The sequence below is a fragment of the Sminthopsis crassicaudata genome, chromosome 1 (assembly GCF_048593235.1).
Source record: "Sminthopsis crassicaudata isolate SCR6 chromosome 1, ASM4859323v1, whole genome shotgun sequence".
Taxonomy (NCBI): Eukaryota; Metazoa; Chordata; class Mammalia; order Dasyuromorphia; family Dasyuridae; genus Sminthopsis; species Sminthopsis crassicaudata.
In genome coordinates this window covers 140,290,309-140,362,397 of record NC_133617.1, presented here as the reverse complement: position 1 = coordinate 140,362,397, position 72,089 = coordinate 140,290,309, and the positions used below count along the sequence as shown (strand labels likewise).

The window sequence follows — 72,089 nt, the reverse complement described above, 5'->3', positions numbered from 1 at the left end:
TACCAGATGGTCACTTATAGAATTGCTCTTGCCTTTAAATTTAGATTTTTCTAATCCTTTTACCTTTTTTTCTAATTTGATTTCACAAGAATATTTGTATATTGATTTATACAAAATTGCCTAATCAGAATTTTTATTTGCTAGATTACACAGGAAAAAAAAGTTACTCTTAGTTACAATTTTATCAGTAGACTGCAGCCTTGAAGGCTTTTCTCCAACAAAGGGATTATGTGACAAGAGTAAAAAGTTCCTTGACTAATGCAATAACAAAGATAATTTTCTTGAACGTCTGATTATCAATATTAAAGAAAAAAAAAGACTTCCAAACTAATTCAAATATTTATAATTCTTATACACATTTTCAAGCAAAGAAGCAGGTAGGTGACACAGTGGATAGAGTGGAAGGCCTGGAGTCAACAAAATCTGAATTCAATCCATCTTCAAAGATACTTACTGTTTGAGTGATACTAGGCAAGTTGTTTAATATTTGCCTCAGTTTTCTCAACTGTTAAATAAGGATTGTAATAGCTTCTACACTTTAGGGTTGTGTGAGAATCAAATTAGATAATATTTGTAAAATGCTCAGCACAGTGCCTAGCATGTAATAGATGCTTAATAAATACTTATTTCTTTTCTTTCTTCCTACCAAAGACTTGATGATAACTTGCTTGGTATATAATAGGGGGGAATTCTTTTTAAAGTACAACATGGCCATTGAGATCTTTTCAAAAAGTCTAAAATTCTGTGATTCTTGTGAAAAGTCCACATAAAAAGGGGATAAGGATTCACCAAAAATAGTGAGATTCTTTAGAAGCTCTTTTTTATGCAGCTAACTAATGTTAGCTAATGTTAGCATTAGAGCTCAAACTATGTAACATGCTCTCCTGGCAGTTACAATTACTAGTCTGTCCTAGGCCCAACAGAGTACCTTTGCAGTGTCAACTCTACCCAGCTCACCTTCTCTGAGGCCTTCAAAGGTCTCTGGCCACGATCTCTTGAATCTATAGTTTAATAACAAGTAGCATGCTCAAGAACAGCCACATGTAATCTTAAAAGCCTTTATTATACCTACTCACATAATGCCCTGACTTAATGCCCTGACTTGTTGGTTCCCGAGTGAACACCTGGTCTGAAGATCCACATGTTCACTACCAAACTCCTTACCTCTCTGGGCTATCCATCCACTTGGTTTAGGGAGCCAGGTTAAAGAGAGTGACTGCTGTCTGCAGTGGGCTTATATAGGGCCTGTGAGGTCTCACACACACAGCCAATCAGCAAGAGAGTCACCCATTTTGAAGTTATCTTAATGTGGCCAAGATCCCACCCACTGGGCAGTCCTAATATCCACAGAGATTACTTCCGGGCCTCAATCTCCCGTTGCACTGTGTCCACCCATTTAAAGGGCCCTTACAAAACTATTACCTCCTAAATGTGCTTTGTGGCTTTTTGTAAGAGATTGCCTTAGAAATCCATGCAAGAGAAGACAAATAGAAGAAGAAATGCATAATGCCATTCATTCATACAATATGCATTTATGAAATTCAGATGATTAGACAGCCTATTAAAACAGATCCATCAGAATATATATCTTAGATAAACTTTACAGATGGATGGGCCCAGAACTATACAGGAAGAAAGTGGACTAGATAACATTTGGAATATTGTACAGTACTTTTCAAAGATGCTTCATTGCTTACTACTACAAAAACCTTCCTTTCTAACCTGAGTGTCATAGAATGCTATGATTTCTGGAAAATCTGAATCATAAATGATACACTATGGCAACAGAGAGATTAAAGATGAGAATATTTAGACAGCTGTAGATTTCCAAAATGATTTGTATGCAATAAGTTTTTTAAGGATATATAATAAAAAGATTAGTTGTAAGAATAATGGGAAAATAGATGGATAGCTTTTATGCATAGGAGCAAGCACACATCCTTACTTCATTCCACTGGTAAATGGGAAAGCACAAGAACATTGTCTATTACCTAGAACTGGAACAAGCTGTCATGAAACTGGTGTACAATCTAACAAATTTTTCCAGGCAACCTGTTGACATAATTTTCCAGAAGTCCTCACAACTGAAAATAACAAAAGCCTTGGTCAGGTAGATGATTATTGTGTACAGACTTGTATTCTGTCTTTTGCATTTCTGCTGAACATTGTCTATGCACAAAAGTTGATAGAAATTTTTCACGTTATATGGCAAAAGCTGGTTCAAGGATGCCTCCATCGTCCATCTCTATAAAGGTAAAGAAAATAAGTTGTTCTGTGACATAAGATTGCCTTTTGTGACAGACTGGATAAGTCTATAATCAATCCAGCACTATGTATCATACATTGCCTTCATTATTCTCACACCTGTCTCTTCTCCTGACAATGATTGTTAGGCAGCAAACACCATATCAACCATTCTTTTGTCCTTTCTGAAGCCATACTAGCTCTCAGGTTGATGACCATTTTTCCAGGTGAAGGATTAGTCTATTAAGGAGGACTCTTGCAAGAATCTTGCCAGCAATGACTAAGACAGAGACCTTTCTCATCCCACCCATCCCACTCATCCCACCCCACTCCTGTGATTGTCACAGAACAGCCTATTTCCTTTACCTTTATAGAGATGGACAACGGAGGCATCCTTGAACTCCTGGGAGAGAACCACCTTTTGCCATACAACCTAAAAATTTCAAATTTTGTGCAAGCAATGGACCTCCCACCTTGCAAATCTAAGCTGGAATAGAATCTGCACCAGGATCTTTGTCACAGGAGAGAAGCCTAATGGCATTCAAAATTTCTTCAGTTGGAAATTTGTCTAGAGAGGGACTAATATCAATTTAAGATAGATAGTCAAAGGTTTCAGCATTGATTGATGACAATCTGTTGAGAAAACTATGGAAGTATTCAGCTCATCTCTCTTTATCACCAATCAAAGTGGCTCTATCAATAGTAATTAAGATACACCATATGTCTTTGGCCCATAAATAGTCTTCAGGGAATAAAAAAAAACACTTTGGATTGTTACTATCAGCATAAAACTGAATATCATCTGCTTTCTCACTGAGTCAAGAACCCCACATCTCTCTAAGCTTTGCTTGCACTTTATATTTCATGGAGTTAAACACTGCTTTCTTAAAAGACAGATGAGCTATTCTGTTGGTAAAGTCTTTGGAATTCATTTTTCATCTAGCAGTTTTAAATTGCCCTATCATTTTTGTCAACATTGTCAACATTGTTGATGTTTATGAGTGTTCTGATTCAGATGCTCTAAATTTATGAAAGCAACCCACTTCTTTTTTTGCTCTGTTATTGTGTATTGTGTGTTGACTCAACTTTTCTTCAAATTAGCAACAAACTGTTCCCACTCAGAGAACCACTCTAATCTGTTGACATTAATTTTTCTAGTAGTCTCTTTTCCTTGGGGCCCACAGTTTTTGTTGAATATGGGAGGATAAGTCTATGATCAGTCCAGCACTATGTGCCACACATTGCCTTTATCAATCTTACATCCTGTCTCTTCTCCTTACAATGATATAATCTATTAAATGCCATTGTTTGATGCAAGAATATATCCATTAATTTTTTATCACATTCATGTAAACAGAAGAAGTGTTGAAGATGAGAAAGTCATGAAATGCACAAATCTTTAGTAGCAAGTGACCATTGCTGTTGCTGTTTCTAACTCCATTCCTTGCCATGTTTGGTAGTTTATGCTTACTCTGACATTAAAGTCATCTAGAATTATATGCTTGTTCTCTTTCAGTTCTCTTTGAGAAAGAGGGTTTTCAGGTCTTCATAAATTTTATTTCTTTTACCTCAATCAGGTTTGTCACGGTATATACATATACACTGATGATGGTGACATGACTCTTGGCAAATACATTGTCATGAGCATTATCATTCATTTATTTTAGTAGGTATACTAAGGCTTGTTGACTAGATTAGTTTGTATTACAATTCTTATGCTTCATCTATCACTATGACCATTCCAGGAAAAACACATATTCAGCTCTAACTGGCCTTATTTCACTCAGCGCTACTACTATTTGGATATAATACTTGCTGAATTCTCTCACAAGAACTGTTTATCTTTCAAGTCTACTGGACTTTGTGTTATCCATAAATATGCGCACATTCTATGTATCAATGGTGAATGGAATAATCTTTGCACATGTTTTTTGTACATTTTTGTGTTTCAACTTCAGGCTGGCCTTCTGTGGCAAGCAGGCTAGAGTTGAGAAAAGGAAAAAGATTCTTAGTCCTTTCCTCATGCCACAGGGCTTCTCAGATACCTAGGAGGCTGCTGAATTTCACTGTTGTTTCAGTTTAATGAAGAGATAACCCTGTCCTGAGCCACCTATATACAAGGTTGTAACCAGCTCCCAGTGTATTTGTACATATTGCTTCATCACTTACCTGTTGTTACAGGACTTTGAGATGGATAAAAATTCCAAAATGATATGGGTGATATGTTTTAATTCATGCATAAATTGGATTTAGGTGAGACAGAGTTGCTCAAAGCTTCTCTTTCAATCAGCAAAGTCCTATGGTGACAAAAACCCAAATGGCTGGTGAGGGCTCAAGATGCAGTGGGTAACCTTGGCATCTTTGCTGAGCAGTCAGCCTCTAAATGCTCCACTATGCATGTGACAGCTGCCTTCATAGATATTGGCAAACATTGTTCTCATTGCCCATTCCTCCAGGGGAAGTCTTCATGTGCTCCAGGCTAAACACCCTTTTGACTCCCTGATGAGTTTGAAGCTTATCAGTCATCCTGAACTCGATTTAGCTCTTCTACCAAAGTAGTTTATCATGTGGCTGCTGGCATACTACAGCTTCTTGGAGCCACAGCCACTCCAAGACGTGAGATTTGGGTAAATGCAGTGGACACAAAAGGTAGAAAACAGACCTGAAAAGGCTCGGTAGCCCTCACACCCAAAGTTTTAGTCTTTGAACACATCCTACATTCCTTTGGACAGAGCATGAAGAGTTTGGAAAGAAACATACCCTTGAAATGGTAAATTGAAAAGTAAGTCTTGCTTAGGAAATGGAAGAGATGGGTCTCCTTGATATTCACAAACAAGTTCCAGTCTTAGCCTATCTTGCTCAATAATCACATAGTAGGTAGTAAGTTCCTTGACGGCAAGGATTATCTCCTTTTTGTAATTGTATCTCCAGTGCCCAGTACAATGCCTGGCTTATTTTTTGTTGTTCAATTGTTATAGCAAATACTAAAGTGCTTATTGATTGATCAAAGGCATTGTACCAGGCCCTTTTGGGAGTGTGACTATTCAAAGAAGATTAAATTGTAGTCTCTACTCTTTACAAGTTTTATCATATAAAAATACAAATGCCATGATGTACAGATAATTATGATAGAAAATAAAATAAAAAGTAGATTAAAAATTACAAACAAAATGATCAGAGGTTTAAGTGAAGGGAGATGTTAGTAACTTGAAAATTCTAGAGTTTTAGAAGTTTAAATAATATTAGCAATGGATATCTTAAAAATAACAGGTAAAATGTATTGATCAACCTGCCATCTGGGGGGGAGGAGGGGAAAAATTAGAACAAAAGGTTTGGCAGTTGTCAATGTTGTAAAATTACCCATGCATATATCTGGTAAATAAAAACTATTAAAATAAAAAAAAAAATTAACAGGTAAAATGTTGATTCCCTTCCTACTCTTTTCCTATCCCACATGCAAAAAAGGGAAAGTTTACTAAATATATATTTTTCTTAAAAACATTGCCATGTAATAAATATAAACAAACTTTGGTTAATCCATGGTCATGTTTTATAAAGATAGTTGATGTTTTTTCACATTCATTTGAGCCCAGAAGTAAACTCTTAGTAAAGGAAGTCTGGAAGGAGAGCAGAGAAGAAAAACAAAACAAAACAAAACAAAAAAACAAACTTTTTTTTGGATTTACAACAATTAGGTCTCAGTTCTACACTAAGTGATTACATTTGGAGATGCTCCATTACCTGCTTGGTCCTTTAAATAAATGTCACTACAAATTTAGTGGTCCTGAAGAGCTGGGATTAGCATATCTAAAATGATTTCTGAAGATTTCTTTTCTTTCTGTGTCCTCAGGCTTTGAGTAAAGTTAGGTTCTTACTAGGTGCTAAGTCAGTACTTAACAATTCTCTAGCTCAGGATTCACACCTTTAGTTCACACCTTTAAAAGGAGCAAGTTCATTGGTTGTAAGTAGTTCCCACAAGCCCCTGGAGTACCCACAAGCCCATTCTCTGGGAGGATAAAAGAGGGCAGTCAGGAAGGAAGCAGTCTGGATTGGGTTAAGAGCAAGATTTCCCAGGAGAACTTCAGGGAAGTTGGAGGAGATTCAGAGCCAAGATTCAGGAAGGAGGATTCGAGATTCTACCTTCACTCTGGCTGGAGGCTCCAGAAGCCTCCCAAGAAACCTGCTCACAGAGAAAAGGATTTACAGAAAATTTACAGAGAAAAGGATTTACAAGAAAATTTACAGAAAAGAAACCTCCTCCCAGAGAAGGATTATAACTTAGACAACAGGACACTACAATTTGGCACCCAACGTGGGGCAAAGACTTTTGCTTATCCTGACTCTGGCTGATTCTGAGCCCTTCAGAGGGAGCTAGCCCGGACTTGACAGAGTAACACTACTAGGTATCATTGGGAAGCTTTGATCCTTGGATCTTACCTTTAGGGGAGCATCATGGGGTGCTGTCAAATTTGCTGAGAAATAATGATGGTAAGGGGGGGCAGGGAGAGAGATGTTTTGAATTCTTTTAAATAAAGTTGGACCCTAGAATGTACTAAAAACATACATAAAATTTTTAAAACTTGAAAAATATCTAAAGAATCTAGTTTGAAGCGTTCTTGACTTGGTATAAAGTGAGCTAGAACTGTTGCCACTTTTTTTTTTTTCTCATCTGGGCTATAAAGGTGAAGCATTAGTTCACATGCTACCCATTTTAATTTTCATATTCTAAGATTTTACCTCATACCCATGAAAATTAGCAAAGATGACAAAGTACAGTAATATTCTATGTTATGGGGAAATATTAGTATTTTGATCATGTTGATATTAATAAAGCATGTTAATACTGTTATAAGTTGGTCAGAATAAGTGGAAATTAATGTGGAATTATGCTAAGAAAATGACTATATTACCTATACTCTTTGATCAAGAAATTCTACTGCTAGGTACATACCCCAAAGAAGTCAGTGATAAAAAAAGGTCTCCTCTATCTCAAAATATTTATGGTTTCATTAATGTAGTATCAAAGAAGTGGAAATTGTTTCATTTGTTGGGGAAAGGCCAAAAAAAGTGACATTCCATTAATAATGGAATATTAATATGCTATAAGAAACAATGAGTATATGTAGTAAGTAAGGGAATATAGAGTAAAGGAAGACATGAATGAAATTGGAAAGTAGAAAAACAACATGTATAACAGGATAGGAGAGCACAGTACCTATGCTGAGGTAAAGCTGTTGGAGAGGAAGTGAAAAAGTCTGGGAGCTAGGAATAAAGGGAGTATGGATTGAGTATCTTATGAAACGGTAATCAGGCAAAGGGAACCAATAAATAATGAGAGGGCCTGAGGGCAGTAAGTGACAAGGCTAAAAGCAAGGAGATGGAGAGTGAGAGTGATAAGTGAAGTTGAAGTTGAAGTAAGCATGGCCTGAGCACTTATATAGAGGCAAATACTATCTTGAGGGAATTTGGATCTCTTTTTCCCCCAAAAGGGAAGATGTTGAAAGAATGCAAAGACTAGTTCTTAAAATTTAAATCCTTTTTTAATGGAAAAAAAAAAAAAAAAAACAAGAGGAATACAATGCTTATAAAAAGAAGCAGGGAAGAAAAAAATAACATGCTCATGGGTGCTATCTAGCCTATACTGAATAGGATGCCAGGTAATGGATGGGGAGAGTTTATGTATCTTTTAAATCAAAGAAAATAAGGAATTTGGGGGGAGAGATAGAATTAGAAAAGAATGAGTCAATGAGCCCTATCCCCAAGGAGGGGAGAGGGAATTCCAGGTGTCAAGGCCATGGCCCTTTGATACATAAATCAAGAGATATTTTTGGTGATAAGCAGCCTGTAGTTCAAAGCTTGATAAGGAAATGTCTCCCCAAACCAGAATTAATTCCAAGAACCCCATAACCAAAGTCAGAGACGTCTCTGGAGATGAGTGTCTCCAGTAGGTCCATAAATCACCAAATGGCTCAGGGTCTGAGTCACAGTTGGTATGTGCTTAATTGGCTTTAGAGTTGCTGATTTTCTGCATGTCAGCTGGGTTTACCCTGTTACCACAAAGGATTGTTGGTATGTCAAACCAATAGTATCAGCCTTACACAGTTCTGATCACCTGGATAATGGAGTGGAGATGTGGGGGGGAGAGAGGGGAAAGCTAAGCAAATCAATGTATCCATTTTCACAGTATCTTGTGAACTGATTAGGGTCAGTCAGTGACTCATCAAACAAGAAATAAAACATTTTATATAAATCATCATAAAACATCATAAAGAAAAAAATAAAGGGAAGCAGTGAGGACAAAGAGGCTGCAAAATTTAATCAAGAATATAACACACTACTGTAAGGACCCTTTGGCAAAGCCTGGCCTGACAGCACAGATAACAGGGGGGGGGGGGGGGGGAGTTTTATTTCTTCCCAGTTTGAGAAGATAGCAAACAAATGAGCAATCAGGAGAAAGCTAGTGCTCTCCCCCTTTTACAGTTGGAGTTCTGAGGAGCTCTTTAGAAAGAGGAAGATAGTGGGACTACCAGAGGAGGTATGGAATCCAGAATATCTGGAACAGCAAGTCATGGCTATCACAGTGACTGGTAGTACAAGGACATCTGCAATTCCCTTCTTCAAACTGAAACTTCTAAATGGAAAAAAGGAGATATATATAGCTTTGTCATTTTATTTTTTGTTTTTAAAAATCATCCTTGTTTGCTAAGCACTGAGAAAAACACATATATGGAAATGGTAATCTTTTCCCCAATTCCTTTTGTCTTATTTCATTTGGTTGCAGTGGATACCCATTTCTTATGTTCTTTTTTTTAAAAAAGAAATCTGTTTAAGACTTCATTTGCTGGATTTAATTTTATTTTTCATAAAACACCCATTGTTGAGCCTATCTTCATATTTCCTTTGTTTGAAGCATAAGACTGTGGGATATCTTTGGGAGAGAGCAAATTTTCTGGGTTTGGGGTGAGGAATGGGAGTGGGATCTCCAGCCTCATTGATATAGTCACAAACTATTTCTGAAGGCAGAGTTATGACAAACTTGGACCATTTAAAATGTTGTCTTTTCAGACATGAACCTAATATAGTAGTGATTAAAAATTACATCTATTTTCCTTTTTTTCCCCTTTTTTCCTCCTTCCCTCCCTCTTTTTTCTTTCTCACTTTTTCTGCTTTCTCCTTCCATCTTTCCTCCCTTCCCTTCTCTTCTTTCCTCTTTCCTTCCTCTGTTCCTCCCTCTCTTTTCCTTCTCTTCTTTTATTTTTCTTCCTTTCTTCCTCTTCTCCCTCCCTTCTTTTCTCCCTTTTTCATTCCCCCCCCTTTTCCCCTCTCCCTTCCTCCCTTTTTTATGGAATGATATAAAATTTCTCCTTTTGAGGAGGTTATTAAACTGGTAAATGAGAAGACTATAGCTATAGTTTCCCTAGAGTTTAACAAAGCTTTTTATAAAGCATCTCTTGCCATTCTTGTGAAGAAGAAATAGATTAGATAATACAATTAAATGAATTGATTGGTGGCCAGTCCAGACTCCAAGTGAGGTTGTGAACATGTCTCTTATACACTTTCTCTCTTCATTTTGATTTCATAGAGTTCTTTTTTTTCTTCAAGATGTCCCATTTACTACAAGGTGCCTTTTTTGATTCCCCCAAATGTTAATGTCCTCCTTCCCTCCCGCTAACATCTTATATACATACACATATGTACATATATGTATCAATCCATACATATATAAGCATATATGTGTATACATATATGTATATACACAAATATATATGAGAGTAGGAATTGTATCTTTTTGTATTTGTATCCTTGAGAGAAAAATTGTTTTTTTTGTTTTTGTTTTTTTTTGGTATTTGTATTCTTAGCACTCTTAATACACTGTTTGGCACTTCATAGATATGTGATAAAATGTTTGCTGATTGATTGAATATTGCAGGTAATTTCCAGTAAAATGTTTTACTCTATGCTGTTTAACAGTTTTATAATAGAGACTTTGATAAAGGCATACATGTTCATGACTATATGACCTATGACACCTGACAAATGATAAACATAACCCAAAACTGGGGCCGATAATATGCCGAATAATACCCCATTTTCTTCAGCTGATTTCAGCACGGGATGATTTTGAGACTATCCCCATCCTGGTTGCCTTCTTATGGACCTTCTCTATCTTATTGCTATCTTTCCTAAAATGTGACACCAGGAACAATTCTCCTGGTGTGGCCTAGGGGAGGGGAAAGTATCTTAATGTTGGACTATAACATGATGGTTCTTTTGTTTTTGTTGTTTTTGTTTTTAGTTTGTTTTTAGTTAGTTTTTAATTTGTTTTTAGTAAAAGGAACTGACTGCTAAAATAAATTGTTGACTCATGCTGATTTTGTAGTTTACTAAGACTTGAATTTCTAAACACAAATTCTATATTGGCAAAAATCTGCCACCAATGCTTCATGGTGTCATGGAAAAAACCCACATGACTATATATATTACATGTTGAAGGAGGAGAAGAGGTAGAAGAGAAAGAAAATTAATTTTTACCAAAAGTTAATTTTTAAAAAAAGAATTGAATATACTGTTGTGTCCCTTTTTCAAGGAGTAGCTAGCTACTAGCTTATCTTGAGGTTGCAACTGGATGATGAATTGTTTTGGCCATGGGATACATAGATAATTCTGAAGTGATGGAGCCTGCATGTTGAGTAAAAGGAAACAGAATGGTATGAAGAATCTTCCAGTTCCTAGAATGTTTATAGACACTAATTTAACAATTGATTCTCTTAAAAGTATAGTTTTTGATACATTTCTAGAGGAGATTGAACCATATCCTTATTGACTTCTTAATATAAATGAAAGCAGCAGCATCCAGATGTGGCAGCTGAAAGGAAGATTCCCTTTCTAGAAGCAAGTCAGCTGCTCTGTCCTTGTGGTGCTCCAGAAACAAGAAACATCATTCCATAAGACACTGGGTCACCTTCACTTAGTGTACCTGTGATGAAAGTAAATAAACAAACAAATCTAAAGACAGTTGCAACTAAAGATGAAAAAGTAGAACATTCACTAAATCACTATTAATTTTAAAAATGCAAATTAAAACAATTCTGAGGTATCACTTTTACACCTGTCAGATTGGTTAATATGTCAGACAGAAAAGGAAAATGATATATATTAAAGGGGTTGTGGGAAAATTGCTGGTTTAATTATTCTGGAAAGCAATTTGGAACTGTACCCCAAAGATTAGAAAATTGTATATACCCTTTGACCCATCAATACCATTATTAGGTCTATATCCCTAAGAGATTTTAATAAGGGGGTGGGGAGGAAGAACCTATTTGTATAAAAATATCTATAAGTAGTATTTTTTGTGTGTGATGGCAAAGAATTAGAAACTGAGGGAATGCTCATCAATTGGAGAATGACTGAATAAATTATGATATGGTTGTGATGAAATACTACTGTGTGATAAAAAAATAACAAGAATGCTGATTTCAGAAAAACCTGGAAAGACTTACACAAAGTGAAACATAGTGAAGTGAACAGACCCAGGAGAACACTGTACACAGTAACAGCAATATTATACAAGGGTCAACTATGAATGATTTAACTATTCTCAGCAATATTGATATCTCAATACAATTCCAAAAAAAAGTATTTCATGTAAAGTTGAAATTTTAGCAATCAGCTCTGATGAACCAGAAACTAATTCAGCCATGAAGAAACATAGCAGGCAAAGAAATCAACTCAGAATACAAAAATATTTACAAAGTTTTATATGGGTCTAAGCAGAACTGCTGGAGCCAACTTATACACTCTAAAAGAAAATATATAATCAGAATATACCAGAAAACTCAAGAGTGAGAGAGTTCTTTAAATGGGAATGAGATGAACAACTGAGCTCATCCAAGGAATAGTTCTTTATCTGAAAACCTCTAGGGAAGGCAAACTTGAAATCAGGACATGTTGAATATTTTTGCAACTTTTTCTCCTTCCTCCCTTTTTCTTCCTTCCTTTTTTCCTCTCTTCCTTTGTTCCTTCCTTCCCCTTCCCTCTCTCTCCCTCCCTCATTCCCTCCTTCTCTCTCTTTCTCCCTTCCTTCCTCTGCCCCTCTCTCTATTCCTTCCTCCTTCCTCTCCTTTTTCTCTCCCTTCCTCCTTTCTTCCTTCTTTCCTCCTTCTTCCCATCTTGTAGTATCCCCTTTCTCAAGAGTCTCTAGAACTGTGTGGCTCTCTCTTAGGTGATTTTGGCTCCAATTGTTATCTCTTGACATATATTATGCAGTACCATTTGAACATTCCACCAATTAGGAATCACACCTGCTTCTTAGGTGACTCAGGCTTGGTTGGAAGTCTGGTCAGATAGAATAGAAATATATACAGACTGAATAAAAAATAAACATAAGGCAATATAAGGTGGGAATACAAGGGGGAAAGGACAAAAGCATTTGAGAAGAAATTGAGAGAAGTTTCCCATAGAAACTTGAAGTTTAAACTTGACCACAAAAGTTGCTGCTTTAAAATCTTATAAATTTTTTTATAAGCTTTAGAGACATTAATATGAATATTTCCTTATAAAATAACAATGAATATATATTTCACTATGCATCTCTATTATGCATAGCTTTAAAAAATTTTATATTTGGCATGGAATTTCCAAAATTTTAATTTTCTTTAGAATTTCCTTCTATACTCTCCTGGAGAGATTTTTAAGATTTTTAAGCAGCAGGTACTTTAGTCATGAAGTGTGAGTTTCTATCAGATGGACTTGAGGATGGACTGCATTTCCAGGCATAAGGGACCCAGGAGAAAGCTAGGGTGACCGAAAATACAGCATTATATGTGAGGAAGGCCAACTTGACTGGACTGTAGAGTTAGAGAGGAGGAATGATTGTAATGAGTCTAGAAAGTGCTAGTGTCTAGCATACAGTAAATACTTAATAAATGTTGACTGGTTGATTGAAAGGTAGGTTGAGACCCGGTTATAAACAGCTTTAAGGCTAAATAGAAGAATTTACAGATGATCCTACAGGCAATAGGGAACCATTAGATTTTACTGAATAGCAGAGTAATATGTTCATATCTAAGTTTTTGGGGAAAAAATCTCTGGCAGCTGTGCAAAGGATGGATTGGAATTGGGGAAACATATAAAATAATCAGGTGGCTATTATAATAGTTCAGGCAAGAGGAGATAAGGGCTTAAAATATCATGGTAAGGAGAGATGTTATGGTAGAAACTTCAAGATTTGGCTATTAACTGGAGTGAACCACTTAAAATAATCCCAAGATTATTGTTTTCCCTAAGTCTGATTCTGAATAATTTGAGAACCCAGTCAAAATGAAATGTTTCACTCCTTTTAAAATCCATGAAAAATTGAAATAGTGATAACTATATTCCCGATTTCTCTCAGGATGACAAAGAGGAGAATAAGCGTTTATAAAGTGCCTATTATGTGTGTATATATTTTTCTCCTCCCCAACCTCTTTGTCATCATTCTCCAGTGGTACTGATAGTAATATGACTTAATGTTTCTTCAGTAACCAAAAGTCTTAAGATGCAAATCCCAGTGATCTAGGGGATATTAATTGCATTACTTATTTCTGTGACAACGTTTTTTGGTTTTGTTCACACAATTAAAAAAAAAAATCCTGTCAAGAAAACAGTCTTCAGCTTTCCTCCATTTCTGGCCAACACATCTCCTGCCAGAAAACCAAGTACATCAGGTATTGACAGCTTCTGTCTCAAGGCATTTATTTATTTTTTATCAATTCTTGAAATACCCAAATTCCTTATCCCTTTCTGTTTCAGTTTTTGTATTCTAGAATATTTTCAACACTGTTTAAGCCACAAAATGTAATAAATGCTAAAATAAATATTTTTAAAACATTTTAAAATGAAATGCTTATCTATTTATACCCCTGATTCTCTGTTGCTCATTTTCCCTTTGATGTCTTTTCCTCCTCTTTCCAATTTTGTGAGAGCCTTCCTCAAGAGATCTGTCCTCTGCCCCTTTTCTCTTACTTTCATTACCATTTCCATTGATCTCATTCACTCTCAAACCTTCGTAAGGACACTCTCCCAAAACTATGTCTCTAGTTCTAGTCTTTTTTCTGAGGTGCAGACCTTCTCTATCTCTCTATCTACACGAACCAAGAAATAAAACAATAAAAAAAAATGTATCAAGTGCTTGAGTGTATATTAGCATTTGTTCTATCTAAGTAGGCCCTGAGAGAGATACTGTAACAACAAAAGGCAAAATAGTCCCTGTCCTCAAGTAGTTTTTATTTTAAGTAGGGGATGACATACATATACACAATGAAATAGATACAATATATATACATAAAGTAAATACAGAGTAATGAGAGAAGAGAGAGCCCTTGAAGGGAAGAATTTTAAGAGATATAGATGAGGTATGGATACCTTCCAGGCATGATAGAATGGGAGACAGCTTGTACAAAGACATGGGGAAAGGAAATTAATTATCTCTTACCAGGAATAACAAATAAATCAGTTTAGCTGGAACTCAGAATTCATGAGAGGGTATAACGTAATTAGCCTGAAAAAGGTAGTCTGGAAGTCTGATTACAAAGAATTGAAAATGCCAAACAGAAGAGACCTGCTTTTCCATCTCTTCTGACATATCTCAAATTTATCCATTGCTGTAACATTTATTGAAGCCCTCCTCAATCAATAAACATTGAATACCCCCTAACTGCTAGGGAAGGCATCCAGGAGGCTCAGTGAATAGCGTCCTGGAGTCAAGAAGATCTGAGTAAAAATCTAGCCCCAGACAGTAACTATGTGAGCCTGGTAAGTCACTTAACCTATTTGCCTCCATCTACTTAAATAGAAAATGGCAGACTTCAGCATCTTTGCCAATATAGTATGGCCAATAAGGTAATGTAGCTTTGGAGTCAAAAGACCTGATTTCAAATCCTCCTTGTTATTGTGTGACCTTGGACAAATTCACTTAACTTCAGTCTCAGGTTCCTCACCTATGCAGTGACTGGGATTCAACTGATGACCTCTAATGTCCTTTCTGGCTTTAAATCCATGATCCTGTGATTACTTCAAGAACCTGGTTCTCTGCCTCAACCCAAACAGTACATAGAGCCCCTCAACCTAGAGTCAAGAAAAACTGATTTCAAGTGGAAACTGAGTGAGTGCCCATCAGTTGGGGAACGCCTGAATAACTTATGGTATATGAATGCAATGGAATACTATTGTTCTATAAGAAACAATCAGCAGGGTGATTTCAGAGGCCTGGAGATTCTTACATGAACTGCTGCTGAGTGAAATGAGGAGAACCAGGGCCATTATATACAGCAATGACAAGATTATATGATAATCAACTGTGATGTTCTTTTCAACAATGAAGTGATTCAGCCCAATTCCAACAGACTTGTGATGGAGAGAGCCATCTACATACAGAGAGGGGACTATGAGTGTTGAATGTAGATCACAACAGAGTATTTTCATCTTTTTTTATTGTTTGCTGCTTGTTTTTTTCCCTTTTGATCTGCTTTCTTGTTCCATATGATAAATGCAGAAATATTTAGAAGAATTGTACATATTTATTTAACCTATATTGCATAATTTTCTATCTAGGGAAGAGAGAGGAGAAAAATTTGGAACACAAGGTTTTGCAAGAGTGAATGTTGAAAATTATCTTTGCATGAATTTTGAAAAATTAAAAGAGATTTAAAAAATTTAAATCCAACTTTAGACACTTACTAGATGTATAATCTGAGGCAAATCACTTAACTTGCTTGCCTCAGTTTCCTCATTTCTAAAATGGGGGTAATAGCATCTTTTCCATGTTATATTATAACCTCGTCTACCTCACATATTCTAGGACCAAATGAAATTGGTCCTAGAAATGAAATTTCTAAAGTGCTTTACAAACTTTGAAGTACTATTTAAATGTAAGTTAGTAATATTAACATTTACAAACCATAAAATGCCATATCTTAACTAAGTACTTCACATGTTATCTCATTTGATCCTTTTAACAACTGTGAGGTGGAAGCTAGTCTCCCTATTTTATAATGAAAAACAGAGGTAGATATATGTGTCTTGCCCAGAGTCCACAGAACTAAGAAGCACTTGAGGTAGCATTTGAACTCAGGTATTCATGACTCAAGACCCAACATTCTATCTACTGTGCCAACCAGCTCCCTCTAAAAGATTGTTTGGTTCTGTGTGACTCCACTTGGGGTTTTCTTGGCAAAAACACTGTCGTGATTGGCCATTTCCTTCTCCAGCTCATTTTACAGATGAGAAACTAAGGCAAACAAGTCTAAGTGAATTGCCCGGTCACACAGCTAGTAAGTATGAGGCCAAATTTGAGCTCAGGAAGATGAATCTTCTTGACTTCAAGTCCAAATCTCTATTCACTATGCCACTGTGCCTTTGTAAACTATACTCTCCCCTTAAAACAAAAACAAAAACAAAAAAAAAACCAACAACCTTTTAGTCATTTTTCTCTATATTCTTTTAAACATCAAAAATCACATCAATTTTTTCTAGTACCAAGAATATAATTCATCTGAGAAGGATTTTAATTTCTCCATGGCAGCTAGGTGCTTTCTTATTTTTTTCCTAAGTTGAATATCAACTCACTAATAGACATAGTTGTGTCCTTCCCCATTGTGAAATATGAATTGAGCAGTTCTATCCTTTATCATCATCCCTGGCACATTAGCCACATTTCTCTCTCTTTTGATCCTCCACTTTCCCTTAATATAATTTGAAAAACCCCTTCTCCTTAGCTTTCTGAAGCAATCTTGGTTCATTAGCAGCATTTGTATTCCTGACACAATTCTTGAAAGATTCCCATGCTTTTAACATTTGTTACCTGCTTGTTTCTGCCACATATTTTAAAAAAAATTTTTTTGTTGGTAAATTCTCAGTAAATCCACTTTGGTGTCTCCAGACTTTCTTTTCCTTTTGTGTCCACAGAATTTCAAACTTAAGTTTACCCTCTCTTCTCAGCTGAATTCCCCTGAGTTATTTTATTCTGGAGATGTTCTATCCCTCTGAACCTTTTGAAACCTGTTTTCCCACAATCTAGTAAGTATCTCATAGTATGAAGACCTTTCCTCTCACTATTCTGAGAAAGCACTTTCCCTTATAGTTTCCATTATGTCCACCATAGCAACCAGTTTCTTATTAGAATAACTTCTAGAATCTAATTCCCCTTCTACTCCTGGAACTTTTGTCAGTGTTTTTTTGTAAAAAATAAAACTTTTAAGGCAAACAAGTCAAGAACTCATTAACTGCTCTCCTTTTGTCAGATCTAACAGATATCTGAAAGTCCTCACCACTATCACTATTCTCATGCCTTTCTGCCTGGATTGCAATCTGTTTTCTGAACATAATTTCTTTCAGTAAGTACCTTGATGTTTCTTCAATTTCATCCAATCTACTCCATGCACCTCCCCAAATCAGAGCAACATAGTAATAAATATAACTCTCAAACACTTCACCCCATCCCAATTTATTTTTCCCCCAATAAAGCAGTTGGGTTAATGACTTGCCCAGGGTCACATATAGTTAGTGTTGTCTGAGGCTGGATTTGAACTGTGATCTTCATGACTCCAGGTTCTATGCTCTATCCACTGCACCACCTAGCTGCCCCCAATATAAACATATCAAAAGAAATCTGAGATAAGAGGAAGTCCATATAATGTAATTTTGTCCAAGAACACAATTAAGGAGAGTCCAGATCTCCAAACTGCAAATCTTGAGACTTTAAAGAGAGGGAAGGTCTAAGTAACTGCCACCAAAAATGTCTGAGGAATTTCAGATAAGATAGGTGATACATATTAAGGCTATTCTAGATAGCCTTGGCAGCAGTATAGCCCAAACTGCTATAATATAGTAATGGTACTACATAGTTATATAGTGCTTTCAAGTTTACATTTTCTTCAACAACTTCAGAAAGTGATGAGTGAATAACTACTTTATAGCTAGAAATAAAAAACCTCAAACTAAAGAACTCCTGAAGCTCAGACTTGTTTAGTGAATTCACTTGAAGTTACAAAATTCATAATGCGGCAGAGCTGTGATTCGGAGATTGAATCCAACCCTATTGAGTAAGAGAACTGGATGAATAATGAGCATTATCAAAAAAGTATGGCTGTGATAGACAGCAATCTGAGAGCATGAGGTTAGGCATGAATCATGAAACATTAAGACATGAGGCTGTATTACTATGAAGAGTCAATATGCTTAAAAGGAATATCATGCTGCCAAGATGATTTAGACCCATTTTTTAAAAATGGGACCTGTAGATTGCAAAATTTTAAAGTTAGGGCACTTGTATTTGTTAGTGCCCTAACTATTAAACACCTACTATTATGCCCTGTGTTTCAAATTAAAAAATAGTCCTTAACTTCAAGAAACTTGTATTCTATTAAGGGAAATATATGTACAAATACTTTGTTTTCAGTTGTGCTCAGTTCTTCACGACTTCATCTGATTTTCTTTGCAAAAATACTGGAGTGGTTTGTCATTTTTTTCTCTAAGGCAAGCAAAATTAAGTAATTTGCCCAGGGTCACACAGCTATTGTCTGAGGCCAGAGTTGAATTCAAAATGAGTCTTCTTGACTTTAGTCCCAGCACTGCCACTTACCTATGAACAGTACACACAAAATAAAATGGGATTTTGGGGAGAGGGTGAAATTACTAGGTGACAGGAGTCATCAGGAAATGCTTAATGAACAAAACACCTAAGTAAGGCTCAAAAGATTCCAAGAGGTGGAGGGGAGGGGAGGTGTTCCAAGCAAGGTATATAGCCTGTACCAAAGTGCAACAATGAAATGCTGTTTGAGGAATGGAAAGGCCAATTTGGTTGAAAATGTAGGACAGGAAGGAGATTGTAAAACACAAGCCATTTGTTCCTAGAGAACAGGTTCAACTTATTGAGCAGGGTCAGACTTGAACTCAGGAACATTACTTTGGCAAAAGTGTACAAAATAGAAGTGAGGAATACCAACTAGATTAAAAGTTTAAGCAAAAGGTAAAGAGATTCTGGGTGGTGGAGTGTGGAAAGCAATAGGTATGACAAACTGATAATCAAGTCTTTTCTGTGACTAATGCCAGTTACAAGTTTGAGTGATTAAAAGAATGGTGGTTTCATTAAAAGAAAAAAGGAAGATCAGGAGGGATGTGCATATGGGACATCCTCCAGAATTGTCTAAGTCACTTGACTTATTTCCTTAAGTGACTTGCCCCAGGTCATACTTTCAAAAAAATGAGAGAACCTGGGGTTCTCCTCACTGGGCAGCACACTTCCTATGCTATGCTGTTTCCAAGTAAAATCTTGTTAAAAGTTACCATTGTCCAAAATATCATTATTCATTACATCTGAATTTTTCAGGATTTGGTAAAATAGAAGGTGCAATGAACCAAAAAACAGGCCATTGTCCAACTTCATTTTGCAGATGAAGAAACCAAGGCATAAGTGGTAGGATCACACAGCTAGAAAATGTATGATAGGATCTTTACTCATGTCTTCCTTGTTTCCAAGTTCAATGTCCTTCCACAAAGGGATGTGAAGGTCATTCTTCAATTCAATGTCTAATTTTCTATTTTCCCATTTCAAGAGATTATGTATTGTTGGTATGTTCTTTTGTCTGCTCCTGTACAAAACTTGTACTGTTTTTCAAAGAATTAGGAAAAAATTTACCTATTTAAACATATACACAAGAATCTGCTTAGTGAATTTGGTAGTTTTGTGTATTTTTTCTGTTGTGAATAGTGCCTGTGCATCACATGTCCATACATGAAATATTAAATTTCTTTCTTCTTAACTCTAGTACACATCATTAGTAGTAGCACTTATTAGCCCAGTGTCTAGAACATAGTAAGTACTTTAATACATGTTTATCATTAGTCAGAAGACCTAGGTTAAAGTTCTATGCATAATCAGAACATTGTACACAGGGGCAGCAAGATTGTGATGATCATCTATGATAGAACTTGTCTCTTCTTAACAATGCAATGATACAAGATGGCTCCAAAAGTCTTGAGATAGAAAATACCATCTGCATCCTTAGAGCTCTAGACTGAATGTGGATCAAAACTTTTCACTTTTTTTTCCTCCTTTCTTGTGCTTTCTTTCTCAATATGACTAATAAAATGTTATATAGCCTGTAACAAATTGCTTGCTGTCTTCTTGGGGAAGGGGGGAAAGAGAAAAAAAATTGCAACCCAAAATTTTACAAAAATGCATGTTGAAAACTATTTTTACATTGGAAAAAATACTATTAAATTGAAAAATAACCCTTTAATGTTACTAGGGTTTAATTTTCTCATGAAGTTGAAACAATCCACTTATGTAAAGGCTACATATAGCAGGCATGCTAAGTCTGATGTCCTTACATCGCTATCCCCACCTCTCAAAGGCCAGTTGGTCCCATCCTACACAGAAGAGGGAACAGGACAGAATAATTGAGGCTCCTGCCCCGGTATTGAGGCCAAGGTAAATAACTGGTTACAACAGAGAAACTGTAGCCCTCATTCTGGGTTAATCAAAAAAAGACATTTTGAACACAGTGCATTTTAGGGAGTCAACTCTATCCAAGGATGTTTAGGTGGTGGGGCAGGTTTTTCTCTATAAAGATGACCTACAAATTCATTCAACATCCTCTCTCCTCCCTCCCTACTAGACAAATCTCACAGAAACAGTTAAGGCTTGTAGTATGAAAAATGCAAGAGAGTGTGTGTAAGGAGAATATATCATTTCCTTTGTGCTGAGGAAAAAAAAAAAAAAAAAATCGATACAGGCTGAGGTTTCAACCCTTGCTAAGTAAAGGTTGCTTAATTTAGAAATCAATATGCCAGAAATTCTTCTAAGCAGGAAGCCAATCCCAAGATAAGGTGAGGTCTTGAAAATAAAGATGTTAAAGATCTTCATTCTCTAGAAACTTCTAAGAGATTCCTGTGCATTTCTTTCAATCTCTCCCCAAACTTCCATTTTTGATTCCAGGTTCTGCCCTTTAGTTGCTTTAATCTTTTGTCTTTCAATTTATTTTTAAAAAACTAGCAAAGTGTGTGGCCTTTGGACAGCTACATATTAAAAAACTAGACATTCTTTTTTCTGTTCTCAGAAGCTGAGGGACATCAATTACAACATGCTGAATAGAACAAATCTTATTAGTTAACCTAGTTAAAACACCATCCCTGAAATACAAACTATACTTCTATCTTTTTTGTTCTAGCTTCCTGGTGCACTATCAGTCTTCTCTCTTCTTAATTTATTGAATTCCTTTCTTTTTTTTAGAACTTAACTAGTTCCATACATCCTTTTTATGCAGTTTTCTTTGAATAATCCCTTGTAAACATTTTTCTAACTCCACCTTACAGAATTTCATATGGTTCGTTTTGAAATTAATAATTAAATTTTTATTTAGTGAACATGCCACTTGTTGAAGGACGGTTATGCCAATTTTAAACCCTAGACTGGGAAATCAAACTTAAATATTGTAGAAATTGATAAAAAATAAATTGAATGGTATTTTTGCCTTGGTGTTTATCCATTGTCAATTTTTTGGTCTAAAAGAAAAAAAAGCTCATTTTAAACTAAGTGAATTCTAACATAAAATCAAAAGATCAAGCTTTCATATTTAGAGTTTTAAGTTTTAGACAAACTAAGCTCACATAGAAAAAAGTAATTAAAAAAAAAAAAAAGAACCAAATTCAAAAATTCAGATTTTACTGAATAGCTAAGCTTCAGCCTAGCTATATACTTTCCCTTGGGCATTTAAGAATCTTTTTTTAGTTCACAGAAAATGTCAACAGCCCAGGCAAAGTATAAGGAATACTGAGTGAAGATGAACCACTTATTCCAAAGTTGAAATCTCTGATCCAAAGAAAAAAGCTTCAACTTGATTCTTGGCTATCATCTCCCAGAATCAACCTAAGGAGGATATAATGGAACAGTAGATAAATAAACATTAGTTGATATTTCAGTACAAGATTCTCACCTCTGCTTATCATAAAGACTCACTGCCTCCCATCATCAATATTTATTGAGCATTTACAGTGTACTAGGCACAATAGAACATACAGAAAAACATTGTCCCTGCCCTTGAGGAGCTTACATTCTATAACAAAAAATACACCTCTCTCTTTAAATGGTTTTTTGTGTTTGGTGTTTTCTACAAGGGTAGTGAGGGAAGATTTTGCAGCGTGAGCTTTGGGTATAACTTAGCCCCACCATCACTTGGTGAGAGGATTGGGTTAAGGGAAGAGTTTTAAGGCAGACAATAACAAACCATTCAGGGTAGGGCTTAAGAGTGAGATTAAGAGGGGGGGGAGAAAAAAAAAAAAAGCCACTATTCTCACTAAATTAAGGGAAGATTTCCTATAGGAAATAGGAATAGAGGCAAGAAGTTTGTGGGATGCAAGCAAAGGAAGAAAGGAATCTCAAGATACCGAAGCCAGAAATATCATGCTATCTTTCCCCACACAACACCCTCCCCCCCTCCACCACCAGAATAGGAGTGTGGTTGGTGACAAGGCAGAAGGAGAAAAGGCTAAAAGGTATACCTGACAAATTGGAATATGGGATTAAAATCCAAGGCAGGCCATAAGAATAGCAACAAATTCTTTTTAAAGAGGGACTTGGAAGCACAAACCTGATAGTTAACCAATGTCACCACAGATCACAAGACTTGTAGCTTCCGTAAGTTAGAAAAATTCCATACCAAAAATTTAAGTGGAACATATGATTTTATTAGACCACCACCTTTGTTTTAAAAGAGAAACTGAATCAGGGTGGTGGAGAGGGGAGTAATGTTTGGAACAATATGGAACACATGGAACTTTTGCCATTTGATAATTTTATACTTAAACTTTTTTTTAAAAGTCCATTATATAGCTACCAAGTGGGAAGTAAATCGTCAAAATGTACAATTTCCTTTAGAGAAGATTCAGAACTAAAGATCTGATTTACATGAAAAGCTGTAGAGAAAGTAGTTGAAAAGTCCATTCATAAAACTTTTATTCCACTTACATCAACTTAATACACATGTTCTTAACAATTATGCTTGGATTGTTCATGAAAATTTCATAAGACATTAAACAAAGCTAGCCATCATCTCAAGTTATTTCCCTGTTAACTATTTTTACAGCACATGCATGTTAGGCAAGTATCAAAAAAATCACAAAAGCAAAAAACCTAAAAAAAGTTAAATACATGGGTTTTTTGTTTTACTGCTGTGCTTGATATACAGTGACTTTATGAATATCAAGCAATTCATTTTTACTGCATCTTTACTTGTACATTTGTTCTTAGGTTGCCTAAACCATTTAAATACAAATAAAATGAGTGTAGCAAAAATAATGAAAGCGAACAGCAGGTAACTTTACAAATAATGGAATGTGAACCGTTTTCTGCCCTTCTCCAGAGTAAATTGACTGGGTTAAAACTTTGTCTTAAGGAACACTTTTGCAACTGCAATCATAAAGGTGTACACGTTGAGATTGTGTATTCCACAGATACACATGGAATCACATGTAATATCTATGGGACATCTGTTTCTACCACAGCCATGAGTGTTCCAACCCTAAAGTACCCACAATAACTACACCTGTGGCTGGAACCAATTATCCCTTTATCCCCCCACCATGACAGGCCAATATGTAGGCAGTTTTCTTTGCTTAGACATGGAAGCTGTTTTAACACTGGCCTTGTGAAATCACAATGTACCAAAAGTACTATGCCAAACATGTAAAACATTATAAAAATTCCATATCCCCATATTGGCCACCTCAGATGAAAACAGATAACTCCCCAAATGTTAACTGGCTCTACTCCCCTAATATTAAACATAAAAACCACATGGGAAATATAGAAATCCAAATAGAAGTAACATAAACCTGTCATAAATCGTAAACAAAAACTATTTGTGGGACAGCATGGATGACAAATGGTCTACTGTGTAAATTTTAGAATGAGGCAGACAAAAGTTGGAAGGCTGGTTAATTCTCCCCTCCTTCTCCTGCTTCAGCTTCATCTCCTTGGGTGTCCGATGTCCACAACTGATTTAAAAAAAAGAAAAGAAAAAAAGGCAATTTAGTAGTTACAGTTTGAAAACGTGAAAAATAATTCTGCATCTACCTTTCTTCCTTTATAATATTGCCTTAATAGTTCCATAGTATTTCCTTAATAACCAAGTAAATGTAATTAATTAAATATAACAGTTATCAATCAAGCATGGAAAAGCATAATGTTCTCATAGGATAGACTATAAAAATTATTTTCTGCCACTAACAGTTAAGAGATAAAGCTAGAAATTCTATTATTACCATCAGCAAGATATAGGTTCAATCTGGGAGAAATGCACAAAGTAGAAACTTCTATGTACACACACAGAGACATGCTTAAAGATTTATTCATCATATACAGTTAAAGAGGATTTAGAATCATGCCGTCATAATGCCATATTTTGAGCTCTACTCTGTATAAAAGCTCAGACATATTTATAAGTAAATAGCACCAGAACATAATCATTGTTTTAAGGAAAAAACAAAACAAAACAAAAATTCTGGCTAAAAGGTATGGTCAATATTTCTTGTCAACTAAGATTTCAAACTACCACTTCCACCCCTCCCAATCTGTAAACCAGATAGTTAACTATTATCATATTGCCCCCTTTCCCTAACTATTACCTTATAGAGATTACATAAAAGGGAAAGAAAAAGAAAACCAAATTAGTTTTATGAGTCAGATGGGAAAAGAACCAAAGATATATATACAGGTTACCATTCAATTTTGGACCAGTACATTTAATAACATCCAAATATAGACCATACACGATAAAGATTCAAACTGAAAGGAATTATTCTAACCTGAGCTTCAATTAACCAAAACACAAAGGAAACTTAATTTTAACTCAGTGTCCATACTTTGTTATAAACATAAGACACAGAGTCTTTTATCAATATATCTATTTTAGATTCTAGCAAGATATCAGAGGAAAAAAATGAGCAAGAAATTCACTTCAACTATCCCCCTAAAACCTAAATAAATTGCATTAAAAAAAAAAAAAAAGTTCATGATCATTACTGTAATTTTTTTTTTACCAAATGAACAAATAAATTATGATGACCAAAGACTGCATAAATGTAAAGAATTGTTCAGGGTGGGTTGCTCAAATGAGCATACTGAGAGGAAAGTAAACTCAATTCTAGTACTGAAGGTTCAAAATCAAAATAATTACATGACAAGAGAGTCACTGACAAAGGACTGTTCAGCTTGGTGTATTCTCAGAGAAGGTGTTGTGCTCTATGAGTAAAGCAAAATTGAATTAGCTCAGAAGAAAGATGAGATTTGCAATAGAGAATCCACACCTAGTGTTTATAAAGACTCCAAAAAATTCCAAGGTCACATTGGTCTTAATCAGGCATAGTTGGACATACTCACTTAACAGCAACATCAATGTCATTTTGGTCCTCTTGAAGAACAAAGAACCACCACCAACATAACCAATAAAACGTCTAACCTTAAGTCTTTCAGTTCCAGTGGTTACTCTATGCTGCCTAATTTTAGCTAAACTGTCGCTTGATCCTTATAAGCCAAGGAAAAATAAAGTAAAAAGTAAGATTTAGGCTTTAAAGCTCCTTTTAACTGCTTTATGCAAAGACCCTTTATAAATTTTTCCAAAGCTCTTTTCTCAACCCAAATATCGATAATCCCATCCCTCATACATCAACTGATTTTACAGCTGGGGTTGACACACAGGAAGGTACAAATTTTTTGGTTGAAGTCTTTTAAAGCCACAAGATCCTTAGAGGATACACATTCAGTTCTCACCTTATGTAAACTTGACTTTACACAAAGAATTCTCAAAAAAAAAATCTTCATTCCAAAAAAAATTTGTTAATTTTAGTGTAGAGACAGCAACACACTCTCTTATCCCCTTTCCTGCCCCCTCAGCTTTGCTATTCACAACGCCTCCCCACACTGCCTCCAAACTCTTTAAAACAGAAACAAAAAAACCAAATTTCCAAGTGAAACCCTGTTCTGCCTATCTGCCCAGGTATCTATTTTCTGTTGGTTCCTCTGGGATTGGGCCCTTTATATCTGCCCCAACCCTCCCCAATGTTGCTACCCCTTCTTTCTAGTTTCCTTGTCAACCTCCCAAGTTTTTTTTTTCTCTTGGTTCTAGACAGGCCCCCACATGTTCCTATTCCTGCTCTTCTGTCTCTGCCCCACCTCCACATATCCTTGAACTGTGACTGGCCTCCATTCTTCCCTTTCCCACTGCATCATGTAAAAATCATTTTACATAGAAGTCTGCTACACAGTCTATTACTGAAAGTGAGAACATTCTGTACACAAAACTTGGCAAATGAACTAGAAAAAAGTTCTGAGGAAAAAAGCCCTAAGAAATTATAATGGTAAGAAAATAATACAAAATATATTTTTAAGATCCTGTGTGGAGGGATAGGCAACTAAAATTATTCTTTTAGCCTAAACTAGAGATTGAACTTACAATTACAAATCTTAATGGCTTTGATAATTAACAGAAATGAATATTGCAGAGTACTTTGTATGTGGAAGGGGTAGGAAGGAAGGGACACAAGACTAACTCCTGTACTAAAGTTTTTTGCTTTTGTAATTATGCTCTGATCTACTCCACAAATACAAATACCAATGGGTGCTGGGGAGAAAGGACAATATATTTCAAAAGAGCAACTTTGAAGTTTAGAAGTCACTCTTTAAAAGGCCAACTATGCCTTTTGACCACTGTAACTTTGTGCTACTATTGTTCATGTTTTTAATACAGTAGAGGCACAATGGATTATATGATCTTAAAAAGTTTTACTCCATGAGAAAAAGCTAAGAAGAGTTACTCTTCCATGCTAAAGATTACAACAAAAACAAAAACCCCCACAAAAAACCCATCATGACTAATTCCTCTGGTTTACATATAGTCCAGAGAATGCATTCAACACAAATTACTGAAACTCATGTTCCGCTCAATAGACAATGAAGTCAGTTATGACCTCTTTTGTCATCTGTAAATGTCACTACTTATGCATTCTTTTCCAAGGTATGATTTTAAGCTGTAGAGTATAGGTAAAATTTTAGAATAATCCTAAGTAGATAGCTAATTCAGATGAATCATTAAATATAAAGCAAAGTCAATGTCAATGTCAGCTAATTGCTCTCATTTTTAAAGTAACCAATCCTCTAAAGTGATTTCCCCCCCCACTTTATCAAACATAACACCACTTTTGTTAGTAAGACAATTTAATGGTGATGTACTTACTGTCAAGTTGTCTCTCAGTAATTGCATTATTAGTGTGCTGTCTTTGTATGATTCTTCACTTAATGTATCAAGTTCAGCAATGGCTTCATCAAAAGCCTGTATATAACAGGAAGATAAAAATTTAGTTCTCAAGTACTAATCAAGTTGCTAAATTCTCAAACAGCAAAGCAAACTTACTGTCTTTGCAAGAGAACAGGCTTTCTCTGGAGAGTTCAGGATCTCATAATAGAACACAGAGAAGTTCAAGGCCAGACCCAATCTTATGGGATGCGTTGGTTGCATCTCCTTTTTGCTGATTTCAAATGCTTCTTGATATGCTTGTTGTGACTGATCCACTATTCCTGAGGAATGAAAACAAAATATATTAGTGAATTGATACTTTTTCATTCCTCATTGTACTACTACATTATAAAATAAAGATAATTAAGTGATTGTTATAATACAAATTTATTAAAAATGAAACAAATCCTTACTAGCTCATATTCAAAATGATCAGATTCTAATTTAAGATAACACTGGCTCTAAATTGTATTCACTGCACTTCACAAGTTGGAAATAAAGGCAAAGACTGATTTTTAGCATTTCAGTCAGCTTTCAATAAGCATAGAATAACTCTATAGTTCTGACATTTTGTGACCGTCTAAAATTTGTCCTTCATTTAATTGAAGAGAACCAATGACATCACCAAGTTGGATTCAAAATAAGATGTATTGGATTGTGACTAATTAGAGCAATAAGAATTTGGAAGGCTCTGCCACAGATAGGATACAAGTGCTCTGTTAAAATATTTAGAATGAAAGTGGTTCTGGATTTGCACACCTCACTATTTCCTCTGTTTGTATGAATCTACTTAGTTCATAGGACACCAAGCGAGCACACCGTGCAGGACAGTCCCGTCAGTAGTCCCATGTATCACAATCAATACTAAAGTTCAAGAACTTCAATGTCCTTGCACCTCTTTTTTCTGACTTTCACGAGTGTTTTGAGTTCTCCATAAAAGTCTTTTAGGAAAACACCCATCCAAGTCATTATCTTTCACAGCAGTTTGAATGCTTTGCAGTTCACCTCTGAAGAGGACCTCAGTGTCCAGTACCTTATCTTACCAGGCAATCTTCACAGTTTTTCTGAGACAATTCAAGTGGAACCAGTTCAATTTTCTGGCATACCCTGACAAACTGTCCACAGTACAGTCAATATGATGAACTCTAGATATTCAGGATGGTGGCTGTCTGATACCTTTTCTCTCCTATACTCTTTTAGAGCTTTCCAAACAGAGCTAGCTCTGGAAATGTGTGGATCAATATCATTCTCCATAAGTGAACTGATTCATAACATTTAAAATTTATCAATTTACTGTGATCAATGGCTCCATTATGGATGGTATGGTGCTGGTTGGTAGAAAACCTTTGTTTTCTTGATATTGATCGACACGCCAAAATTAGCACACGTGACAAAGAACCAATCCATATTCTCTGTTGCACCTCACAATGATTTGTGAGGAGAAAGTCCTACACCTCATAAATTCTGATCTTTGATTACATAATCTTTTCAAGATAAAGAATTTATCACCAGCATGGAAGATGAGTTTGATGCCATTTTCATCTTTCAATGCAGAAAACAGCATGTTGAAGAGCATGGTAGAAAGCAGAAATCCTGCTTTATTTCCTTAGTGACTGGAAAAGTGTGAGCACTGTCTTTCATCTAGAACCATATGGGCATGCAATCATGAAACTTGTATACAATGCTAACAAACTTTTCCAGAAAACCCAATCTTGCCATGATCTTTCACAGGCCTTCCTGAGTGACAGTGTGATGTACCTCCCATTAAAATATGGTTAAATAAGTCAGAATTCAAAACCCAAATGTCTAACAACTATATTCTCAGGGCTAATATAAATTTGAGTAATAAAGTTCCCCTATTATGTTCTAAATAAAATAAATATAAAATATTATTTCAGGCAGAAAAAAAAATCACTATGATCATATTAAGAAATGTGACAAAATTGAAATTGGATTCTCCTTGAAGACACTTTATCAAGTACAAAAGCAAATGTTACTTATTAATATGTTTGTAATGTTAACATACCTTTCTTATCATCACCAGCAGCAACCTCAGCCAAATAACGGTAGTAGTCTCCTTTCATTTTCAAATAGAAAACTTTGCTTTCTGCTTGTGAAGCATTAGGAATCAAGAACTTTTCCAATAGAGACTTTGAATGAAAAAAGAGAGAAAAAAATTCTAAGTATAAAGATTTATAAAATTTTAGAAACAACAAAAAATACTACCTAGAATTCAATTGAAAGATAAAAAGTAGTTTATATATGCTTAATAAGGGACACATTTTACTATGTATTTGTTTAAAGGGCTGCAAAAGAGATCAGAAGTCACAGACACACTATTTTTTAAAGTTCACATACACACACTTTTATCAGATTTATCAATAGTTTTCAAAACATGTAAACCTGAATCAAATAATAAAGATTATACAGATATAAGACAAAATGTTCTCCCCTTTTAGACTTAAATTAATCCTTTCCAAGTCCTTAAAGTGATCTGTATCTATTATACAACCAAACATAAAGATAAATAAAATTCACTGCAGCACCAAAAAGAAGTATCCCCCCCCCCCCAAATGAACTAATCTAATTCCTAGTCAAACAATTTGTTACCAGGGGTCTAAGAACTTGGAACAAAAAAACCTATAACTGGGAATCAAAGTAGTTAATTGGGAAAGCTTCATGGAAAAGAAGATATTTGAGCAGGGCCTTGAAACATAGGTACGCTTTTTCAATGGGCACAAGGGGAAATCTAAAGCTTGTTCAGAAGTTTGGAAATAAAATAACTGTTAGAAGCCTGCCACTTGCTTTTTCAAAAGACAAAAAGCAATCTATCAATTGTTCCTCAGAGAATGGAAGGATTCAAAAAATGTGGGAGAGTATCAAGGAAAACAATATCATCCTCCCACCCCAAACTGGCATGGAATCAGTAAATAAAATATTTATTTAATAGTCCAAAGGATCTAGATTCAGTCCCCAAATCTGAAAAAACTAAAACATTTTGACTATGCTACTTTTTGCAAAGTGTTTCTATCAAAAAAAAAAAAAAAAAAAAAAAAAAAAAAAAAAAAAAAACCCACAAAACTATTCATAAGTATTTTGTTTAACTGCAGAAATGATTTGGAAGTTTAATTTTCATTATAATAAAATGTAGTCAAAAAGATTATTCTGATGCTTTCCAAAGTAAAGATGTATATTAAGCAACTTAGATGCAAATAATTACAAAAAAATCATGTTGTTTTTTTTCCCCCCCCAGAGGCTGGGGTTAAGTGAATTGCCCAGGGTCACACAGCTAGGAAGTGTTAAGTGTCTGAGACTACCTTTGAACTCTGGTCTTCCTGAATTCAAGGCTGGTTCTCTATCCACTGCGCCACCTAGCTGCCACCTCAAATATCATGTTTTTAAGCTGGAAAAGGCTTCAGCAGATCCAATTCAGGAATTCTTAACTTGATGTTAATGTACTTCTTTGGCAATCTGATGAAGCCAATAGATTCTCTGAATATTTTTTAAATGAATAAAATAATTCATAGGAATATAAAGGAAACTAATTAAAGCCAACACACTGCTTTTAAAACAATAGATGATAGATATTAAAAAACAAAACAAAACAAAACAAAAAAACAAACAAACAAACAAAAAACACCCAAAAGTCAAACCATACTATATTCAGAAATACTATTCTGGCTCTGATACTAACTATGTGACTTTAGACAATTAGTTCCCTGGATTTTAATTTCCCAAAGTATAACAATACACTTAACAGAAACTTTTTCTCCATTACATATTTGCATTTTTGCTTATGATACAAAGTCAGAGTTTATTCTAAATCAGAGTAAGTTTATAAATAATAAAACTTCTATATTATTTTGAATATATTTCTCAACAAAATTTTATCAAAAATTCAGTTGACATGACAGAATAGTCAGGGAAATGAGGAAGAAAGATTATTTGGACTGCCATCAAAGTTACTTTCACATTATAAGCTAACTGCCAGAACACTGCTTTAATATAAACCATGTGCAGAGAACTGATAAAGAATGTGGAAATTCAAGGAGCTCCTTTACTTAAACAGGACAGAAAAAAAGACTAAGTATATACACATATAAAAAAAGCTCTAAGCATATTATTTTGGGTTGCTGTTTTTCAGTCATATCTGTGATTACTTTTGAGGATTTTTTGGGCAAAGATTGGATGGTTTATCATTTCCTTCTCCAGCTGAGGAAGCCGAGGGACAAAAAGGGTTAAGTGATTTGCCCAAGGTATATAGATATATATCTAGATGACTCCAAATCAGCATTCTATCCACTGTGCTACCTAGTTGCTTTGTATTTGGGGTAGAAAATTATAATTGCAAAAAGGGGTTTCTGATTAAGGGAGCATTCACAAGTAAATGGGAAGAAATGAATCTGATGTCAAAAAATACTAAACAAACTTCACAACTTAATTTTCAGACCTGTTGGAATTATAAAAATGGGGATAGAATAAAGAGTTAAGAAGCAAGTTAAGCAACTATCACGTGTCAGGCATTATGTTCAATGCTGGGGAGGGGATGACAAAGAAAAACAAAATAAGTTTTTTCTCTTAGGTCGTGATGTAATGGGAGAGGCAAACCGCAAACAGCTATATCCAAATAAGCTATATACAGGGATATATTTGAGGATATCTCAGAGGCAAGGTACTTCAGAACAGAGTTTCTTAAACTTTTTTCCACTTATAACCCCCTTTTTTGCCCTGGAAAATTTTTACTCGAACCCATCTAGATAGAATCTGAGGCGAGGTGCTTCTGACAACAGCTGGTGAATCCCCAGTGTAAGTGGCCATATTATGTTCAGAACCACACTTTCTATGATACATCTCAGATTATGTATTTCATTTTTAAATTAATTTTTGGTCGTTGCATTCAGAAACCTTTTACCATTGCCAACTTTTTTTTTAACTTTCACATTCATTATGCAACCCCATGAGTTTAAGAAGCTTAGTTTCAGAGGCACTAAAAGGAGCAATAATTAAAGTAGTTGGTGGTCTGAGTTTTATTAAAGTGTCTAAAGGAAAAGGCAGAAGGAAAAAGTGACCATAGAAGATGGGTCTTTATAACAGAAATCTCTTTTAATAAATCTCTCCTACACATATAGCTAATTATTAGAATTCAATACTCACAGAAAAATTGAAGATCCCTAACATAAGACCAGGAACCAGACAAATTAAAAGATTTTTCTAGAATCTAAACCATGAAGTTATTCTTGAGACGCTTTCAAGATTGAACCCCAAATTGTCATTCTGAGTCATGGGCTAAAAGAATAGAGGGTGATAAGAATTAGAAGGTAATTTAAAGATCAGCTAGTTCCAGGCGTTATTTTACAGAAGAAACAGACACAGAAAGGTTAAAATGACCTGATTAAGGCCATAGGCAGGTAAGCACTAGATTATGCTAGCTTCTAGTCAACTATGTTTCATTTTCAACATTTATACTTCTTTATACCATTAAAAATGGGTAAATGTTAAATGATAAATAGGCTTGGGGGCTGAGTACTAGACAGACTAAATTAAATGGGTGACTATGGGGAGTGAGGAAGGTGGGGCACTGCAGCAAAGTTGAAAAAAAAAAAAACAACAAAACATATGAAGGAATCAATGGAAGAGAGAGGGGTATTTCCTTAATGACAGATTACTTATATTTCACTTACAATATTTTGCTATTTTTTAGGAGCCAGCCTAAGGTTCTGGCTCCCTTACTTGCAATTACTCTGATGTGGTCAAGTATTGAATAAAAAAAGCCACACTGTTCTCACCTCCAGAGGCCTGAAGTCCAATCAGACTGAGCTTGCTCAAGGAGTATATATGGTTCCATGTTAAAACATCCTAATTAAAATAAGCAAACAAACTTACCAACATGGCTAGTTTATTTGAGGTCAAATGATTGCACTAAATGTCTTAAAACAAAAACTCCATGTAATTCAACATTAGAGTATTTTAAATTTTAATTTTCTCAGAAAATCATTCTAAAAAAACAAAAGTCAATATAACCACCCCATAGTTTAAAGATCACTAAAGATCTTCATTCTGGATTTGAATTATACATTTTAAAATAGTACTTTAATTGTATTGAGTAAGCATTTAGCACCACTTGATATAAAGCATGTGTTAGGTTTGAGGATAAAAAATGACAGCCCCCCCCCCCCCCCCAGTACTTTATATTAAAAGAACAAGTGAAGGAGAAAAGGCTTCTATATTCAGAGATCTGAAACAAGACATAGACAAGAATCAATCCAGAAGGGAAATTTTAGAAAGGGATATCCTCTTGAAAAGTGGAGGGCAAGAAGGCATGCCCATATTTATCCAAAGTTAATGGTAATTTGTCTAAGCATTCATTGGGATGACTGCCAGATTAGGGGACCTCATTTTAAGAGAAGATAGATTGATTACTCTGGAGACTTTAACTGAATTTTAAGAAGTTAGGGAACTGAGCCAGCTGAGATCTATGAGTCCAAAAACTGAGTTTAGAGTGGATTTTATAGTCAGCCACCACCACTGAAAAGCAAGCAATGGAATGAACTTTGGGATCCATTCCAGTAGTAGCCGAAATGATGATTCACAAAGCTGCCCATTCAGTATTTGAATAGGAACTTGGGGTATTCAAGGTTATGGAGAAACTTACATTAAATCTGAGCTCAATCTCTCCTATGACTAAGATCAAAATCAAATGGGGGGGAAAAAAGGGAGGGAGGAACTAATCCATATGTAAGGATCCCTGTGAATCACATTGTTGACTTGGCTTTAAAATGTAATATCTGTAAAACACATAATGGATTTTTACTTAATTTTGTTAAATATTTCTGAATTACATTTGAATCGGTTCAACATACACTGAGGACTCAAGTGTTATGGGATGCATGTGAACATCTCCGAGTAAGAGAACTCCCAATTGGTAGGGGGAAAAATTAATGTCTGTTCTAGCCAAGTTTTCCAAGTAAATATTAAAAGAAATTAACCATTCAAGGGAGCCAGGAGGGGAAGCAAGAAGGGAAATTCAGAAAAGAGACTTGACCAAAAACCCTGACCTTCCAGAGTTAATCCTAGAAATCCTGAGAAGTATGGAGACTGGCCCTGGGATAGTGAGCCCAGAGGCAGTGTTTGCTACATTACAAAAGTAACCTTTTAGCTCAAACTTTTAGCTTGAATTTACATATTTCCCTCCTCAATTAAATGTACTCCTTGTGAACAGTAAAAACTGGCAATGCTCCAAGTATTTATTGTCAGCTGAGGGACAGACACAAATACACTGTACTGTACGTAGGATAAAAAGTAGGGAAGGAAAAGTGATAAAGAAATTAAGAAAATTTGATGAAAACATTTTTAATTTGGGGAAGAGAAATGGGAAAGACATATAGAACTTTTAATAAAGTATCTCCACAACAATTCATGAGATTAAGTACTACAGATATTATTATCTGCATTATATAAATAAATGCAGAAATTCTCAGCAGTAGAATTAAACCAGGTTTAGATCTCTCTCCTGATTTCAAATTCATCATTCTTTACAGTACCCCCTTCACACTATCTCAAGAAAGGACAAAGGCAAAGAAAGATTGAAAAAAAAAAAATCATCCGGACATAGGGGACGACTGCCTCAACCAATTTGGAGAACAGCACAGTTCAATTTGGCTAGAAGTATATAAAGGGAGTAATATGAAATAAAGCTGCCAGACACTGAAACCAGACTATGCTAGGTCTTAAATATCAGGTTAACAAGATCATATTTCATCCCAAGAGCAAATAAGCTGCTGAAGGTTTGTGAGCACAAGGAATGACACAGTTAGCCCTATTCCTTAAGAAGATTACATTGTTAGTTATATGAAATATAAACTGAGTAGGAAAGACACTGGCAAGCTGGGAAAGTCAATTATCTGTTATTTTAATAGTTTAGGTGAAAGATGATGATCGTCTGAGAGCTATAGTGATAAAATTAAAAGAACTTGGAAACTTATTTGCTATGAGCGTGAAGAAGGAAAGAGTAGAAGAAGGTTAACTCCAAAATTTTGAGGATAATGAAAGCTATTCAAACCGTTTAGCTATGAAAAGCTAAGAGAGCATTTGAGGAATTCAGGTTTTTGAACACTGTAAAGTTGAAGTACTTGGTGGGCATCCAGGTACGTTTGGTCCAAAAGATCTACAAAAATAATTTAACTGAATTTGAAGTTTGGGGAGGCATTGCTGATAATTATGTGAACAGAGTAAATAAGAATGAAGAGAGGTTAACAGAATCTTGAACATGAAATAGTAAGACACCAAAAATAGTCAGAATAAGCACAGGTATGACATAGGTAAAAAGGACAGTCAAAAGCAAAAGGAGGAAGAAGTCAGTGCTTTCTCAGATGAGAAGGTTGAAAACTTTTGTGTCAGAAATTGATGGAGACAAAACCATAACATTTAGCAATTAGAAGGCAATTTTTGAGAGAGTAGTTTCATCTACCAATCAAGCAATCAGAAATCAAATCAATGAAGTTAATATATTCTTGCCCATTCTTTGTGACTAAGCCACGTCCTCTCACCTAAGGGTACACCTGCTCTTATTTTACTAAGCCCACAAGCTGCCCACCAGTTATTCTATGCTCAATAGGTGACCAGCCCATTTTTTTTTTCACATTCTGATACCTTATCCCTTATCTCCTCTTTCATAATAAATAGGCTATTAGTAATGTGCTACAGACTTCCTAACTACCATAGTCCTTTCCTTTGAATCAGCTTTATCTAATCCTTTGGAGATTAAAATTTTGTAACTAGCGCTATACATAACTGGGGGAACACCAACATTAAAAAGATGAACCTTTGGTTCAAGTAGACAGTTGGGGGGGGGGGGGGGAAGATTATTTTATTATACTAATATCCAATTTATATATAGGATCCTCCAAATCCTCATTGTGAGGTTTATCAATTATTAGTAGGTTAGTTTTTTTCATTTTCTTTTCTCATTTAAAGCCTACTCCCTGCAAAGAACAGAACTGATCAATCTTTTGCAGGACCCCATCAAACTAGGAGAATTGCAGCCCACTGTGTACATACAATTTAAGTGGTCTGGTTGTAGATGAGTCTTTGTCCAAGAGCATTGATTAAGATTGAAATCAGGCATCCAGCCCCTCATTTTAGAAAAGGCCCACCTCTTATAATATTCATTTTCTCATTAATTGCTTACCCATTAGAAGATTATTTCTACCTCTACCATAAGGGACAATTCCCTTTCCAAAACTGTTTTAACAGTCAAGGGACCTACCTGGGGAGTCTTTAGTTACCTAGACCCATTGACTTCCATTTAACTTTTATCTGCTAGTCTATTTAATATAAGTTGATTACTAATCACTCAGAAACTTATTATTGGTAATTAATTATCCAAAATGACTTCTCAAGCTTTTCACTTATCTCACAAGGATCTTTAAAATATGAGCTTAACCTGTAATCAATCCACTGTCTAAGATACACATATAAACAAAGTGACTCTACAAGTCAATTGTCTAACTGCATATTAACTGTACAATAGGTATTTATCTATTTGATTTTTTATGATTATGTTTCTCCCTTACAAGACCTTGCAGGTTTTGATGATCCAATTCAAAAGCATTCAGATTAAGAGGTTTGGAAGGCCATGACATTTACAAAGAATCAACACTGGATGTAAAGGAGATAACACAGAAGCTGCACAACAATAGTGAATGCATGTCTTGGTATATTCTCCCAAAGTGAAATATATAAATTAGGTTAAGAAAAAGTTCAATGTAACACGAAAAATTCGAAAAGGGAACAAATATCAAGTTTTTGGTTTTTTTTTTTTAATGGAAAGCAAGAGGTGGGATTTGAAATATTGAGACAATATTTTCTTTACCAATGACATTGCCTAATAGCTCATTTACCTAAATTTTCATTACTTGGAACAAATACCAAAATAACTATTCAAGTATTTCTCTATAAGGCTGTCTTTTCCTTATTTTTCTTAATTTATAATCTATTAAATAATTTTTTAAATAAAGGAGACCTATGTTATAATGTTCCCTGCTTTTACTCAATAATTCAATGCATTAAAAAAAAAAAGTTAAATTAAGGATACTGAATTATTAAAGGGCACTAAGGGAGGAATGAAGGTGTAAGAACTTAGGCAAGTTTAATAAAACAGATAACTATGAAATATAATATTGTATATAAGTACGCTGAAACCTAAGGAAAAGAATTATTTGATCCAAGAAGATGAAAAGGGAAGAATGTAGACATGATGAGGGAAGAATGAGTGACTGGGATCAAGGAATACAATTTCTGGAAGGAACATTTTCATTTGGATTTTACAAGATACCTAAGAATTTGGATGAGAAGGATAGAGGATTGTTGGAGGAGTAGTAGTAAGGAGAATACTAAGCATTAGAAAAATCATGCTCAAAGATATGGAGATAGGAAAATATTAGGATTTTTTCTTTTGAATTTCAGCAAAGGAAAGGGGAGAAAAAGCAAGACTCGGTTCATCGAAAAAGCCAGAATGGTTTTAAATGCCAAAGGAATCTGAACTTAGGTGCCACTAAAGACCCAATCTATGGTGATGTTACCATCACTTCCTGTTGGAGAAGTAAATTTTAAAAAGGATAGAGATTGGAAAGCAAAATGATGTTTTTCTTGCATGAAAGGAGAACTGGAATAAAGTCCAAGAATGATAATGAGGTACTATGTAATGGCAAATGGAAAAGAGACAAAAAAGATTTTGTCAACGTAAAAGCAAAAAAATCATATAGTCTAATGCTTATCATCTAAGAGAATAAAGTGATTAAAAAAAAATTGCTTAAAGTCACACACAAGTGTGACTTTAAAGTTTCAGGGCTAGATTTAACTTCCCCAAGGCTTGTGGCTTTTCAAATCCAGGATTCTTTTAACTACACATTATTATTATTATTATCTTCAGAAACTCTGGCTTCTGAAAACTGAAACTGTAAAGTTTCAACAATTTTTAAACATGGAAAACAAGGATGTTTAAGATATGCTAATTCTAAGATTGACTTAATGGACTATGGAGAGTGAACTTCATAGCAGCATTGAACTGCGGCTTCAAGAATAAATATCACCAGAAGATATTTCTATAATATCGCTGACAATTGATTATTTGGTATTTCTTTTAAAGTCTCTAGGTGGGGGCAGCTAAATGGCCCCGTGGATAGAGCACATCCCTGAAGTCAGGAGGACCCAAGTTCAAATTTGGCCTCAGACACTTAACACTTCCTAGCTCTGTGACTCTGCACAATTCAGATCTTAACCCCAATTGCCTCCAAACAAACAAAAACAATAAAAAAGTCTCTAGGTGAAATAGAATGCACTATCTATAACTTCTACCCCTGTGCTCTTTCAGTGAATGCATATATCATATTTCTCCTTAAGGGAATTATAGCACAATACAATGCATTCTAAAAATAATCTGCCTATAAACTTTCATTTCTAGGCCAAAGGTAAACCCACCAAATGAATATTGTAGAATCTGAGCTTTAAAGTCACATCAGACAATTAAGTTTTTTAAAATTGAGATTTTTCCTACCTTAACAGTAATTTCTGCACAATCTGTTTCCCCCTCCCCATTTTTGAACTAAATTTGAAATCGCCAAACAGATTAAAAAACAAACAAAAAAACCCCTTTTGTCTTTTCCCTTCTAAAAATAACTAGTATGAGAAATAGCTACAAATTTTAATGATAAGATGGGTTAAACTAAGAAAATCAAAAGCTTAAAATAAGTTCAACAAAGCACAAAGGGATATTATGCCTGGCCACCAAGTCCTATAAAAAGTACACTATAGCAATGAAAATTTTTAAAAAGCAAAGGGAGGGAAGTAGGAGACAGCAGCAAAATGGGGAGATTATATTGTAAAAAGTGATATGAAAAGACTTAATAAGATACGGCGAAAATTAAGTTATTTAGGAGGCAAACCAAAGTTATAATAAAGATTTGAAAGTAGAAGAGAAGTAAATAAAACTGATTTTAAAAGATTTAAAAAATGTAATTACTGGAAAATTACATTAAGTTTTATTCTATATTCCCCCAAACAAGAAAATAATTTTTTGGAGGTCTTGAATTATAGATAGAAGGCAATGAGAGATAACTAACTAAAACCATGGAGATAAATCCAAACCACCTAATTTCTCTTCAGATTTTACACTCTGCCCTTCTCTTCACACAGGTGCTAGGTATATTCAGATATAATAAAATTCAACTAAGAAAGAACTAAGATGATAAAGGATATGTGATTATAATAAGAGGGGTAGAATACAGGTAAAGATATGAGTGAACTATATCTGCTTTATTGCATCTTTCTATTAACTTAGATTAAATGATAAAATGGAATTATTCTTCCATTTCTTTGTCCATTTCCAGAGCCTCCAGCCTAAAAATATCAAGTTTGGTAATAAAAGGCAACAGAAGTGTGATAGAGAATCTGTATATAAAATCCTTAAAGGCAATACCTTTGCTTTTGTGTCAGTTGCTTCTAGATTATTAAAAGGAAGTTATTTAGAATAATAATACCTTTAATAAAACCAGATTTCAAAGCCCAAAATCTGCTTTAAAAAAAATTTGTTAAAGCAAAAAAGTCCAAGTTTTTTTTTTTTTACGTGACAACATATTTTAAATCAGTCTCATTAAAAAGAGAAACAAGTACAGTAATTCATAATCCCTTAAGTTAACTGTTCTTTGGCCTAGAACAATGTTACTCATGCTATTGTACTACACTTGAAATTTATATAATTTTCTTGGTATATACTTACCTGACTTTTACAAATGATGAAAACTAGGCTCAGGTTAAGTGACTTGGCCAAAGTTGCAGAAGTCTGCCAATGTATGGACTAGATTACTTAAATAATAAAGAGTGAACACTATGATAAAGTGATTGGTAAGACATGCCAGGCAATTACCAAACATTTGTTAAAGGATAAATTACATAAGCAAAGCAATAAGAATGAAAATAGACTATTTATAATAACTGACAATAAACTTATTAACTTCACTAAGTTTAGAGGTGGCAACAAAAACCAAGTAATTTCCCTTTTTCCACATTATCTAAAGGTGCCACCAACTAATTCTCATAAATGCTTCTAAATCAAAGAATGGAATTCAAGACTACAGAAAAGCACTTGAATCTATTTAAGACACTTGGGTTTTATTAGGACTAAAGAAGTCTAAAAAAGGGTTGTTGTTTTTTTTTAAGGACTACATTCTTCACAAAGCTGGCTACACAAATTAACACAATATAAAAACCATTCTCCTTTTATCAGTTGATCAATCAACAAACTTTTAAGCTCCTAGAGTGTACCAGGTACTGTGATAAATACTAGAAAAACAAAGGAAAGCAAAAACAATAACACCCCTCCAAAACAACACAAAAGAGAGCTGGTAGTATAATATAGATAAGAAGGATCCAGGACAGAGCCTCAAGGATAACAGTGAAGATCCACATGAGGAGAAAGGCAAGAATATTCCAAGGCTAAGGCCTGGAAGGACAAAATTAAGAGACAGGATAAAGAGGCAAAGGATTCATACTTGAGACAACAAAGTATAACTGGTTCATGATGGGGTCAAGAAAGGGAGGACTATAACCCAGTGTAGGGGTTATGGCCTGGTAAAGAAATAAGGCAAAGGATTGAAGATCAAGGTAAAAATAAAGATCAAGGAGGTAATAAGGCAGAGGAAGAAATGGAATGACAATAGATTGTGATCAAATAAGGGAATTTCAGAGACCATTAATATGGAAGTGGAAGATGGCAAGATATGTTTAACAAAGGCTATTTCCAAGATTGTATCTTAGTTTCCCAAGAACCAAATTAATTTAAGTTAACCAAAATTTGGTTCCTCCACATAAAAAAAAAAAAAAAAAGATTTGTTATTATCTACTTCATTTCTGTAATAACAATTATTGCTATTCTAATGTTTTCCTATACAAATCAAGTGCTTTTAATTCTTTCCTTATACTCATATATTAATGTTAACCTCATAAAAGGCACTTAGATTACTACTAAAGAATATCTCCATTAACTTATGTTATCAACACCTTAGAATTAGCACATAGCAGAGGTTAGGTTAAGTTCAGGGACTTTAGAGGGTCCGGGGTCCGGTCCATAAGGTCAAATTTTTTTCATAATATTTGAAGTTTTAGTATCTAATATGGTAAATATCAAAAAATATAGCCCATGTAAACATAAGGGGTCAAGATTCTTTTTTCTCTCCTCCATCCCAAAAATCATATTACTTTACGTAAGAAACTCAAGAATTTATTTTAACTATAGAAAACTCAAAGTTCTAGAAAACTTTATCATTCAAACAATATCTTTTCATGGAATAAATTATATTCATTTGTAAAAATCTAATTTTTTTTTCAGTAGTAGCATAACTAGTCATAAGTTATTTCCATCAGATGATTATTCAAATGACATTAGGAGGCCAAAAATCTTTCAATGTAGATTTTTTTTATCAAATAACAATTCAAGATATTTTAAGCTTTTCTGGTCTTCTGAAATGTTTATAAGAAGTTTTTCTATATAGGAAAACTTGAGCCAGGCATGGGACATCATATTTTGACAATGCAAATTGTGAAAACAATGGCTAAGTAATAGCTAAGCAAACCCCAAAAAATTGGTACTTGTATTTCTTGGACTTATTCCCAGAATCAATAATCAATCAAAGTTTTGAAGCCTTAACATTAAGAATCTCATTTGGAAGGGACTTCAGTTAACGTGCTAATTATTGGCTTTCAGTTATTACTATAAGACTACCAAAATCAAAGGAGAATCCATTTCCTTCCTGATGCCATCCATTCCACATTTGTATAACAAGCATTTATTGAGTGCCTCTATTAGGTTCCAAGCACTATGTGCATGAGGCTTTACATTCTATTGGATTCCCAAAATTAAGCTTCCTGAAATTTATCTCTTTTCAATTTCTACCCACTGCTCTTAGTTTTGTATCCTTTAAATTAAGACCAAGACCACCAAATTTAATTTGTTTTCCATGAGTCTTTTTTTCACATATTTGAAAAACTAAACATCCCCAGCAGGTTGTCTTCCTTTGTTCACTAACTTACCAATGTAATTTTTTTTTAAACTTTTAAAAAAATTTATGCATAGGTAATTTTCCAGCATTGACAATTGCAAAACCTTGTTTTCAACTTTTCTCTTCCTTCCCCCCACCCCGCAGGTTGACCAATACATGTTAAATATGTTAAAGCATAAGTCCAAACAGTTATTTTGCTGTACAAAAAGAATCGGATTAGAAAAGGAACACTGGGAAATGAGTGTAAACTGTGAGCATTGTTTTTTGTTTTGTTTTGTTTTTCTTCCCAGATTATTTTTATCTCCTGAATACAATCCTTCCTTTGCAACAACAACAAAAAAATTTGGTTCTGCACATATATATTGTACCTAGGATATACTATAAGATATTTAATATGTATGGGAATGCCTGCCATCTAGGGGAGGGGGTGGAGAGGAGGAGAGAAATTCTGAACAGAAGGGAGTACAAGGGATAATGTTAAAAAAAAAAAAAAAAATTACCTATGCATATGTACTGTCAAAGAAAATGTTGTTATAAAAATTTAAAAAAAAAAAAAAATCGGATTTTGAAACAGTGTAAGTGTACAATTAGCCTGTGAAGGAAGTCAAAAATGTAGGCAGGCAAAAATATAGGGATTGAGAATTCTATGTAGTGGTTCATAGTCACCACTACATAGTGGTGTATGTTTTAGTATCCCAGAGTTCTTTTGCTGGGTGTAGCTGGTTCAGTTCATTACTGCTCTATTGGAACTAATTTGGCTCATCTCATTGTTGGAGAGGGCCTCGTCCATCAGAATTAATTATCATATTGTATTGTTGTTGAAGAATATATCATGATCTCCTGGTCCTGCTCATTTCACTCAGCATCAGGCCTTTCTGAAATCATCCTGTTGTGGTCATTTCTTACAGAACAATAATATTCCATAATATTCACATACCACAATTTATTCAGCCATTCTTCACATAGAGGTCCCTTTCCCTTCTTTTCTCTTTGGGTAGTAACACTGCTAGATCAAAGCGTATGCACAGTTTGATAACTCTTTGAGCGTAGTTGCAAATTGCTCTCCAGAATGGCTGGATGTATTCACAATTCCACCAACAATGTTTTCCCACATTCCCTCCAACATTCTGCATTATCTTTCCCTGTCATTCTAGCCAATCTGACAGGCATGTAGTGATATCTCAGAGTTATCTTAATTTGCATTTCTCTGATTAATAATGACTTGGAACATTTTTTCATATGACGAAGTAATTTCAATTTCTTCATCTGAGAATTGTCTGTTCATATCATTTGACCATTTATCAAACCAATGTAATTCTTAAAACATGGCACCTGGATCTGAACATAGCACTACCAATTTTCATCTGATTAAGACAGAGCACCGAGGTGTTTATTACCATCATACCAATCCTGGACATTGCTTCAATACAGCCTGAATGCACCAGTCTATCGTATCACTGGTGCTAAGCCTCAGCTCTCTTCATAAAGTAAAATAAAATGGTACATTGGTACATAAAGAGGGTGGGAGATAGGCAGGGAGTTGGGGACTATGAATTGAATTGATGTTTTGATGTGCTGGTTAATTCTGTTGCAATTTCCTTCTCCCCACATTCATTTATATTGTATGCTTTTGTCCTATCTTTCTTCCCTTTTTTGGGTGCAATATCCATTTAAGCATTTAAGGGGACTAAAGAGGATGATACTTTCTTCTTTCCTCCACCCCAAAACTAAACTATTACTCACTTTACTTATAAGAACCTGAAGACTCTCCATGTTAAGAACAAAAGACAATATTTTTGATGCACTTTCCTTAATTCTCTTTTGCAAAAACCACCATCAACCAACCACAAACACTAAGATTCACAACCTGGAAATCATAAAATTATTGATTTGTACCTGGAAGGGAATTTCCAGCAGCAGCACCAGAGGGTTTTAAGACATTTAGAAGTTAGGTATCTTCCCAATAGTTACAAAGTTACAATCACAGTAAGTGATAAGTACTCTAAAAAAAAAAATAAATTAGAAAGCAAAATGCAAGGATACATCAGAAAGAGTGAAAGTGCTATATGTTAAATACAGCACTCTTCCTTTTTCTTAGGTCTTCCTTCCTCCCCAAACACCTGACAAGTTTTGCTGATTCTACCTCTCTATCATATGTTGAAATCTACTTCTTCAATCTCTTTAGTTCAGAGCAGTTTGCTCATCATCTTTAATCTACAACGCAATAATCACCTAATTGGTCTTCCTTATTTCCAGTCTCTCCCCTTTCAAAGGACTTTGCATTACAAGCTGCCAAAATAATTAAAGGCCAAGGCTGATCATAGATGACCTAAAGTTTTCCTTCAACAAATCTTAGCTGCCACCTAATAGGCCATTTAAAGCTTTTCAAAATCTAAATCCAAACTTTTCTTTCTTGTATTTCATAGCATACTCTTTTTTTTTTAAACAAACCAAAGGTCCAGCTGTTTTACTTCAGTATTTTATAAACTAAAATTATTTTGGAGAATACACTGTGTTGTTATGTAGAGAAGGGCAGGAATGCTGAGATACAAACTACTGTACTCTTCTCTTATTTTCAGCAAGAGGATTTCACCAAGAATTTTTTTTAGTTTTTGTTTTTTTGTTAAGATCATATCTCAATATTTCAAAGCTCTACTTTGTCTCTGTGAATACTTAAAAAAAAAAAAGCTTTGTACTTTTCCAAATATATGCAGAGTTTTAAACATTCATCTTTGCAAAACTATGTTCCAAAATTTTCTCCTTCCCTTCTCCAATTCCCTCCCATAGACAGCAAGCAATCCAATATAGGTTAAACATGTGCAATTCTTCTAAACTATTTCCACATTTATCTTGCTGTGCACACACACACAAAACAAACAAACAAACAAAAAAACAAAAACCCCAAACGTATCAAAAGGGGAAAAAATGAGATAGAAAAAGAATAAAATAACAAAAAAAGGTGAAAATACTATGTTGTGATCCACATTCAGTCCCCATAAACTCTCTGGGTGCAGATGGCTTTCCTCCCTTCCCAAGTCTATTGGAATTGGCTTGAATCATCTTATAGTTGAAAAGAGCCATCAAAATTGGTCATCATATAATCTTACTGTTGCCATGTACAATTGTTCTCTTGATTCTACTCACTTCATTTTGCATCAATTCATTTAAGTTTCTCCCAGGCCGCTTTGAAATCATCTTGCTGACAGTTTCTTATAGAACAATAATACTTCATAACACTCATAACTTATTTAGCCATTCTTCAATTGACAAGCATCTAGTTTCCGGTTCTTTGCCACTACAAAAATTTTTGTACATGTGGATCCTTTTCCCTTTTTTAATCAACTCTTTGGGATACAGGCTCATAAGAGACACAGTTGGATCAAAGGGTATGGACAATTTAAAAGCCCTTTGGGCATAGTTCCAAATTGCTCTCCAGAGTGGTTGGGATCAGTTCACAATTTCACCAACAATGTATTAGTGTCCCAGGTTTCCCATGTCGCTTCCAACATTCATCATTATTATTTCCTGCCATTTTAGCCAATCTGAGAGATGTGCAGTGGTACCTTTTCTCTAATCAATGATTCAGATCATTTTTTTATGACTATAGTTTTAATTTCTTCATCTGAAAATTGCCTGTTCATATCCTTTTACCATTTATCAACTGGGGAATGGCTTATATTCTTATGAGTTGATTCTCTATGTATTTTAGAAATGAGGCCTTTATCAGAAACTCTCTAATATAAGTTCATCTTTAAAAAATAATAATAAAAAAAAAACAACACCCCAGCAATTAGAGCAAGGTTTAAGCAACTTGCCTTGGGCCACATAGCTACTATCTGGGGCCAGATCTGAACTCTGCCTCCAGATTCTAGGGGTGAGGTTCTTATCTATTGCACTACCTAGCTACCCCTCCCCAAGACTGTTAATATAAATTGTATCAAGCTCAGAGTGAAGAAAAAGTATTGACAAGCCAACTAAGAACAAATGAGGACATGTTGCTATCTGGCCTGAAGAGAAGAGGACTTGGTGGGGAGAGGAGAAAGAAGGGCATATTAATATGATTTGACTGGTATCTCAAAGTTTGTAATACTGCCATTTGATGTGGTTCCACATACTAGCACATACTAGGTGGCCTGTAGACATAGTCTACATTGTTTTACAGACATTCCTGACTTCTACTTACATAGTGTTACATTGTTATAAAGAAAGACAAATCTGGGCTATGAATATAGTCTTTAGTAAATCTCTAATTTAAAGAGAGTGCCATTAAGTGAGTTTATATGTCAGTAACAGCAAATTTAATGACATACTAAAACAAGACATGTATTTTTATCTTAATATTGCTTGTACCAAAAAAAAAAAAAAAAAAAAAAAAAAAATCTTGCTTAATCTGTATTATATCATTTTCTTTTCTTAACCCTACTGCAACTTGTTTATCTGCAGGGCTTACCTTGGAAAAGGAAAAATTATACATGAATGCTCAAAACACAATTCAGGACAGAGCAGAGACTGACTAGAAATAACATTCTTTTCTATCAGATCCTTTAAAATCTGGACTATATATATAGTTCATATTTGATTAGGTTTACACTGATTTCTGCAGTGTATTTTAGTTTTACAACTACATTAGAAATCTGATGAATTATTTCTTGGATTGAACAATGCTGAAAACCACAACACTTCTACATATTAAAAGATGTCAAGTTTGAACAACATGTACCAACATTATATCTGGTATTAGAACTGTTGTTGGCATGATTTTTGCCACTTTTCATCTGGCTGGGCACTATTTGAGTGTCCAAAAAAATTTGCCTCTGGATAAATAAAAGGCATTTTTTAGTGGACTAGGGTAGACAAATGATTCTTAAAGCAAAAGAATTTGATTCACTTTTGACAGATAACAATTGCTAATGTGCCTATCCTAATCCTTGGAAACAAGATCCTAAAAGCCACTCATTGGTCAAAAGAGTTTAAGAAAATGTTTGATTTATATGGCTAAACAATAGGAAAAGAAAGTATTTTAATAAAAGAATTGAATGTCAGACCTTTAGAAGTCTTCCCATGCAGTGCTAGAAGATAAGGCTATTTGTTGAGTGGCAAAGTCAATTAACTCTGAATTCCAAATTGTGTCTTTGAACAATTAACTCAGCGATTTAATCACTCAGCAAATAAATTGAACTTAATAAATGTAATAGTTACATAAAGGACAAGTCTTAAGATAATTAATGTATCAACTATTGATTTGTGAGGATTGAAAACTGACTTTAGGCAAATTTGGGTATTATACTAATAGCTTAGCAACTTAAAATAGTTTATTTTCTTCTACAATTTGACATTTGCCCTCAGCACCAATTTTTGGACAATGATGTTCAAGATGTTTGAGTTCAAAAATTTTTTAAATTATTTAATAGTTTTTATTTACCAGATATATGCATGGGTAATTTTACAACATTGACAATTACCAAACCTTTTGTTCTAATCCCCCTCCCCAAGATGGCAGGTTGACCAATACATGTTAAATATGTTAAAGTATAAATTAAATACAATATATGTATACATGTCCAAACAGTTGCACAATTAGCCTGTGAAGGAAATCCAAAATGCAGACAGACAAAAATAGAGAGATTGGGAATTCTATGTAGTGGTTCATAGTTATCTCGCTGGGTGTAGCTGGTTCAGTTCATTATTGCTCTATTGGAACTGATTTGGTTCATCTCATTGTTGAAAATATCCACATCCATCAGAATTGATCACCATATAGTACTGTTGTTGAAGTATGCAACGATCTCCTGGTCCTACTCATTTCACTTAGCATCAGTTCATGCAAGTCTCTTCCAGGGCTTTCCTGAAATCATCCTGTTGGTCATTTCTTACAGAACAATAATATTCCATAATATTCATATACCACAGTTTATTCAGACATTCTCCAATTGATGGGCATCTACTCAGTTTCCAGTTTTTGACCGGCCACTACAAAGAGGAGTGCCACAAACATTCTTGCACATACAGGTCACTTTTTCCCTTCTTTAAGATCTCTTTGGGATATAAGCCCAGTAGTAACACTGCTGGGTCAAAGGGTATGCACAGTTTGATAACTTTTTGAGCACAGTTCCACATGGCTCTCCAGAATGGCTGGATGTATTCACAATTCCACCAACAATGTATCAGTGTCCCCGTTTTCCCACATCCCCTCCAACATTCTGCATTATCTTTCCCTGTCCTTCTAACCAATCTAACAGGTGGGTAGTAGTATCTCAGAGTTGTCTTAATTTGCATTTCTCTGATTAATAATGACTTGGAGCATCTTTTCATATGGCTAGAAATAGTTTCAATTTCTTCATCTGAGAATTGTCTGTTCATATCCTTTGACCATATATCAATTGAAGAATGGCTTGATTTCTTATAAATTAAGAGTCAATTCTCTATATATTTTGGAAATGAGGCCTTTATCGGAACCTTTGACTGTAAAAATGTTTTCCCAGTGTATTGTTTCCCTTTTAATCTTACCTGCATTATCTGTTTGCACAAAAACTTTTCAATTTGATATAGTCAAAGTTTTTTACTTTGTGATCAATAATGATCTCTAGTTCTTCTTTGGACATGAATTCATTCCTCTTCATCAGGTCTGAGAGGTAAACTATCCTATATTCCTCTAATTTATTTATAATCTCATTCTTTATGCCTAGGTCATGAACCCATTTTGACCTGACCTTGGTGTACCATTTTAAGTGTGGGTCACAATGCCTAGTTTCTGCCATATTAATTTCCAATTTTCCCAGCAATTTTTGTCAAACATGAGTTCTTCTCCCAAAAGCTGAGGTCTTTGGGTTTGTCAAACACTAGATTATTAAAATTATTGATTATTTTGTCCTTTGGACCTAACCTATTCCACTGATCAACTAGTCTATTTCTTAGCCAATACCAAATGGTTTTGGTAACCGCCGCTTTATAATACAATTTTAGAGCTGGTACAGCTAGGCTACCCCCTTCATTTGATTTTTTTCATTAATTCCCTTGAAATTCTTGACCTTTTGTTTTTCCATATGAACTTTGCTGTTATTTTTTCTAGGTCATATTATAATAGTTTTTTGGGAGTCTGATTGGCATGGCGCTAAATAGATTAGTTTAGGTAGTATTGCTTGCCCTATCCAAGAGCATTTAATATTCTTCCAATTGGTTAGACCAGACTTAATTTGTGTGGAAAGTGTTTTGTAGTTTTGTTCATATAGTTTCTGATTTTCTCTTGGCAGATAGATTCCTAAACATTTTATACTATAGGTAGATACTTTAAATGCAATTTCTTTGTATGAGGTTCAATTTTTAAACAGCTAAAAACTCAGGTGTTAGCATTCAAAGTTTCTGTACTTTTGGGGAACTGGTTTTATAAATTTGGGCTTCAACTACCTGTCTTTAAGGTACAATTAATAATCAGCTTATAGCTTGCATTCATGATGCCTTACAGCTAAAAATCTGATTTTTGGCAAAAAGTAAGACAAAAACCCTCCACAACTCCCTCCAAATCTCTCAATTTAAGTACAACTGCAACAGACAGCCTTCTCTGGTTTCTCATTCAAATTATTTTAGTTCCTATGGGTATTTATACTCATCTTAAGAGATTCTTTTTTTTTTGGTATCATGGACTCCCTTTTTATTAGTATTGTTAAATCTAATAAAACAAAATACAAAGTATTAATTACAAAGGAAACCAATCACATTTAAATAAAGATGTAACTTTTCCCATCAAAGTTCATAGACCCTGCCCAAAATATGTTCCAGAGACACAGCCAGTTAAGAAGTGCTTACATTCAACAAGGGTACAGCTTAAAATCAAAGTCTTATTTTATTTTCAGCATCTAGCACAAATGACAAGAAGGCATTTTAAATTGTTTGATGAATAAAACTGCAGATATACTGTTGCTATCCTTCCAAAACAAAACAAAAAAACAAAAACAAAACAAAAAAAAAAAAAAAAAACCACCACACACATTTTCAGTACTGAGAAAGATTATAGATCATGTTGTATAGAATGCTCTCATTTACAGAGAAGTAAACCGAAGTCTTAGAGACCACAGACAAGTCAGTACCACAGTTGAGGCTAGGAACAACCAAGTCTCCTAAGATTCCAGTCCCAAGTTTATATTGTGTAAGGTGCGTGCCAAAATAATTAAAATACAATAAAAAGCCTTAAGACAGCTGCCAGAAAGGAAGAGCAGTTAAGTACTTGGAATTTATATCCAAACAATGCATTAAACTTCATGAATCCATAATAAATTCAACAATTTCAGTACCCTTTGACTTGGGGGTGACTAATCTTTTCACATTACCAATTTCCATGACCTTTAGTTCTATCAATAATGGATAGTTTAAGACTCCTATTATTTAAGAAATCCTCTAAGGAAAAACTATAGTTTAATTAATAGTATGACAAACTAAGATTCTTTGCAAACTAGGGCTGGAAAGCTCAAGATCCATTAGTCCAAAGATTCTTAAAACTGTAGAACTCAATTCCAAATGGGGTTGTGTTTAACTAAAAGTGTACATCACAAAATTATGATGTTATCAGTAAAATTTTTATTTGCATACCTATTGCATATTCTATCTATATACCTAGGGTCATGTAAAAATTTCTTGGGCAAACAGGGGTTTTGAGTGGGAGAAGTTTTAAGACTCTCTGGCCTAGTCAAAAGGCTTATTATGGGCCTGTTCCAATTTCCAAAAATGAGCTAAATGAAGCACTTTGCTCTACAAATTAATGCCTTTATAAATCTTTTTATTGTATATATGTGTACATATACAATAAATATATATATATATCCTGAGTTTTCTAAATTAAATTTACCCTATACTTAAAAAGACTGCTGACTGAATATGGGGTAGCTGGGTACAAAAGAGCCCAAGTTAACTCTGAGGCAAGAATGGCAGTACTGTGAGCAGAAACGGCAGCCAAGTGGAGAAAAGGGACAAACCAAAGGGAAAAGTGGGCCATCCTAGACTAGACAAATGAGGTAGCAACTTTTAATTGAGAAAACTAGAGCTTCATTGTTTATTTAATAATGCGGTATCTTTAACTCAGCTCAGCATCTAGAAGAGTTGCCTTATAGTGAATAGAAAAAAAATTTAAAACATTTTGATTAAATGAAATTACAAAAGCCTGTGTCCTCAAGATTGCATTATTGGATGAATGACTACTATATATGGTCATTGCAATACTTTCAAAGGGTTAAAAGTCTCATTCTAAAAGAATCAAGACAATTGTCACACTTAATACTGGACAAGTCTTACCACAAAAAAAAAAAATCTACTTTAAGAAAGATGTATTCTGGAAGGGCTTAGATTAGGGTTATTAATTTAAGGATTTTTTTTGTTTTGTTTTGTTTACTGGCAAGGCATTTTTTCTCTTCTCTAAAATTTCTAATGCATATATACACCTACAGATCAATTCCCAAAAAAGCAAATAGCCTAAAAAACAAACAAAATTTCAGTACAAGCACACAAACACAAATCTGGGATTTAAGTAAGAAACCATATAGCAAGGAGGAAAGAGTATCCTTAATAATAAATTAGAGTACAATTCCCCAATCATTGTATCAGGAAAATGAGTTGTATTTTCTTAAGTGGCAGCTAGGTGGTGCAGTTAATAGTGATAAGGCCTAGTCAGAAAGATCTGAGTTCAAATGTAAAAAAATGCATAAAACTTCAAAGAAAATCACTTATAAAGTTGTTTTTTTTTTAAGTGCAGTGATATTAGGTTAAAAAACCTTGATATAGATGAAATCTTTTTGTCAAGGCCACAATAAGTTTGAAGAAATTGAACTAGATTTGTTATGTATTTATATATGTATGTACATTCTACATACATTCTATAATTTGTTTAATTAGTCTAGAGGAATGGGCAAACAGATTAATTCTACCAAAAGGAAGTCACAATAATTGGGAATGTTAAATTATCTTGCTTTGGACTATTATGTTGTTATTCTACCTTATATAAACTTACTTAATCTTTATAAATTAAAAGTGAGCCAAACTAGCCTGCTATATTTAAACCAAGAGGTTAAGTCAAAGAAAGGATTAAGACAGATTTTGAATATCAATATGAAGAAAAATGCACTCTCTCAAAACCTAGAGACCAATATTTGAATGCCTACTCAATGCCAATGCAAAAAGGTGGAATAAAACGCCTTTATTATTATAAAAGTGGTCACCTACAAATAGACCAAATCCTTCAAATTAGGACATAGGACCATACACACACCTGAGAGCTATAAGGAAATTCTAAGGTCATTTGGTTAATCCCTTCACTAACAGAAAGGGGATCTAGAAAGCTAGTTGTAAAATGACTTGCCCAAAGTGTCAGGTAGGAAATGTAGTAGGACTAAGATTCAAATACCAATTTTAGACTGGGGGAGAGAGATAAATAGGTCACAAATTCCTTCAATTAACTTCTCTGAACTAAGTGGACAGAGAAACTGTTGAAATACAAATAGTGAATATAAAACAAAGTCAAAGGACAGCAAAAGCCTTTAAAAGTATATAAAAAACCTACTTTGTGCAAGGCAAAGTAATAAGCTCTGGGAATGCAAAAAAGACTGTTCCTGCCTTCAGACTTTAGATTATGTAGGGGAGACAAAATACAAATATATGTAGAAAGGAAGCTATTTTTATATATGAATAGAAGTAATTAACAGAAGGATGGCATTAGAATAGTTTCCAGGGATTTCAGTTGGGATAGGAAGCCAGAAGTCAGTACACAGTATAGAGGGGGACAGCCAAAGAAAATGCTCAGAACTGATATCACTTTACCCAGTTTGCCTCAGGTTCTTATCTAAAAAATGAGTTGAAGGAAATAGCAAGCCATTTTGCTGTGTTTAAAGGGCAATCATTTTAGTGACTATGGGTGTGAAATGTTTGTTTAAATCAGTTCTAAATATCATATTTAGACCCGGAAGAGATTTTTAAAAGCCCTTTAGTCTTCTCCTTTCACTTTACATGAGAGCAAACTCATAAAGGACTAGTCTTAGCAGTCAGGAAGACGTGATCAAATTTTGCCTCTGATGCAGGTTTAAGCCATTTTAACTTCTTAGTGATTAGGGAAAACTTCTCACACCAATTATATCACACTCATTCCTACTTACCTACAAAAGCAAAACTATTTAATGATCATGTACCATAGAAAAGAAACCAACAATGGTTGGTAAAGATTAATCTATTCACTCTTAAGACATAGAAATCCTTCCTTTGAATAGGAGGACAGTAGCACCCACAGTCAAAGCATATTACTGAGGTCAGGTAAATCAAGTCATCAAGAGAATTCCCATTCAGCCATTACTATATGCCAAGCTCATTGAGGACATAAAGAAAATCACAGCCATTGGTCTCAAGAACTCACAATTTAAGAGAAAACATGCAAAAAACTGCAGAGAAATAATATACATACAGGATAAATTGAGAATAATCATAGAGGTGGCCTAAAAAAGGTTTCTCTAATCCTGCTAGCAAAGTCTAGATTTCTACCAAGCGTCTCAGAAAGGAATAGGTTATGTGACAAGAGTACATGAGGTATTTGGCTTCAAGAACCTTTTTCCTAAATTAAAACAACAGTGAACTTAACTTCAAGACTCGTGAACACACACACACGGATCATAATACACAATTTAGAGCTGAAAGAGTTCCAAGGGTCCACCTAGTCCAACTACACCTAGTTTTACAGATGAGGAAATCTCAGTTCCAGGGAAGTTGTATTAAGTTAGGAAATGAAACAAGGTCTAGTGACTCTAGAATCTGTATCTTCTATTACAAAAACAAACAAACTGCCTTCATATATGTAGGCATTAATTCAACAAACTTTACTCAGTGTTTCTTATGTGCAAAAATCATTCAAAAAAACAAAAGACAAAAAAACCACACTATTCATTGTTGGGAATTTGTGTTTTTTTTTTTTTTTTTTTAAACTAAATATCTTCACTAGAAGGATATGGATTACTCCTTTATTATTTATTAATATATTATTATACTTCCTTTATTAGATATTTAGACAAATAGTTTACTTTGTCTAATAACTTTTGTGTTTCAAAGTTCATAATTCCTGTCATTTTTTTTACACTTATCAGCCATCACTAAGTGATCTTTAAGTTCTTAATATTTTTATCTAGTAGAGCCTAAATAAATGGACAGAATACTCTAGTATAGATTTGACCACCACTATTTAAAAGAGGAGGGAAGTCAAAATTTTTGGTAAGACAGTTGACAATAGATACAACTACATACGGAGTTGTCCATCTTTTTTGTTTCTGATTCCTCTATCACATTCCCTAACTGACCACTCATTATTTCCCAGAACCAAGTGACTTCTGAAAAAACTATATCTCCAGTGGTATCAGATATTCTAGGCCTTCAGAGACTGTCAATTCCTAGAACAGGATTGTTGTTCTCTCATGCTTCATAATCACTATACATGATTAACCTTCAATTATTGTACTACTGGAAACAGGCAATCATATAATTCAAATAATTCAATATTTGGCATAAAATATACTATAATGAAGATCTAATGTGTCAACTTTCACTATTAAATGCAACAAATTGTAGGTAAAATGTGATAAAGTCAATGATAATAACCACTAATCTGTAGCACATAATGAGCTCATCTTTTTTGTTTCTGATTTCCTCATTAACCCCCCTCCTCCACTCAGACTTGCCAGCAGAACACCAAGTCACTTCTGCAGAAATTGCTTATACCTGATGATAGAAGATATTTTTGGGCTTGGGAGACTTTTTACACTATAAACTGTTGCCTATAAATGATTAGAGTAACAATGGAATTTAAGAATTAAATGAAGGCAGTGCAAACTTTTAAGAAAATTTAGATTAAATTTACAAGCAATGTTGCAATGCAAATTATACATTTCCGGGTGAAACTTAACATTTTTCTACTTTTCATATTTCTATACAAGAGTATGCGTATGTGTGCTTGAGGGTGCTTCTTCTGGGCCTTTCTTTTGAAAGCAATTAAAGGAAGTTGGAAAGTTATGTAGAAAGAGATTTATGATAGAGGCTTTGAATGCCAAGTTGAGTGTCAATTGTTTCAATATAATTAACATTTGTAAAAGAACCCCCGACCAGATTATAAGCACTAGAGATAAAGATAAAATGTCAATCCTGGACCCAAAACAGCTTAAGTTTTACAATAAAATATAGGAAAAACAGTAAGATAGCTATTAGTAGAAATCCAGGCAAATGTAAGAAAATTTGTGGAAAAGAATTCTTTTTTAACTAAGGGGAATCAAAGGATCAAAAATAAGTGCCATACTTGATTTATTTAAAAAATCAAACCTACAGAGTTGTTCATAGACAGAGAATCGGTAAATGGGGGCGGGGGAAGGTTTTGTTTTTTTTTTAGGTTAGGTTTACAAGCTTTAAAAAAAAAAAAAAAAAAAATCCCAAACATATAATTAAATATTTACTGAGTTAGTCTAATATGTACTCAAGATGACTAAGCCCTTGGAAAGGGGGGGGGGGGGCAGTGTGTGTGTGTAAAAAGATGAATGTCTTAAGGAAAATTCATAATCTAGAAGGGTTGACAAAGATACTAATATTTGGAAGAAAAACACTTAAAAATGTAATCTTCATAAGTCTCCATTGCTGTCTAGAGTTAATCTCAAGATTTTTTGCAAGGTGGCTAAGGTGTTTAAAGAAATAAGAGTCCTCAAGTACCCATTAGATTTATTTCCAAGACATTCAAAGACAGGCAATAAAGACCCCAGAGCTTTTATTCTAAACATCTTGAAGTAAAAATCAGAGAGCCAACTGTTGACACAAATTCTTCTCTATCTGCCAATTGATAAAAGGAAGAATACTAGGATTCTTCTGCTCATGTTATATCGTTTTCTTATTACCCAAAATTCTTGGAGAGCAGAGATATCAAATTAATTTGCATTGTGACTCCCACAGCTACAACATTCCTCAATATGCTCATGAAATCTTTTCACTCAGTTTTGAAAGTCAAAAGAATTTCAAGAGGTATTGATCTCAAATCAAACACAAGTGATATCAAGCAAACAAAAAGACCAATTTATAATAGATAGTTAGCTGCAGTCTTTCACATATAAGACAGTATTGATTCTATGATTGAGAAAAGGTCCCAACTTTATAGTATCCACTGGCACCTAAAGCTGGTAAATCAAGCCCCTTTCTTAAATATAACATGATTATATAGGGGAAAAGACCAATAATATATGTTCATATCCTATACTTTTTATTTGCTACAATATAGCAGTGATGACTTTTTTGGTCTAAGTTTCTATTACCCTGATATAACAATCTCAAAACCAAAGGCAAATAAATATATATAGCACAGACAAGAATTGAAGTTATGTTTTAAACACTGAAATTCAATTAAAGACTCATATTGTTTGATAAATTAAAGACATTAACACTTTGGATAGCAGGACAATAAAGAAAACCCAAATTAGGATTCAACAGCACCTTTTTGTACTGTTGTCATCCTGAGAACCTACAAATACCTACCTGGAAAGATAGATTATCTTTTCAGCACAATAGTGTTATGTGTTGTTATGATTTCCTTTTATCCACATTTTAATGTAATGCTCATTTTCTTAATGGAAATTTGCAATTTAAAAAAACAAAACAAAACAAAACTTACCTAGCAACTTCAACAATCAAAATTGAAAACATTCAAATCAGAAAACCCAAGAAAAAGCTAATTCTTAAGCTTCAGATTTGCACTAATACTTGCTGAAACCACAATCAGAATGAGATTCATTTTTTTAAGCTTTAAATTTACACCTCAATAATGCAGAGACATCACTGAATTCCTTATTTTAGGACACAACTCTTCATATAATTTTTTTTTAAATTAAAACTCCAAGTATACCTTTGTATTCCAATCCATGATTAGCATAAAAATAATCTTCCTTTAAATATCCAAAAGTTTGAATATACCAAAAAAAAAAAAAAAAAAAAAAAAACACCAAGTGTCTCTGTATATAAATAATTTCCGTGAAAATGTACTAATGACAAAAAATTTTAATAAAGCATTATTAACAATAGTTCTATTCTAATGAATCTAAAAAACTGGCAATGTGTATCATTCTGTGAACTTGAATTCCTAACTTCAAGGTGCTATAAAACTGGCACAAAAAGGATTATTCTAATAAACTCCATATTCTGTACACTAGGAAGGCACTTTGATAAACCATCCATTCTTAGAACTGGTTGAAAATGAGTATTTTGGTTTTTATCTCAACCTACACAGTAAATTCGAGTTTGAAATACTCAGAATCTTTATCATAGTTACCAATGAACAGGCAACAGAAACATTGTGGATGCCAGACGGTTTTCTGCTAGGCTGACTCATTTTATGAACATTACATCACCTAATCCAGGGAGGGGTACTACCATCCATAATGAGACTCCTATTATAAGCCTCTTATATAAAAAAGCACAATATACAAGAATTCTAATATCTCTCTCTCTCTCACACACACACCCCTTTCTCCCTCTCAAACACACCCACACAAACACTTAAGGAAAAACAGGTATACAGAGCTCCTAAAGTCCCATTACTTTATCTATAACTAAATATGACTTTTATCTTCTGTCCCAGATACAAAATGACACAGGTAGGATAAGTTCTGAGACAAGCTACAAAACTTTAGATTTTCTTTTTAAGTAAAGATATCCTTGCTCCCTTTCTCTTCTATTTCTCTCCTCCATTACTGATACGGAGGGACACATTTCATAAAAATAGATCTTGTTCAATTTTATAGAAAACTCAGAAGGTGGAGAATCAGGCTTATAGCTGATGTACTCTACAACAGAGAAGCTATATTGAGTATTTATTGATTCTCACCAGTACATCGTTGCAGATATCTCTTAGTTCGGTCTCAATTTTCTCTCTGTATTCTCGGGCCATCTGCTGTTTTTTCTCAGCACCTTCCGTCTTTTGCTCAATACTTGAAACAACCCTCCAAGATGACCTTCGGGCCCCTACGACATTTTTGTAAGCAACAGACAGAAGATTCCTCTCCTCATTGGATAATTCAGCTCCTTGCTCAGTTACAGACTTCATGCAGGCTGCCATGTCATCATATCTCTCAGCCTGCTCAGCCAATTTGGCCTTCTGCACCAGCTCATTTTTATCCATGACTGAATGTTCTGAAGGAAAAAAAAAAAAAAAAAAAAAAAAAAGGCATTATTTAAAGACAAATTCTAACACAGGATGACCAGAATCAACATGGTTAACAGACCAATTTATCCAGACATATTCAAATTCCAGATATTCTAAAAAGCCTCAGAAGTTCATCAATAAAAATGTTGTAACACTATCTTAGCTTAGAAACTGAACTATCTTTCCAAAGTCAGATGTTCAAAATTGCAGTTTCCAACCACCTTATCAAAGAAACAAAATTTAGCAGTTTTCTAATTGTTAATGGGATATCTCAGATTATATACTGGTCACACTTTTTGATTAAAAAAATTTCATTGAATCTTTCCAAAAATACATGCCACTTTTACAACATTCACAGCTAAATTATACAAGTTGTTTTTGTTTACATTTATGAGTCTTGTTTCATTAAAAAATATTTTGGACCAGTTTTGCTTATCTGGTTTGTGCTTTACTAAAATTTCTTACAGAATGACCAATTTACTTTTTTGGATCACCTTCAATATGTAACAACCATTAGTGACAGCAATGTGTACACAGCCAGTGTATGAAAAACACTTTATAGTTTTTAAATTTATTTTTTTCTTCCCTTTTCTAATCCTACATCTCCCTTGATTCCTAGGTTTACCTTTTGATAATTTTAAAAGTACTAAATATTCCAAATTGATAAAAGAAAAAAATAAGCAGTAAAAATCATCTTGAATTAGTTTGAATTAAGGACATTATATTTATAAGTGAAAATAAATTCTGTCACCATGGAATTAGAATCAAGTTATCCCTCTCCTATTTACAATCATGTAACTCCCCAAATATCAATTGTTTACACCCATACAAATGGGTTTTTCAGTCTTCGAGTGGACGCACACCTACCAAAACCTGTTAGGTATATTTAAAGTGCCTACATTTAACTAGATGTAGTTTCAGCTTCTCTTCATTTTCAAACATAACATTTTCTAGAAGCCTAATTTAACCACTTTTTAAGGTGTTATATTAACCATCAAAACATGCACGTTCAAAACTAGCTACAGAATAGAGGGGGGGGGTTGGTTTGGGGACTATGCTCCATTTCTTAGATCCAACGGAAGTGGAGGTTCTTCTCGAAATAAAATGGTGCTTGAGGCACTGCCTCACCCCTCAACTCAGGACAGAACAAGGGTTAAAAACAAGCCCAGAGCCGTCAGAGGGGCCCGAAGTTGAGCCCTCTCCCATCCTCCTCAGGCCGGAGGCTCCTCCTGACTCCTCCCAAGCTAGCAGCACTAGTCTCTTCTCCACCTCTCTTTGTCATGGCGGATCTGTGTCACCGAGCCCAACCCACGACTAGGAGCGTTAATTCCCCCTCCAACCAGAGCGAGAGGGAGGAGCTGCCCGCGCCCCCGCCCGAGGGGGAGGGGGCGCCACTCAGGCCCGCGGGACGGCGCAGCAGCAGCGTCCGCCCCGGCGAAGCGGAACCACTACGAGCCCGGTAATGGACACACCCCACGGGGAGCGATATCCGCCGAGGCCGCCCGTCCTCGCACGGTCCCATTTACCGAGGCTCTAAGGATACAACAGCTGCAGCAGGTGGGGGGAGAAGGCAGAGGAACCACGCCCAGGCAGGCAAAGTGCCAGAGCTTCCCCAGGAACCCCCGAAAGCGATTTAGTCCGGCCCCGGAAAATCAGGGCAGAGGTCTAAGGGGGGGACTTTAGCGCCCCTTCTGCCGCCCCCATGCGGGGGCCGAGCCTCACGCCCAGTCCCAGCTCTACCTGACCTCCCCACCCCCACCCCATCTTCCCCGTTCATTCACCAGCGCCTTAATAAGGCCAAAAAAACAAAACCAAAAAACAAAAAAAAACACCCTTTCTATTCCACCCCTCCTCCCCGGGAAATTGCTCGGCTTTTCTCCTCCCACGGCTTTAACCTAGGCGATTCAGCTCCACTACAAGACGAGCATGCCCCACCCCAGAACCCTCACTCTCAGTGGGCGGTAGCACCCCCACACACACACACCCAACTGGGGGCAAGCCGCATTCTAGGCCTCGGCCAAGGAGGGTGACCTCGCCCCGAAACTACCTGCCGGACAGCTCAGAGCAGGCCCGGAGGGGGTGCGGATCTGCCCCAGTGGTCTCCTCCCTGCAGTCCAGCGGGGCCACTGGCCCCTCCGGGAGTGGGGGGGAGGGCAGGCTGGGTCCCCCTCCCGCCGCCGCAGCGCCCGCCCGCGAGCAGAGCGAGCCTGCGCCTCCGAGAGCGAGGGCGGGAGGGGGGGAGGGAGTGGTTCGGGGGAGAGGGAGGAGGGTGGAGAAGAGGGGAGGGGGCGGCCTCACCTGCGCCGCCGCCGCGGCTACTGCAATGCCCGCAGCGGCGGAATAATTATCTCGGGAGGCAGGCGAAGAGAGGGGGAGGCAGAGATGGGGCAGGAACAAGGGAGATTCTTTCATTTCCCCCCCTTTTTTTCCGGAGTGTAGGAGGGTAGGACACGGGGCCACCCCCGCAGCCCGCTCCTCTGCCAGCGCCTCGAGGACGGATGCCTATCCCCGGGGATCTCCGCGGTGGGCGCGGTTTTTTTTTTTCGGTGGGTGAAGGGGGGAGGGGAGCGAATAGGGGGGAGATCTGGGGCCGAGTCGTTGAAAAACTGTTGCTCCCGAAATCAATAGCCGGAGGCATTAGCAAGCGCGGCCCGACTCCAGCGGAAGGGAAGCCGCCGCCCCATCTCCGCCTGAGGAGACTCCGCCTCAGCCTAGCGCCGCTACCGCCCGGCCAGGCGGCCAGCCTGGGGACGAGGGAGGGGGCGGCCGTAAGAGAGGGAGATTTCTTCCCCCAACTCGCTTCTACCCCTTCCAAGGTGGGGCTAAGAAAGGGAAAGGGCCGGGGTACGGCGGCACCATCGCTTACCTGTGCCCGGAGTGAGTGGCGGCGGCGGACGGACGGACGGGGGGTTCAGCGGTCTCTGGGCGGCGGCAGTGGCAGCGGCGGGGCTGAGACTCTGTCCCTATATCTCTCAGCTCACAGGCTCCAGCCGCTCCGCAGACACGGGGTTTCCTCCAATCACCAGCTCCGGCAGCAGGGGCTCCACACGCACGATGACGTCAAACGCTGCTATGGCAACCGCTGATTGGTGCCCACCGCTCCAGGGCCCAAGCGCAACCGCCGCTCCCCGGCGCGCGCGCGCGAGGAAAAAGAGCGAACGAGCGGAGCTGGGGAACGCGCGCGACCCAACTTTTACCCAGCCCCCACCCCTTTCCGCCTTCCTTCCTCCCCAATCCCAGTCCCGAGAGCGCCTGCGCGGGGCGCAATACCCTCCCTTCTCCACTTCTCCCACCGCAACCCAACCTCCCTACCCTTTCCTCCTCCGCCCCCACCGCCTCTGAAACTCCTCCTTCCACCCCACTAGAGGGAAGAACTGCCGCCCCACCTTAGCCTTTCGCTAGGTCCCTCAGCGCCTGCGCTAGACACTCCCTCTGGCTGAGGCAGCGGTTCAGCAACATCCGGGGCCTTTCAAACTCTCCCTTTCCCCCCCTCCCACTTCCCTCTCCCTTTCCCCCCCCCTCCCCACCCACCCCCCTACCCTCCTCGCCCCCCGCCCTTTGCCGCAGTTACTGCCCCCAGGGCTGGGTCTAGCGACCGGATTGTGTGAACTGCCCCTCAGCTCCTGCATTGTGATCGATCTGGGGTGGGGCTGGGGGTAGGGTGGGGGGGCCCCCGCCGGAACGGTCGGGGGGAGGGGTGGGGGAAGGGCAGGAGAGTTGCCTCGCCCCTCCCCCTATGCTGTCTACGGGGCGGGGCTGGCCTGACTGGGAGGGGGCGGGGGCGGGGTAGGCCGGGGTAGACATCTCTCCCCTCCATTTCACCCCCTCCAGATTCTCTCTTCTTCTCCCCTCCCCCCTTACCCACCGGCGCCGCTTTACCTGGTCGGCTTGGGGAAAGCAGCCTTGTGACCTTTTAAGGCTCGGAAAAGAAAGTAAGGAGTCCAACCCTCTGAGTGAGGGTTGAGTGACGGGGAAGTTTTCCAATCCGGAGTTCGGGATCTGGGAGGATTGACGACTTAGAGAGGATCACAGGGGTGGGTCCTAAGTTTAGGTGGAGAGGAGGAAGAAGAGGAAGGGGTGGGAGGTAGTAGATGAAGCCAAGGAAGTACTCCTCGCGCTCGAAGGACGAGAAAGAGCGCTTCTGCATTCAAAAAGGCCCAAATGTACTGATCTGGAAAGCAGAGGCTTCGTTAGGGAGTGGTCATGGCCGGGCGTTTTGAGGACATTTGAGAAGTCATTGATAGGAAAAACCAAGTGAGCTTGGAAGAAAAGTATCTTCTTGTAGGTTGTCCTAGAGCATAGTATATCGCTGCCCCTTTATTGTAAATGAGGCTTTTACGTTTCTCTCCCCGTTAGGTCTGGGTGCAGGGATTTAAAATGCAAGCGGCATCAATGCGCGAATAGTTTAGGCTCACACTTATGGTGTTCTCCGATCCCGTAGAGGCCCCGGGAAATACTGATGGATGGTTCCGAGGAAAAGGGCAGCTGGTGGGAGGAAGTGCTACAAACATGCCAGCCTGAGCTACTAAGCCTATCCGAACTACAGCAGAACGCTTAGGGAATTTAACGTCATGTGCTGGGCATGAAATCGGATTCTTATTTCTTTACGTTTAAATACAATAAATGGATTCCTAGGGGGAAGAAACAGCCTTGGACAACTGTCTCAGAATGGTCTAGAATCTTTAACCAAGAGTCCAAAGATAGTTGATGAAAGTCTCAGATTTTACTTTCAGTCTAAATGTCTGCCTTCATAGACTTGTTACATCTATTTTGACATTATGTAATACCGTGTCCATCCTTTTCTACAGGTACCGGTCACAGTTTTCTGCGCCCACCAAGCAGTCCTGGAAACTCCCCCGGGACCATTTGTCCGATTTACAGTTAGTATTAGAATGTACCAGTCAAAAACAAGCACGGATAAGTCCATTTTAGTGAGATTTTTTTCTTTTCCCGAGGTCAGGGTTCATCTTGTAGGACGTTTAAATCACCCATAACAACGAATTGAATTCTAAAAGAATGACTCATTCACAATGAATGTTTTTAAAAAGGTTTAAATTATCTCTTAAAAAGTGAGTAAATTGTTTCTAGGTCCTAGAAATTTGACAAAGAATATTAAAGTTATATCATCTTTTAATGAAATGCTTTCAAATCTATATACAAAAAATGAACTGTTTTTAAAAGGATACCCATATATTGAACTTAATTTTCAGACGAGCTGAAGTGTATTCAGCTAGGTGGATTGATTTAACAATCAAAATATTAAGCACTTGCAGTTTGCAAGATAATATAAGTATTGTGGAGGTAAGACACAATCTCAATAAAAATGTATTATGTGCTTATTCTGGACCCAGCACTGCCTTAAGCACTGGAGATTGGGGGGGTGGGGGTGGGGAGGGGGCTGGGGGAAAAAGGTAAAAGGCAATTCCTGCCCTCAAAGAGTTTTCAATTAGTGGAGGAAACTACCAGGCAAAAGCACGTTATGTGCAGGATAAGTAAGAAATAATTAACAGAGGAAGGTACCATAATTAAAAAGGGTAGGGTATGGTTTTCTGTAGAGTGTCATTCATGGAATTGCCTGGAAGCCAGTGCCTCTGGATTGAAGACTTCATGTCCAGGAGTAAAGTGTAGGAAGAAAGGTCGGAGGAAAGGGGATTAAGTTAAGAATGGCTTTGGTTATTAAACAGTAAATTTAGGGTTTGATCCTAAAGATAATAGGAAACTACTGGAATTTAGTAAGGGGGAAGTGGGGAAAGGTTACATGGAGGAACCTGTGCTTTAGAAAATAAAGATCATTGCTACCTTCAAGAAGCTTGTTATATTTTTATGGGGAAAGTAAAGATATATGGTAGATGTGACATTTAACAATACTTCAAGATGAGATATCTATTAAATAACAGGCAGATTTTAGGGGTCTAAATAGGAACATAAGTAGCTTAAGTCACTGGTAACAGGTGAGGTTTCACACTGTAGAAAAGTCGTTTATATCTACATTTCAGGTGGAAGAATAAGAGGAAAACATGCCTTGGAAAAAAACCAAATTGATGTTTAGTTGGGCCAATGAAGAGATTTGTAAAATCGTTTTAACTTCTGTGTTTTACTTTGTTCACCTATAAAACTTGTATATCCCTGTTTTATCTCACAATGATAAGATGAAATAAGCAAATACATTTTAAAGGGCTTTCAGAGGTAGAATTTTACTGCAGAAATAAAGCTGCTTATTAGTGCCCTTAGCAAGACCCATATATCCCTCATATCTCTCATAAATTTCCTGATACCACTCCCTAAATCCAACTCACTTTAGTCTTAGTAAGAGAGGAAAATAAAACATTTCCAAGTGTGAAAATGTAACTTATTCAGATAGAGGTGAGTCTAGACAATTAAGATAGTTTCACTTAGTTCTACTTTATGGTTATATAGATATGTCTTTATTATATGCTGTTAATCATGAGGACCAACAGAAGTCTGACCACTTAAATTCAGTTCCACATTAAGTACTGACAATATGCAAGGTACTAGGCTAAGCATGGAAGAAACAGAAATGAAAAATGACAGTCATATAAGAAGCATATTGTGTAGTGGGAGTGGGAAAAGGACAGTGGCAGAGATATGACATATGTCCACAAGTATATTATAAAGCAAGCTATATTAGTCAAAGGAAATCTTGGCTAACTTTTTTGGGTATGATCATGGATTGGCAGATGAAAGCTGGTGAGAATCGGGTAGGATGAATAGTTTCACTAGAAAAAAATGTACTATGTACATATGTGTGTACATAAAAGTTGGAGATTATGGAATTTCAATACCAGGGTAATTAATTTAAACTTTATTTGATAGGTAATGAGAAGCTATTGAAAGTAATGATATGTTCATGGTAGTACATTAGTAGCTGTTTGGAGCCCAATTGGTCTGAGGATAATGAGGCAAGACCCTTCTGAAAAGAAGGGTCCAAAACAGTGTATTGCAATGGGATTCAGAGATGATACAGAAATGACAACTTGGAAAGTGATTGATGTGAGTAAAAGGATAGAGAACAGTCATGGTAACAGTTTAAAAAACACCAAAAACCTGCTGGATTTAAAATTGGTGGACCTGGTGGAAACGCAATTCTGCCACCACTGTTCCATTTGTCATATTGGCAAAGTCAACTTGATTGCTTTCGCCATCTGTCAAGAAAATTGGAGTAGATGGTTTCAAGTCTCCTTCCATCTCTGAATATATGATGGCATAATTCTTCTGGTATTAGGGGTTATGTATGTAAACAAGAGTTCTATATCTTTGCAATGGGGAGTCTCGCCTAGAAATTACGTCATTTGAAACCTCATGTGAAAATGGTTATCAATGCAGGAACAAATAATGATGAATGTTGGAGGGGATGTAGGAAAACTGGGACACTGATGCATTGTTGATGGGATTGTGAAAGAATCCAACCATTCTGGAGTGCAATCTGGAACTATGTCCAAAAAGTTATCAAAACCCTTTGATCCAGCAGTGCTACTACTGGGCTTATATCCCAAGGAAATACTAAAGAAAGGAAAGGGACCTGTATGTGCCAAAATGTTTGTGGCAGCCCTTTTTGTAGTAGCTAGAAACTGGAAAATGAATGGATGCCCATCAATTGGGGAATGGTTGGGTAATGTTAAGGAATATTATTGTTCTGTAAGAAATGGCCAGCAGGATGAATACAGAGAGGCTTGGAGAGATATCAACTGATGCTGAGTGAAATGAGCAGAACTAGGAGATCATTATACACTTCAACAATGATACTGTATGAGGATGTATTCTGATGGAAGTGGATATCTTTAACATAAAGAAGAGCTAATCCAATTCTAATTGATCAATGATGGACAGAATCAGCTGTTACACCCAGAGAAGAAACACTGCTGGGAAATGAGTGTAAACTGTTAGCATTTTTTGGTTTTCTTCCCAGGTTATTTTTACCTTCCAAATCCAATTCTTCCTTTGCAACAACAAAATTCAGTTCTGCACATATATATTGTACCTAGGATATACTATAACATATTTAATATGTATGGGAATTTCTGTCATCTAGGGGAGGGGGTGGAGGGAAGGAGGGGAAATTCAGAACAGGAGGGAGTATAAGGGATAATGTAAAAAATTACCTATGCATATGTACTGTCAAAAAATGTTATAAAATTGATAAAAAAAAAAAAAAGATGGTCATCAATGGTGAGTATAAAGGAAGAATAAAAGGCATGCTCAAGGCAGAATCTTAGAAAATATATGCAGTTAAGACACCAGAAAGAATGAGCAGCCTGAAAATGAGATCTGAGCAGTCAAAGAGGCAGGAGTTTTAGCTATGAGAGTACCATGAATGTGAATCAGAAATTAAGAGAAGATTTCATATTACATACTCTACTCCCTGATGTTAGTTGCCTCATCTTCTTATGCAAAGTTATTTTAAAACTTCCATACTCTGGTATAAAGTCACATTAATGGTCAAGAGTACATTGTACTAATGTGTTGTTTGGGATCGAGATCTGGTGACTTAGGCACATGTGTTCAACCTTTGAACCATGTGGGCCTAAGTATGGAGTACCAGTGGCAAGCCTATAATACATGACTCAGAAAAATGAGAAAGGAAAAAAGAACTTCACGGGGAGAAGAGAAGAGGAAGGAAAGTCTAGCCTCATCATTACAACACTTAACTGAAATTTAGGAAAAATTTGTTCTTGGTCACACTGTTGTCTTGTATGTTGACATAATAGTATCTTCTTTCCTTTATCTTTTCTACTCCTAGACTTTATTATAATTTTCTTCCTGGGTTTTTCATTATAATTTCCCTGGCCCAGACCTTGTCTGAGTCTTCTCAAACTTTGATATGTTTTTAAACTAATATTGGAATTACATACTGAGTGTTTTTAATCATCTAAAAATTACCTAGTGTGTGAAAATTTAGTGAACATTACATGTTTATGGAACAGTTAAGAGGCTAAAGTAGAAATTAAATAAGACTATATGACTCGATCAGGAATATCCAGTATGTTTGCTCAGGATAAGTATAGGTCATGCTTTTTTTTTTTTTTTTTAATTATGGCTAAGGATTATGATCTAGTCTTACTCCATTTTATTGGGAACTGGACAAAACTACAAATACTATTTCCTTTTCAAAAATAGACAACTGGCATTAAAGTGAAGATGTTGGCATATTCTAGTTAAATGAAATAATGGGTATGAAAGTACTTTAGACTTGGTACTATCCAAATACAAGATATCATTGCTGAAACCCTGTCTGCATTATTTAAGGACATTGTCTGGGGAAGTAATCCCGTGAGAAGAGAAAATGAAGAGTACATGCACTACAATATCCGTTCAACCAGTTGAACCTGTCACTCTCTGTAACCCACACAGGCCTTAAGGCCTGTGTGGGGAGCTGGAAAGGCAGGCAGTGCCAGGATTTCAAATATATACTCATTTACAATTCAAAATTGGTCAGCAGCAATCAGAGAAGGGAAAGGTCAGAAGAAGAATTTGTCCCTTGCTGGCCTTGCATTTTAGTCCCAAGGACCCAAGAAGAAGCAAACTGTACTTTGGGAATTCATTAAGGCCAAAATATAATTGAAATGAGTAAATCTTAAAAAAGTGGAAAAGAATTTGGTTTGTCCACATAGTAAAGACAAAATTCTTAGAAAAGACCCAAGGACATTGAGATTTTCTGGCAGCTTTCCTGGATGTTAGTTTTTTTTTGTTAGTTTTTTTTTTCTTAATAGCTTGTCTGGGCTCTATACTCCCTTTTTACCCTTATTTCACGATAGTTGCTCTCACCCCTTTTTTAAGGTCTAGGTTTTCCTATCCATAAATTAAGGTGACTTCTCAGAATATTGCAGTAGTTTTATGGGAAAAGCAATTCATGCTCAACCCACAGAAGGATATTAAACAACTCATTTGAGGAAGCCAAATAGGTTTTTGTATATGATTATCTTTCACAGTTAATGCCTCACTTATTTGTTAGACATTGATTTTTTTTTTTTTTTAAGAAAGGTTAATCAAGTTGGCAGGCTTCTGGCTAGAACAATTACAAAACATAAGTAACTATTGTAGGAACATTTTAATTGATGTGTCCATAGAAAAATGGACAAATTTGCTAATGAATTTCAACTGGAGTTTCCTATAATTTTCCTGTGCAATTTATAAAAAAATTGTTTGACAGCATCTTAACAAGAGCTGTGACAAAATGAGTTTACAGCTCTCCATGTACTCTCCATGCATAACTGTGCAAGAGGCACAAATAAGATATCAGCTAGAATGTATCTGTAGATATGAGAGAACAGGCACTAAAAATTGTACAAAGGTCAGTCTGTAGAACAATTGAACAGAAGGAACCTGGGTGACTTAACGAAGGTTTTGATTGTTTTATTGGAGTAAATTAAGAATCATAGGTCAGAAAGAACTGGGTGTTGTATTTGAGATAGGTAGAAAGGGAAGAAATAAACAGGGAGGGACTTAAAACATGTAACAGAGACAACAGGGAAAAAAGATAAAGCTTTTAAAATTTGACCATGACATCTTGTAGCTTACTTTTACTGGAATGAACCAGAAGTCTTCTGTACAGACAAATAATAGCTCTTGACTCCGGAATGCTAACTGAATTTTGATTGTCTCTATGGGGTTTTGTTTTTGATTTTTTTAAAATCTCAAACTTTGGAACATTGAGACTCCTACTCATTCCCTTATAAACCTGTGAAAAAGATTTAGGCTTTTATAATTAATTTTGTGAACTTGCGTATTTAGTAAAACAAACAAACCCTTATTGCTAGTTTGATTACACTTTAAATCATTTTTTCATTTATGTGGATCTACTTAACTAAGTTGTGAACTTGAGAACAAGGATGTTTTCATATTTCTTAGCTTCCTGCCCCTTCCCTTTAATGCTTAGTACAGTGTCCTATATATCATAGATACTTAGTAATTATTTATTGAATTAATATTTTAGTTGGAGATGATTTCCATGATATTATTGTTGAATAACTTTGATAATTCACATAAAATTTTTAAAACTTTGTAAATTTTATTCCTTCCCATATATTTTACAATAAATACTAAACTTAACCAATTAAATTTAATTTCTTTCTATTCTCTTATTCCTAATACTGTTATAAATGCAGATTGGGAGTGAAATTGAGAGAATCCTAACCTCATGAAAATAAAGTCAGAGCCATATTATTAAACAAGAACCTAATTAGTTTTGGACTCTGGAAGCACCTTTCCAGTATTTCACCACTTTTAAGTGGCTGCTTGCTCCCCCTGCCCCCAAGCAATCAGATCAGCCCAGCACCAGTTCTCTGTTGTCTTCTTGCTATCCATAGATAGAAACATTACCAGATATCCTATCTAAAGATATACTCTACTATACATATAATGACCATAAATATTTTCTTTTCCTTCCATTCCTAAATGGAATAATTCAAAAGAAGATACCTATTAGTACACAAAATCCTGACTTAGGAATCTTGCCTTGGTGACCCATAGGATATCCTGAAGATAAACTTGAGTGACTTCCAATTCTGCCAGATAGTCATCCATTTTCAGGACTTTGGTTTAAGTGTTAGAGAGCAGACAAGAACTGGGAATAGAATCTGAAGCAAAGAAGTTGTGTCTGGTACAGGAATAGCATTGCTATAACAAAAGTTTGTGGTTGCAAAAAAAGTAGATCAGTCAGATATGAAATAAGGATGCAGAAATTGTGTTGGAACATATAATTAGTACAAATTTCTTACCAAATTAGGGATAGTAAATAACTTTTTTTTTTTATTTGAAAAGGCAATAAAAGGGGTGGTTAATAAATATGGTTTGAAGTGAGTGACAAGTCCAAGAGCTAGAAGACCCCTTGAAGAAATAAGTTGTTCTGGAAGCAGGCATAGTACTGAGAAGAATATAAGCCATTTTCATCAAGGTATTAAATACTCTTCTCCTTTTCTTTATCTCCTATCATCAATTTCTCCTTTTTCACATGATGAAGTGGCCTTACTCCTTACCAAGACTACTGTTCTATTTGTTCTAGTAATCCTGTTCCATCTTCCATCCCATGTCCTCTAGTAGATTGTACCCTTGGTTATCCCACTATCTTACTTTCAAACTTTCTCCATTGACTCATTTCCCACTGCCTACAATAATGCCTATGTCTTCCCTATTGTGGAACAAAACACACCTCATTTGATCCTTCCATTCCAACTAATTATAGACCTTTTTCTCTTCTGCCCTTTATAGATATCCTCTGAAAGGTTACAATAGTTGACGACTCTTTCTCTCCTCTCCTTACCCCTTTACAATCTGGCTTCTGACCTTATTCTATCAAAACTGCCCTCCCCAAAATTATTAATCTCTTTAATTGCTACATTCAATGACCCCTTTTCAATCCTGGATTTCTTTGGCCTCTCTGCAGCCTTTGACGTTGTGGATCACTTTCTTCCTTGATAATACTAAGTTTTCAGGATTCTTTCTTTTCTGCTTTTCCTTTTATCTATCTGACTGCTCAATCTTTGTTGTTTCATCCTCCTTCAGATCAGACCTCTAACCATAGGTATCTCTCAGATTCTGTTTTCAGTCTTCTTCCCTTCTACACTTTAATATGGCTATTCTACTTCATCTCTTAACTGGGGACTATCCCTCATACCTTGAATGTTCTTCCTTCTCTGACTGAACTGCTGACTTCCTTCCTTTGCATCTCACGTGCTACAGGAAGCTTTCCCCCACTCTTATAGCCTTCCCTTGGTTATTTCCTGTTTATGTTGTATATTGCTTACTTTGTATATATTTGTTTGCATATCATCTTCCTCTTTAGATTGTAAATTCCTTTAGGGCAAGGATTCTCTTTTGCCCCTTTTTGTATCCTCAGTGCTTAGCATAGTGCTTAGCACTTAGTAGGTATTTAATAAATATTTATTAAGATAATATCTTATCCATATGGAAGACTAAAGATTCTTTGTTGCTAGGAAGCCCAATCCCTTTTTCTATCAAGCCTTTTTTTTAATATTTTTATTTTTCCAATTACATGTATAGTTTTCAACATTCATTTTTGTAAAGTTTTGAGTTCCAAATTTTCCTTTTCTTCTTTATATGAGGACTTGTGTAGAAACTTATCTGAATTGGAGGAATTAAAAGTAGAATTGGCATACAAGGCAGTTGAACCTCTGCATTGTTCTGGATGCAACCATTATAGTGCCTTACCTTGATTTCACTAAAAGATAACGGGCCACAAAATTCTTGACCCAGAGAATATTTAAAGATTATATACCATATGGTAGTTTTGATCGGGGTTGA

At 35.9% G+C, this 72,089-nt stretch overlaps 1 protein-coding gene and 1 long non-coding RNA gene across 5 annotated transcripts; one reads left to right on the top strand and one right to left on the bottom strand.

Moving 5' to 3' along the window:
• Nucleotides 1–22,946: 22,946 nt before the first annotated feature.
• On the bottom strand, nt 22,947–62,960 carry YWHAZ (tyrosine 3-monooxygenase/tryptophan 5-monooxygenase activation protein zeta). 4 transcript variants are annotated; one of them, XM_074268028.1, is made up of 6 exons: nt 62,691–62,960; nt 58,494–58,798; nt 29,599–29,722; nt 27,690–27,853; nt 27,513–27,608; nt 22,947–24,276 (listed from the first exon to the last, which is right to left on the bottom strand). In XM_074268028.1, exons 2-6 carry the CDS (start codon nt 58,785–58,787, stop codon nt 24,217–24,219), a joined length of 738 nt encoding a protein of 245 aa, XP_074124129.1. In that variant the 5' UTR covers nt 58,788–58,798; nt 62,691–62,960; the 3' UTR covers nt 22,947–24,216. The 4 variants fall into 4 exon arrangements, with proteins under 4 accessions (XP_074124129.1, XP_074124122.1, XP_074124135.1 ...); XM_074268021.1 differs by lacking the exon at nt 62,691–62,960 and adding an exon at nt 61,678–61,876; XM_074268034.1 differs by lacking the exon at nt 62,691–62,960 and adding an exon at nt 61,110–61,540.
• Nucleotides 62,613–63,945, top strand: LOC141543147 (uncharacterized). The gene is made up of 2 exons (XR_012482353.1): nt 62,613–62,743; nt 63,620–63,945. It is a non-coding gene; the product is annotated as an uncharacterized LOC141543147 (long non-coding RNA).
• The last annotated feature ends 8,144 nt before the right edge of the window (nt 63,946–72,089 follow it).

Bases quoted from the DNA above. Each gene is read 5' to 3' on its own strand.
- YWHAZ (XM_074268028.1), bottom strand. From the start codon at position 58,787: ATGGATAAAAATGAGCTGGTGCAGAAGGCCAAATTGGCTGAGCAGGCT. The intron at 27,854-29,598 runs GTATGTTAACAT...TTCATTCCTCAG, and splicing joins TGCTGGTGATGATAAGAAAG to GAATAGTGGATCAGTCACAA. The intron at 27,609-27,689 runs GTAAGTTTGCTT...TGTTATATACAG, and splicing joins CCTGTTCTCTTGCAAAGACA to GCTTTTGATGAAGCCATTGC.